The sequence below is a fragment of the Labrus mixtus genome, chromosome 16 (assembly GCF_963584025.1).
Source record: "Labrus mixtus chromosome 16, fLabMix1.1, whole genome shotgun sequence".
Lineage (NCBI taxonomy): Eukaryota > Metazoa > Chordata > Actinopteri > Labriformes > Labridae > Labrus > Labrus mixtus.
The window spans coordinates 1,890,042-1,961,699 of record NC_083627.1 but is presented as its reverse complement, the minus strand read 5'-3'; the positions used below and the strand labels follow the sequence as shown (position 1 = coordinate 1,961,699).

The 71,658-nt window shown below is 42.9% G+C and overlaps 3 protein-coding genes across 12 annotated transcripts in view; all 3 read left to right on the top strand.

Annotated features, from left to right (window-relative positions):
* Nucleotides 1-4,336, top strand: part of LOC132991099 (glyceraldehyde-3-phosphate dehydrogenase-like) — a 9,479-nt gene extending 5,143 nt beyond the window's left edge. Inside the window, exons 3-12 of the mRNA XM_061059716.1 lie at nucleotides 982-1,081; nucleotides 1,439-1,548; nucleotides 1,703-1,793; nucleotides 1,886-2,001; nucleotides 2,237-2,318; nucleotides 2,576-2,727; nucleotides 2,846-2,924; nucleotides 3,081-3,164; nucleotides 3,780-3,877; nucleotides 3,998-4,336. Of these exons, the coding sequence (XP_060915699.1) occupies nucleotides 982-1,081; nucleotides 1,439-1,548; nucleotides 1,703-1,793; nucleotides 1,886-2,001; nucleotides 2,237-2,318; nucleotides 2,576-2,727; nucleotides 2,846-2,924; nucleotides 3,081-3,164; nucleotides 3,780-3,877; nucleotides 3,998-4,067 (982 nt within the window). The 3' untranslated portion in view covers nucleotides 4,068-4,336. The remainder of the gene's footprint in view (nucleotides 1-981; nucleotides 1,082-1,438; nucleotides 1,549-1,702; nucleotides 1,794-1,885; nucleotides 2,002-2,236; nucleotides 2,319-2,575; nucleotides 2,728-2,845; nucleotides 2,925-3,080; nucleotides 3,165-3,779; nucleotides 3,878-3,997) is intronic.
* Nucleotides 4,337-24,014: 19,678 nt separating this feature from the next.
* On the top strand, nucleotides 24,015-43,045 carry rxrba (retinoid x receptor, beta a). Of its 4 annotated transcripts, XM_061059675.1 has the most exons (13): nucleotides 24,015-24,147; nucleotides 24,802-24,950; nucleotides 28,459-28,694; nucleotides 28,952-29,105; nucleotides 29,853-30,032; nucleotides 33,127-33,147; nucleotides 35,078-35,241; nucleotides 35,490-35,619; nucleotides 36,702-36,834; nucleotides 40,665-40,700; nucleotides 42,193-42,284; nucleotides 42,446-42,551; nucleotides 42,671-43,045. In XM_061059675.1, exons 2-13 carry the CDS (start codon nucleotides 24,935-24,937, stop codon nucleotides 42,816-42,818), a joined length of 1,416 nt encoding a protein of 471 aa, XP_060915658.1. In that variant the 5' UTR covers nucleotides 24,015-24,147; nucleotides 24,802-24,934; the 3' UTR covers nucleotides 42,819-43,045. The 4 variants fall into 4 exon arrangements, with proteins under 4 accessions (XP_060915658.1, XP_060915659.1, XP_060915660.1 ...); XM_061059676.1 differs by lacking the exon at nucleotides 33,127-33,147; XM_061059677.1 differs by lacking the exon at nucleotides 40,665-40,700.
* A 23,920-nt stretch (nucleotides 43,046-66,965) lies between these two features.
* Nucleotides 66,966-71,658, top strand: part of col11a2 (collagen, type XI, alpha 2) — an 82,149-nt gene continuing 77,456 nt past the window's right edge. For 2 of the 7 annotated variants that reach the window (XM_061059622.1, XM_061059620.1), the window contains exon 1: nucleotides 66,966-67,477. In XM_061059622.1, coding sequence (XP_060915605.1) covers nucleotides 67,360-67,477 — 118 coding nt within the window. In that variant the 5' untranslated portion in view covers nucleotides 66,966-67,359. The remainder of the gene's footprint in view (nucleotides 67,478-71,658) is intronic. The other 5 variants (XM_061059623.1, XM_061059621.1, XM_061059625.1 and 2 more) reach the window with 3 other exon arrangements.

Below are 71,658 nucleotides of genomic sequence, written 5' to 3'. Positions count from 1 at the left end.
TCTCCTCCCTCTCTCCTCTTCCTCTCTCCTTCCTCTCCTCTCTCTCCTTCCTCTCCTCTCTCTCTCTCTCTCCTTCCTCTCCTCTCTCTCTCCTCCCTCTCTCCTCTTCCTCTCTCTCGCTCCTTCCTCTCTCTCTCTCTCTCCTTCCTCTCTCCTTCCTCTCCTCTCTCTCTCTCCTTCCTCTCCTCTCTCTCTCCTCCCTCTCTCCTCTTCCTCTCTCTCTCTCCTCTCTCTCTCTCTCTCCTTCCTCTCTCCTTCCTCTTCTCTCTCTCTCTCTCTCTCCTTCCTCTCCTCCCTCTCTCTCCTCCCTCTCTCCTCTTCCTCTCTCTCTCTCTCTCCTCCCTCTCTCCTCTTCCTCTCTCCTTCCTCTCCTCTCTCTCTCTCCTTTCTCTCTCCTCTCCATCTCTTCTTCCTCTCTCCTCTCCATCTCTTCTTCCTCTCTCCTTCCTCTCTCTCTCCTTTCTCTCTCCTCTCTCTCTCTCCTCTCTCTTTCCTTCCTCTTCTTCCTCTCTCTCTCTCTCTCCTTCCTCTCCTCTCTCTCCTCTCTCTCTTTCCTTCCTCTATCCTTCCTCTCGTCTGTTCCTGATTGAACATCTCTGCCCTCTGTTAGTCCCCCTCTCCACTTTCTCTCCTCTTTCTCGCCCCTCTCTGTAGCAGCAGCCTTATTAGGCATCAACAGACTTTGAGCTGACGCTGCCAACTATTGTTATCTGGAGTCGAGGTAGGCAGGCCTTGTACGGCCCTGCTGTCCTCTGCTCCTCTTTTAGTTATAGTGTAGTGCCCCCTGCTGGTCAGAGACGAGGTGTGGTGTGAGCTGGATGAATGCAAGCTGATTAAAACATTTATTTTATTTTTGATTTTGATTTGACGAGTTCTAGTCCCTGAAACTCAATCTCATATTTTATTTTAGAATTTGTAATCTTGTTAAATCTGTTTTAATCTGTTGCTTCTCCGCGCTGACCTCGTGCTCCTTTGTTTCAGATTCGGACGTATCGGCCGTCTGGTGACCCGCGCCGCCGCCACAGGAGGCAAGGTGGAAGTCGTGGCCATCAACGACCCCTTCATCGATCTGGACTACATGGTGAGAGGCCTGCCTGTAGTCTGGGAGTGAAATAAACTTAAATCTGTAAAATAACGGAGAGGTTTAGTAAAATCATCTGTAAAAATCATCCTGAGGGAAAAGAACACAAATCAAGATGTAGAAGTTTTAAAGGAGGCATTCAGTTAATGTCAACTTTGTGTATACAGAGAACTTATTTAAAAAAACAAAAAGCTTTAGAAACCTGCCTGCAGAGATGTGACGCTTCCTGCTGCAGGTTTTTCAAAATAAAAGCCTCTTTCCTCCGAGTATTTCTCATGTTGTTTAAACTTATATTTTCCTCTAAGCTGCACATTTTAATTCTTGTTTTTCTAACACACCCTCACTGCTCTGCTGCAGGTCTACATGTTCAAATACGACTCCACTCACGGCGTGTTCAAGCACGGAGAGGTGAAGGCCGAGGGCGGCAAGCTGGTCATCGGAAACATGCACATCATGGTGTTCCACGAGTACGTGCTCCCTAAACTTCAAGATTTCAACCCCTTTAAAAGTGTTCATCCCTCCCTCAGGCAGCTGCTGCAGATCGTTTATTACTTAATCCTGTTTCTGTTGATGGACATGAAACCTCACATTTAAAACATTCTACTTCCTGTTTGTGTTCAGGAGAGACCCCGCCAACATCAAATGGAGCGATGCTGGCGTGGACTACGTGGTGGAGTCCACCGGTGTGTTCACCACCATCGAGAAAGCCTCGGTACGTTTCTAAACTAAATCCTGGTTTCATGAATTATTTATTTAATGAACTTTTTCAGTTCCACACGTTTGACCTCTCGTGTGTTTCCGTAGGCTCACTTGAAGGGCGGAGCCAAGAGGGTGGTGATCTCCGCTCCCAGCGCCGACGCCCCCATGTTCGTCATGGGCGTCAACCACGAGAAGTACGACAACTCCATGAAGGTTGTCAGGTGAGTCTCTGCTGGTTACAAACATCTAATTTAAACGTTGGTTTGGAAACATTGTGTGGCTTTAACCTCGGGGTTAGCTGATGGCGTTGGCGTCTCCTCCCGTTAGCGAGACACAGCATGGCGACTCTTTTCCAATCTCGACAGCAGCATGTCAACATCTGTGCCAAGAAGACGAGACGTCAAACCGACATCATCTGCCTGTCTCTAACCAGTATCTCCTGTCTCGTCTCCATAGCAACGCTTCCTGCACAACCAACTGCCTGGCCCCCATCGCCAAGGTCATCAACGATAACTTTGGAATCGTTGAGGGTCTCATGGTGAGGAAGCCAGATGTTTTTATTACACACATGAAAAACATGGCCGCTCCACATTCACACACACAAAAAAATTCTGTTTCATGAGAGATTTATTTTATTTTGTGGCTTTTTATGACTTTTTATAAAGAGGGGACGGGCGGGGCGGGGCGGGGCGGGGGGGTAGAGACTCTTCACTTCCTGATACAGCTGTCAATCAAACGTTACACTCTGATGTTAAAACATAACTCTTTGTTACATTCTGCTCCTCTCTCCTTCAGAGCACAGTCCACGCCATCACCGCCACACAGAAGACCGTTGATGGTCCTTCTGGTAAGCTGTGGAGAGACGGACGCGGCGCCTCCCAGAACATCATCCCCGCCTCCACCGGAGCCGCCAAGGCCGTGGGCAAGGTCGTCCCCGAGCTGAACGGGTACGATGAACGTTAATCTTAATTTAAAATGTGTTGAAAACAATCGAGACGTGTCTGAAAGATGATGAGGTGTAAGAAGGAGGACGCTGTTTGACTTTTTAAAACCTGGTTCTTACAGGAAAATCACCGGTATGGCTTTCCGTGTCCCCACCCCCAACGTCTCTGTGGTCGACCTGACCGTCCGTCTGGAGAAGCCTGTAAGTCTCTACGTCCTCACAGACTCCACTGTCAGTCGCAGAGTTACATCATCGACTGTTTGGTTTCACATGATGAGGAGCTCAAGTCAAAATGTTTTAAAGTTTCAACTCAGATTTTTAATCTCTAAATAATATTTAAATGTTCCTCTGCTTCAGGCCAAGTACGAAGATATCAAGAAGGTGGTCAAGGCCGCTGCTGAGGGACCAATGAAGGGAGTTCTGGCATACACAGAGGACCAGGTGAACATTAGTTCTTCTTCTTCCTACAGGACACTCGACCTCTGCAGGAAGCATGTAGTCATGACTGAGCCGTACATGAGCCACTAGGTGGCAGCAAATCTTAACAATGTGGCAGCTAAAGGTGTCACTGCATCTGGATTTGAACTCTTCAGAGTATTTTTACAGCAGTAGTAGTAATCATTTGTTTCAGTCACAAGAAAAAACAAAAACATATCAGTTCCAAGAATTTCTTTCAAAACAAAACAAATGAAACAAACAAAAAACAAAACAGAAGTAAAACTCACAAAAAATAATCAAACCGACCTTTTAGATTTGTTAAACACCTTTTTTTTAACCAAAAATGTAAATCTGGAAAGTGAACTACACATTCTTAATTCCATTAGAACAATCTTATGTTAATGTTAGAATTAAAGAGTCAGTGGAGGAAAACTTCAGACCAACAGACATCGGTGTAAATGACCCCGGTCCAGCTGAGGTCACTTCCAGCTCCTACAAATAAATGGTGACTGCTGAGATGCTGAACTCGAGGCTTCAAAGTTCACAATCCAGTTCCTCAGTGACCGTCTTTAAGTCTTTAAGGTCGTATCTTAAGTTTAATCATTTGTCTCTGCTCAGGTCGTGTCCACCGACTTCAACGGCGACCCTCACTCCTCCATCTTCGACGCCGGAGCCGGCATCGCTCTCAACGAACACTTCGTCAAGCTGGTTTCATGGTGAGGCGTTCGGCTGAAACAGCGCCCCCTGCTGTCAGCTGACTTCTTAACCATCACTTCAGACATAACAGCGTCATCACTGGATATAAAGATATAACATGATTCTGTGTTTGTCTGCAGGTATGACAACGAGTTCGGGTACAGTAACCGTGTGTGCGACCTGGTTCAGCACATGTTCACTAAGGAGTGAAGTCCTCTGACCACGCCTCCTTTCCTTCCCATGATTCCCTCCTCCTTCACCTGTGACCCCCGGGAGCAAACTCTTCTACGACAAACGCCTCGCTGATGATGAAATCTTTTTATACTCCAAAGTCTCGTCGGTGGTGTCGGGTGGCGAGGACCGCAGCGGGCGCCGTTTGTAGAGCTGATTGGTGATGTACTGAACGGTTTTGTTGCACTGAACATGCACAGTGGCTCCTTTGCACTTAACATGATAATAAAACCCTCAGTTTGTGGAAACACCCGAGACTTTGATTTTTATTTGAACACAGATCAGAGTTCACTTGTCGCTCTAAACGGTACGATGGTTTAATTTGACTTTAGTGTCGACTTTCGCTCCTGGTTTAGACCTTGACATATGAAAATGGGCATCAACTTTTTTTTATTTTGGATAATTTTTATTATAGTAACACCCAATAGACAAACAAAAACACAAGTGGTACACTTCACCTCTCCGTAAAGCCAGGACAAAACAAAACACAGTAAAACAAACAAAAAACAAACAAAAGAAACAAAAGAAACAAAAACGAACAAAAAATGTAAATAAAAAAGCAAGACCCTTCCCGCCTCCATCAACCTGCCCTCCCCTCCCCCATCCCACTCCAATCTTTATAAATAGAAGATAAAAAAGATGGTAAACAGAAGGAAGAGTCAGTTACTCAACATGTCAGAAAACATTTGTAACCACAAAAAAAAAACTGAAAGTCTTGAATTTCGTTCAAACTCAGTGAATGAAAATAACTATTTTAAAAGCATTTTTTGTTTAAGGAAGATGAAAGAGGGGGAGGAACATCTGGATGATTGCTTTTCTCAAGATTCAGATGTGAGTGTATTGGGTGACGGGTCAATGATTCACGTTTAGTCCAAGTCATGAGCAGGCTGCTCGCTCTGAGTTTTTGGCCAGACTGAAAATCTTGTAGAGAATCTGAAGGCAGAGAGAGTAAACACTGAAAACTGTAAACACTCACTGATATCACCTAATGTCAGTTAAGATCTCCTGAGGGTCAGACTGTCTTTACACTAAACCTCCTCTAGAGGGCGACATAACCTTGAGATTTCTGAGAGTCAGGGGTCACCAGACAGACACCGTCTGCTGGAACTCATATTTATTTTCTACAACAGATTATCAGATTTGTTGTTTCACCTTGATTTAACCCTCATGCATCATTATGGACATTTTTGTCCATTTGGTCAAATGTTTCCTCTTCATCTGGTCATCACTTAGTCTGTTAGTGCATATGGCACACATTTCTTTTGTAAGAAAGTCTCTTGACACATTTTGGAATGCACATTTTATTTTTTTAATAGATCAATAAAACACTGAAACATGTTTATGACCCTCTGAAGTCACTAAGGACAAAAATGTCCACTTACAAAAAACTGATATAAAAATAGAACAGATTGATATTTGTTTATTTGTTATATGTTTGTACATATAAGGGGGGGGATTTGTTAGACATCACATTTTGACCCTCTCCATCCTGATCGTCTGTGAGGTGTCCAGGTGTCACACTAAAACTCAAAAAAGGGTGCAGGTAAACAATTCATCAGAAATACTTCAAGTGCGATGAAGGTGACTTTTTTCTGAAGCTAATTTTTGGCAGAGATCTCGATCACAAATTACATCCAAGACCATCAAACACAAAGAGAACCTGAAGAGGTCTGAAACTGCTCGCAGGCCAAAAGGTCGAACCAGTTTTTTTTTAGACTGTTGATATGTAGTGTAGCTTATTTTTTCTTTGCTATCTTAAATATTTGCATTGAAGCTTCACCTGCATTTTGTAAATTGACTGTATATAAGAACTGGACGTAACCTCTGGTTTTTAAAGTGAAGCAAACACAGAAGTGGGATCAACCTGCATTTCCTTAAAGAGCCAGCAGGGGGCAACATGGAAGAGAACTTCATTTCTCAGTTAAAGGCTTTATATGTGATTTTTTTGATCCAGCAGATGTCGCCCTTGAGCACCAGCATGAAACCAAAACAACTCGCGCTGCATTGTTGTGTTAGCATGCTAATGCTAGCGATCTTTATTCTGCTCGTATCTTCACACTGCATGTAAATTTACCTGAAATGAGCGTGATCTAGAAACACAGTTAAGCAGTGAGTACAGTATGTTATTCTTCTTTTCTCTAGTCCCTCAATTAAACAACTTTTATACGTGAGGGGAGGAGTCAGCCGGCCGTCCGGGCGATGTAAACAAAGTGAAGATAGGACTCTGAAAACTCTGAAAACATCACAGACAGTGGGACTCGGGTGTTACACCCATTGTAGACAGTCATGACTCACAGAGTTATTTTCAGAGGAGATACTTGATTTCTACATTTAAGTGTGAAAAATCACAAATAAAGACTTTAAGGTTTTCCAAATACGTCTTTTAAAATACAGTCTGTAAATAAAAACTACATTTAGAGCGATGAAGTCGGTCTTACTTGAGGCCAGTTTACACTTCATATTCTGCTAAGTTTATTCCAGCATGGGCTCACAAATGAGGCGACGCCTGCGAGCTAGTTCAGGAAGACAACTCGAGCTGCACTGATCTCACACTGGACATGCCTCTTTCTGAACAAACACCTGAAGACACCTCCTGACGTTAGCAGCATATTGAAGCTGCAGGATCTCCACTCTCTCTCTCTCTCTCTGCTCCTTCATCACCAGCTCTGACCTGCAGCAGAACCCTCCCTCAGCATCCACCTGTAGGCTCACCCCATCGCTCTTCAAAGGTCTGCATGTAAATGAAAACTGTGAGGAGTGAAGAGGGCGGAGCCTAAACACTGAACACAGACTACTACATGTTCTGCTGCAGTAAATATATTTATTTTAAACGATACAAACTCGGGTTGTCTGACTGAGTTGAAGTTTGTCGTCGTGCAAACTTTCAGTTCTTCATTTCCGAAAATGAAAAGTGAAATTATAAATATGAAGTGCAGCGTCATGTGAAGTTCTTTTATTCAAGACAGACAGGAAACGTTTGGAGGAGAGAGAGAGAGAGAGGGGGATGACGTGCAGCAAAGGGCCGAGGCCGGATTCAAACACAGCCGCTGCAACATGGACCTCTGTACATGGGGTGTGCAACTTAACCGCTAGGCCATCCGTCTGTGTAAACGTTTCTTTAGATTTTATTTTATTTTTTGGGGGCATTTTGTGTATTTATTGGAGAGACAGGACAGAGGATAGAGTCGGAAATCAGGGAGAGAGAGAGAGAGAGAGAGAGAGAGAGAGAGAGGGAGAGGGAGAGAGAGAGAGAGAGAGAGAGAGGGGGGGGGGGAATAACATGCAGGAAAGGAGCCACAGATTTTATGAGTCATGAAGAGGCTTCATTTGTATTTTCAGGGTTTCTTTTTTAAGTCTTTTAAAATGAGCCGATCTTAAAAACATCCGTCTTCTTGAACGTCCTGACGCATGTGGAGACTTTCTGATCCTGAGTCGACTTTAAAGGAACTGATTCAAGTTTCACAGTGAAGGAAGGAGTTTAAAAAACATGAATATTGTAAACTCTGACGTTCTAGTCTTGACCTCGTCCTGTTTCTAAGAGTTCAACTTTAAAACCGTGTGAGAATCAAGAATCTTTTAGTGATTTTTAACCACTTTGTTTATTCAGAAGGAAAGAGAGTGCAGTTTGTTTTTACAGAATCATAAATGTTGTGTTTAATATGAACAAAAGAAACAACTAGAGCCGACAAACTATCACAACAAACGACACAGTGTGTGTTCAAGGTCAACAGGACTTCAAATGGATCACAGAGACGGAAAAAGGATCAAAATATAGAAACATTCTTTTTGAGTTTTTGAGCTTTTTCTTTGGATGTTTAAAAATGTAATTTGATGTCGTTCAGCACATTAAGGTCCTGAGGAGGTTTATTACACGCCGTCCTCTCCTCTAGAAGCTGTGAAGTGAGAAAGAGACAAAGAAACAAAAACACTAATAAATGTTTTGTTCAGTTTCATACTTCGAGGAATAACGTCTTCACTGGAATGGCAGATGTCAGATACATTTCCAGACAGACAGACAGACATTTGAATCAATCAATATCCCTGTCATTGAAGAAAGTCTACTTCAAGTTCACACGTCCTCAGGGGCGTCTGCAGCCGGCTGCTCATTTTGTCCGGGGGACTCGGCTGACCCCTGAGCCTCTGCAGGGGATTGTCCTGATGCAAATCAGGAGGGGGAACCAATTCAGCGTCGCACAATTCGATTAGACATCTGCATATTGAGCATCTGCACCCCATGAAAATCTGCCAATACTTACCCCCCTCCCCCACTTTCTCTGGCCCCCCACGGGGGTAGCGCCCCACGACCCCAGGGGCAGCCTCTGCCCCCCCCCCCCCCCCGGTCCCCTCCTGACCCTGTCAGGCCCGGCTACAATACCTGACCCCGCCCCAGAGACGGGACGAGTGGAGTTCAAGGTAAACGTCCTTTTCTCTGCGTCTGTCTGCACGCCGCCCTGTCCGGCCCCCGTCCCATAATCACATGCACCGCTCTTTTTTTAAACGTTCTCACACACACACACACACACACACACACACACACACACCCTGCACTGATTCTTCATTTCAACATGTTTTCAGAAGCTTTCTGTGAAAATGAAAACTGTCGTTCTTGGAGCTTCTCCTTTGTCATCGTACGGACAGCGGGGTGAGGGCCAATCAGAGACCTTCCCTCCTTTTTTATCCTTCTTATTGAACCATCAGGAACTCTTTCAGTCCCGACACCGAGTTCAAAACATTTCCAGCATCACACAGTTTAAATTTAAGATGTGTACCTGAACCAGCTGTTAGGACTGGAGCTGGAGGTTTACTTATTGATCAAACATCAAGAGACTTTTATTAAGAAGACAAATCTATTTTTAAAAGACCAAAAACATTTATAAAGAAAACGCTGACCATAATATCAATGATGAGTGAAGAATCAGTGTCAGTGGATACCTCAAATATTCTTCTATCTCTTATTTGTGAGTCAACAAACAAACAAACAAACAAACAAATAGAAATCAGTCTCTGTTGACACTTAAGTGAAGGTGAATACTAACAAACAGTCGAGTCTCTTTACTGATCATGTTTCATCCATTTCAAATGAAAACTGTTCAACGTCCTCCTCAAAGTTATTGGCAGTCTTTGGGTTAATAATTGATATTATTAAAAGATGAAATGATCAGAGTTATTTCAGACGCTCTTCCATCCAGTATGAAACACAAGTTTTGATGTTTTCTGACTTCAGCTGAAATCTCAAACAGCTGTGCTCGTGGCAGACGTGTGTTGGTTTTAAATTCCTCTACTTTGTAGTTTGAGTCAAACAGATTCAGATTCAGATCTCTACATGTATGTTTGAGTGTGCATGCCTAAAGAAGAGGATGTCCTACTTCATCTGGTGGCATTACGTCATCCTTCTGTCAAGCTGATTAAGAAATACTCGTCACGTCTCGTCCACAGTGCTGCAACAAGAATTTGAACTCCACATGAGCTGTTTTCTATCATGAACAGAACTCATCCTATCTTCACCTGGAATCTGTTCTGCCAGATCCTAAAGGAAAGACGGCATGAAGTCACAGGTGAGCCGATGTTTGAACACAGCAAGAAACATTCAAACATCAAAGAAATCTTATCATATTCAGCCTTGTACATATTAGTCTTTACTTATTTGTTTATTTTTGTGTTTATTGTTGATATTTAATATTATACATTTGTACAAAGAGAGCACAGTTTACCAAAGTTAAATTCATTGTGTGTTTAAACACCTGGACAATAAATCTGATTCTGATTCTGAAATATTCTGGAAAAATTCACTCAGAGCGAGCAGGCAGGTCGATCACTTTTAAATCCTGTGACTGCTGCATGACCTTTGCAGACCTGATGTATTAGTGTGTTCTCTCTCTCTCTCTCTCTCTCTCTCTCTCTCTCTCTCTCCCTCTCTCTCTCTCTCTCTCTCTCTCTCTCTCTCTCTCTCTCTCTCTCTCTCTCTCTCTCTCTCTCTCTCTCTCTCTCTCTCTCTCTCTCTCTCTCCTGTGCGCCCTCCAGGGGCTGAGGTATAAAGAGCAGGTATTTTCACTGTATTGTTGTGCTCTACTTGTTGTGGTGTACTTCCTGTCTGCCTGCCTGTAAGTAAGTAATTAACATCTTAATTGACTCATCTGTCACATAACTGCATTTTACTTCTCATGTTACTTCATCATCTTTTACACTGTTTCATGTTTATGTAAATATTAGTCTTTTCTTATTCTGTTTATTGTTGATATTTGATGTTGTACCTGTACATAAGAGAGCACAGTTCACCAAAGTTAAATTCCTTTAGTGTGTGTAAGCATACCTGGACAATAAATCTGATTCTGAGTCTGATTCTTCTGCTAATACTGTGAATATGTTGAACTACATACAGCATTAAAGTTGGGGGAGCGGCTGTGTTGGGGGTTTAATCCCCAGCTCAGAGTCCCTCTGCACCTTTAAGAAAAAGCTAAAGACCCAGCTCTTTCATGAATACCTACTAACTTAATGATGATGGTCTCCATATTATTGATGATGATGATGGTAATGACGATGGTTTTTGTTTGATAACGACGACTTATAAGATGGTTTCTATACTGATTAGAGCTCTCAAGAACTGCCCTCAATGTTGTGCTTTGCCTCTGGTCACTTCCTGTCAGCACCTGTGTGTCCAATCAGACTCAAAGCTGATCGTTTGCTCTTACTCACATTGTTCCCTTTTTTCTAGATCCTTGCTTGTGTTGTTCTTACTCTCTGATGTACGTCGCTTTGGATAAAAGAGTCTGCTAAGTGAATTGTAGAATTGTAGGTGTGACCTGCGGTGTATAAAAGATTTGAGTGGTCAGAAGAACTTTACAAGCTGAAGTCCATTTATCACTAACATACTTGGATATAAAGTCAAAGTTATCACACATCAGACTGCTTCTTCGTCCACCACTCCCCAGTTCTTCCTTTCTTCCTAGTCTTTCCTCCTGATGATCTCACAGTTTGGAGTTTTTCACTTATTGGACGCTCGTCCCTGGAGATCGATTGTCAGAAACAAACATCCGGTGTTTTCTGTCAGCAGTTCATCATGAAGGTACTGGTACACAGGGTTTGTCTGTGCTGTGCGTTCATTATTGCACGTGTGACTTTGAACCTCATCTCTCTGATTCTTGGCAGGAAGCGAGCGTCAGCGGCTCCTGGTCGTAAAAACTGCTCTTGGTCGCTTTCCCAGAATGCACTGGGCAGGGAGAGCACAGAGAATCTCTGTGTCACCTCCTCGCCATGGCACGGGATGTGAGGGGATCGCCGGGAATGTCAATAATCAGTCGGGCTGAGTCAGAGCTGCTGCTGCTCTCACTGAAACACAACCACCTGGACATCAGACATGTAGGAACGAAAATGAAACAATGCTTTTTATAAATAAAGATATTAAAGCTGCTCAAAGATTAAACACCGACCACAGAGACTCAGCTTATCATAAGAACATGTTAAAGCTGCACGCTAACAGCATCGTCTCCGACCCTGACCACGCTCTGAACTCTGAATATAAAACATTACAACGTTTGAAATGTACAACTCGAGGGCTCGGGGAGACTCCGACTAAGAGCAGCAGTAAAATAATAAACTACACACTTGAGGATTATTTGAGACAAATAATTAATAATCAGGTGGGACAAGCTGCTAAATAGGCCACGCCCTCCAGATTGTTGAGGGGTGGGGCCTAACGTCGTCTAGTCCGTAGACCTAATAGATTTTGAAACGAAGAGTCACTTTTGACCCACTCAACAGAGAAAGGTGAACTCAGGTGATGTTGGTGTGAGATCAAACTCAACAATTCTTCTTCTTTGGGTTAAAAAGTTTCATTACTGCCACCTGCTGGATTTAACTTCCCTCCACGTTTTTAAATCCTCCTCAACAGACAGAAACTTAGACTTTTTTTTTCGGCCTCTCCCTCTTTCAACATGCTCCAAAATACTTTTTAACTCTCTTCTAATCAGAATCAGAATCAGAAATACTTTATTAATCCCAGAGGGAAATTCGATCATTACAGTTTCTCCAAAATATAAAATATAGCAGTAGAAATAAAAATATTAATCAAATAGAGGAATGTAAGTAAGATATCAATAATAGGTACAAGAAATATTTCATTTGTTTCAATATTGCACTTTGTTATCATGGACACATTATTCATTATTATTATATTGCAGTTTTAATAAATAATGAGTTATGATGGAGGTTACAGTTTTTCATTTTTTAAAAAATTTTTATGAGTCTCTCTTCATTTCTGACATCATGCTAAACTGATTAATGGACTCTCATCCTCCTGAAAAGAGAGAGATGATTTACCTGCCGATCACTGCAGCATGTTGGTGTGCATGTAGCTCCTCCATGAGCTCGGGGGAATCAACATGACAGACATGAATGATTTCAACACTTTCTTTTTCTTTTGATGGAACATAACTATTTGCTCGTTGTGATTGTTCAGGTTTGTTTTTCTCCCTGCTCCTCTCCGGACATGGAGAGTGATAAACTTATGATAAATCCTTTTCTGTTCTTTGAAGAAGGACTGTGAACATTACAATGAACAGAACAGAACCCAGGCTTTTGTTCTTTAACCAACTTAAAATACTTTTTGTGTGTTTCTTTACACAAACATTGTTGATCTGCGTCTGTAACTGTTCTCTGCAGGACGCTCTTCTACATGAAGACCTCCTCCTTCAATATGGAAAAATATTCTTAACAATTCAATCTGCAGAGTCCCTCTGCACCTTTAAGAAAAAGCTAAAGACCCAGCTCTTTCATGAATACCTACTAACTTAATGATGATGGTCTCCATATTATTGATGATGATGATGGTAATGACGATGGTTTTTGTTTGATAACTACGACTTATAAGATGGTTTCTATACTGATTAGAGCTCTCAAGAACTGCCCTCAATGTTGTGCTTTGCCTCTGGTCACTTCCTGTCAGCACCTGTGTGTCCAATCAGACTCAAAGCTGATCGTTTGCTCTTACTGACATTGTTCCCTTTTTTTCTAGATCCTTGCTTGTGTTGTTCTTACTCTCTGATGTACGTCGCTTTGGATAAAAGCGTCTGCTAAGTGAATTGTAGTAATGATGAATGTTGCTTAAAGCGTGTGGTGAAACATATCACCTCTGTAGTGTCATTTTAGGTAAAGATCACTTTATTGATTTGTTTTTATTGAGCATTCTGCCTTCCAGTTTTTAAAGTCACAAGACAACTTTTCATGAATCAACCAGCAGCAGGAAAAGCAGATTCCTCTGCACCGCTCTGTGATTCACAGAAATTGATTGAGTCGTCAGAACTTCTTGAAGTTGCAGCTCAGCGTTCTCCCATCAGGGTATATTTGTAGCTACAACACAATGTTCAAAAGCTTTTGTTGCTGTGATCTGCGTCTCGGGGCTGCAGGACAAAAGGTGTCAAACGGAGCGTTGGACTTGTCCTGCCATGTTGTCCTGAGGCTTCTCCTAATCCTATTACTGAGAGCTGTGGAGGAGCACGGATCCTGCTCTGCCCTCATCAACGTGTGAGGGGGCCCTGTGTGTGTTTACTCTGCGTATGTGTGTGTGTTCGTGTGTGTGTAATTGCATTGTAAGCGACGTCTTATCCACGTTGTCATAATGTGTTATCCACTGATGCGGCTCCAGGTCGGCCGTCTTCTCCACTTTGTTACGGCGCAGGTGGACGTTTCAATCTCCGGCTTTCACCGCTGCTCAAGTTCAACACAAACTTCTCTGAGGCTGAGACCTCGTGTCAGACTTTTTAACTTAAAGAGTTTATGATGCTGTGGTCTCAGACAGGCTGTAGATAGAATATGTTCATTAAAGAAATCTTCACTTTCTGTCAGTTTAAACTCTGATGGAGGCTGAGAACTTCAGGCTGAGATTTCCTTTAGTTTCTGTGAATCTTCTTTGTACCTTTTGTAAATATCCTGTCTTTATGTTATTCTGTTATGTTTTAATTCACTGACAGATGAGTATAGCCAAGGCGTATGCTGGTGCTAATGGGGATCCTGTTTAAAAGTCTTTCACAACTTTTTTTCTGTTTTCATGTTCATTGTTTAAGTCAGATTCCTCGTAAACCTATCCGGGAATAAACTTGATTCTGAGGTTGAGCAGTACAGTTATATCTTTGTTCCCACCAAATGTTTGATAATGCTGTCTTAAACCAACATGAAGGGCTTTCACACTCACAACTCCTGAAAAACTCTTGATATCTGCCTGAGGAGCTGTATCATCATCATCATCATCATCATCATCATCATCATCATCATCATCATCATCATCAACCTTTATTTAAGTTCTCGGAGAGATGATTGAGGGCGAGCCTCATTTACAATGATGATGCTGAGAAAACATACATAAATGATAAACAAAGTGAGTTAAGACGACCACGGGAAATGAAATCAATAAAAGCAATAATAAAATATATAAACTAAAAATAATTAAAAGCCTGAATTACTACAACGATTAGTCAACAATTAAAATGAAATAAAACAGTCACAGTCAGGTATTGGGCGGTTATGAAGAATAGTCCAAAAGTGATAAAAGTGATAAAAGTGATAAAAGTGATAAAAGTGATAAAAGTGATAAAAGTGTTTAATTTCATGTTGTAAAATGTATGTGTGAACACAAACAGCCATATTTTAGACTCTGACTTCAGCCGGAGTTTCTCCTCCAGACGCAGAGTATTTATTCTGCAGCAGGTCAGAGTGAGCTGATGTGAGAACGATGCAGGATATTATCAGGAGAATTCACCTGGAGCCAATAGGAGGGGGGAGTGACGTTTATATACAGTGACTGCTGCACGGTGCAGAATGTATGAACACCACCGCTATGATCTCAGTGCTCTTCCCTTGGTCTTCAGTCTGGAGTGTGGAACCACCAGGAGACTCTGATCAGAAGACGAGATCTGCTGCGAGTGTAAGGCCGTGAAGGTTCTGGGACGTCGTCCGGTGCCTGTCCATGCAGCGCTTTAAAGTCATCACAAGAATCTTGAATTAAACTCTAAACTTGATGTGAAGCCAGAGTGAAGAGAACAGAATTGGAGTGATGAGTGACCTTTTTGGAGGACCTGGTTCATAGTCTGGCTGCAGAATATTGTACTAGTTATAAACAGTTAAGAGAGGTTTTGTTAAGAAAAGTTTAAAGTGTGGGAGTCGTCTTTTAAAATCGAGGCGGCGATCATTCACTCTTCAATCAGCCCCATTTTCACAATCTGATCAAGACAGTTTCTGTTTTTAAAGAGACATGTTCTTAAACCATGACACCAAACACAAAGATAAAACAGATTCAATAAAAGCACGATGAAATAAAGACGATGTCGATGTGGGACGATGTTTTTACACACAGCTTCACAGTTTACTGTCAAAGACAAACTTTACATGTTTTAAGATATTTGTAGAGGTTTGTTCACTCTCCACTGTTTGACCCTTAACCACAGGGACTTCCTGCTGTGTCTGTAAATGTTCATGTATCATTTTGTTCACACAGGTCGATCGTGGATTTACACTCTTCACAAAGTTTGCCTCCTCCATGTTTTCTATCTCTAAACTCTGTGGTCATTAGGAATCAGTTTGATGGAAAGAGGGACATTCATGTGAAATGTATTCACTTTGAACAGTGTGATGCTGAAAGTCTGTAATGCATTAATTTAATTGCACTTTATTGGTTTTTGAATATGAAAAGATACTGTAAAAAACAACAAGAGAAACTATTAAAAAAATGAAAGATATAAAAAGCTAGAAGACTGAAAACATTTTTATCTTTAGTGAAATATTCATTTCATTTTCCTTCATCCTCCAGTTTGTCTTTTAGTCTGTGAGCCGTTTGGAGGATTAAAAAAAAATGGAATAAAATGAAGCAGAATGGCCTTTTGTTTTCTTTGGGTATCACTTATCCGGCTCAGGCTGCAGGCTGCGGCCACACACACACACACACACACACACACACACACACACACACACACACACACACACACACACACACACACACACACACACACTCATACGCAGCCGCCCTCGTCCTCTCAATACTCACATTTACATTGAACAGAGTCAATTGGCTGTCTAATGCTGTGCACCATTAGACAGCAGTAGGTAGAAGACCTAATGCGGCCCAAGACTCCCAGAGCTTGAACCATGTGGGGCCCCCACTCTGTGAACCCCACGGCCCTTCTCAACCCCCCCCCCCCCCCCCCCCCCCCCCTCAACGTTTTCATCTCGCCGCCTCAGTTCAATGTTAACGTCCAGCTCCGTCCACTCTGCGGCCGTCTCCCCCGCCCCCCCCCCTCCAGGAGAAGAATGAGCAAAACCTTCCCTCCTTCTTTTTCTCACCCTGGCCTCCTCTTGTGTGCTGTCCAGCTGCCTGTGACCCTTTGACCCTCTGACCCTCACTCCTGACCCCTGGACCCGTTCCCACGCCACGCCTTTTTGTGTCCACCTCGCCATGGCAACACCTTGGTCACTGCTGCTGCCACGGTAACAGATGGACAGGGGCCTGGAAATAACTTCATTCAGCCCCGCCCGAGAGGGGTGAGCACACCATGGACAATCTGCCCTGAACCCCCTCGCTCCCCACCTCCTCCTCCCTGTCACACACACACACACACACACACACACACACACACACACACACACACACACAGCGCCCCCAAACCAACTTTGACACCTCCTGTGCCACATTCTTACACCCCAATCCTCTTGGATGTATTCCCTCAGCAGGAGCCTTTGGGTGTCAGGGCCCTGATAGAGTCATTACCACACAGATCACCAGATTCAGCCTGGCATGTACACGGACACACACACACACACACACGGGAATAAGAATAAGTTCCTGTTGTTGGCAGAGAGAAAAAAGACACCCAAAGTCACCCCACATATCCCGTTTCACACTGCTGGTATTTATGGTTGTCGGGCGTAGGAGCGCTGACTTCACCGCCGTGTTGTAATTACCTCTCTGCCTCTTTTATTAGCTCTTTTGTTTCCTCACATCCTCTGATGAGGGGAAGGGGGGCCGGGGTTGTAAAGACAGCGAGCTGAGCAGCGGGGGATCGGTTAGCTAACGACAAAGTGAATAGCAATCGCAGAGGAGCTCAATAAGGTGCAGCAGGAAAATGAACTGCTACAGTGTTTGGTGCTAATCAGTAACTAACCTCTAAACGAGGTGCCGTGTGTTTTGTGCTCTCGTTTTGGGGAACACCTCTCAGAATAGATTAAAGAGGGGTGTAGTGTAATTACTGGTGCTGAATGGGGTCCTCGCCGCGCAGAGGACGAGCTGTCGAAACACACTTGTCTTTGTAAAAAGGGGAGCTCCGGGTGTCATCTTGTGCTCCCCTGCAGAGAGAAAACAAACAAGTAAACAAACAAAAACAACATGAATCTCAAATCTGCAAAACAGGAACAGGGTCGTGTTCTTCCTTATGTTGGTGTGTTTTAATGAAAACTTTTACATGAACTTTCTCAGATGTGTGTGTGTGTGTGTGTGTGTGCATTCTTCAGTCTGATCTCCTGAGCCGACTGGGGAGCAGATCTGGAGGGGAGGGGGGGCTCAAACAACCGCCAAAATACTGACCATTGAGGCAAAATCACAGAAGCGAAGCCACTTATTCAATTTTTGGGTTTTGGTATCCCCCTTCCATCCCTTCATGCATCTCCCACTATCTTTCCCTCTAGTTTCAACCCCCCCCCCTCCTCATGCTACCAACACCCCCCTCGTGCTACCCCGTCCTCCCTCTTTTCTCTCCCCCCCCCTCCTCCCCTCTGCCTCTCGCCCAGTTCATTGTACCAAAGGAGATTTTCTCCATTGAGGCCCAGTCTCTTAGGTAACCCCAGCGCTGCATGAAATGAGGAGAGGAAGAGGGCGAGAGAGAGAGAGAGAGAGCGAGAGAGAGAGAGAGAGAGAGAGAGGGCGGGGATATTAAAAGAGAGAGAGAGGGCGAAGGCAATGTAAAGGACGGCGGAGGGAGGGCCGGACAGAAAGGGTTGAAGAAGGAGAGGGAGAAGGATGCAGAATCAGCGGAGGGCTGGGGCGGAGAGAGTGAAAGATGGAGAAGTAGGACAAGTGCGGTCAGAACCTCGACAGCGACGCAGCGAAAAGACTCGACCCAGAACTGAGGGAGGAAGTGTGGGAGGGCGAGGATGACTGTCGCACATGTAAGGATGAATCCTCTGAGGCTGAGAGCGACTTTATCTCACACTTTCTGCAAATGTTCTTGATCCAGATTTTAGGCCCCAAAGGGTCCAAATCCTGAGCACTGCTGTGCTTTTGTCTTCTTTTTATTTTTTATTTATTTTTTACTTTTCTAATTGATTTTAATGTCGACATTACAACTTTTTCACTTTTAAGCAGGAAGACTCTCTGCGGGGCCTCGTACACTGTAGCAGTAACAGAGAAGTGTAGACCGGATGAGTTCAGGCCTCGAGGCCTCTTTGAGACCTTCACAGAGAAGTTTTTGGATTTTTGTCAGGATCGTTTATTTCTTAGTTTTAAATAGATAATAAGGAAAATAAATGCTTTGTGTATTAAACACAGGAAGCAAAGAGTTAAATATCACTGCTTTCAACTATCATGTCTTATTGACATGTATCACTAAAAGTCCTTCTGTGTTCTTTAGAGTAAATGAAGAAAGTCTCATTTATGGTTAAATCATTAATAGAATCAAACATCTTTCAGGAAACACTTTTTCTTTTTAAACTTTGTGGTTTGTAAGTTGATTGTCTCTGTGGTGTAAACTCTGCTCTGCACAGAGACTCTCACTGTAAGGACTCTGTGAAACGCTGCCATCCTTTGTGGCCATGCTGCTCTGCACCTCAATGGTGGGCACACAGCACATGGGGTTCCCATGAATAGGCCCGGCCTCACCAAAGACCACATCATTTGGATAAAGACGGGCTCCCACAGAAAGAGAGCGAACCAGATAAAGATAAAAAAAAAAGTTGCGCACGGCAAATCAGATTAGGGCGAGTCAGAGCTTTACTTTTTTTTTTTTTTCCAGCCCCCTCCGCCCTCCTGCCTCCACCTCACTTAAATTTACTACCAGTGCTGCTGCTGCTGCTCATTGGTCTCATAATAATGCGCTCTACTGCTGCGCTGAGTTATCATCTCAGGCTTTTGTCTTCTTTGATCAGTGTGACCGTTGGGGGGGGACCCACTTCTTCTTTTGTACAGGGTCACATCGCTGGCTCCTTTTGGACGGGCCTGCCCCCGGGTGGTGACCCCTTCGTTCATCATGGTGTCACCCACACAGAGGACGAGCATGAGTTAGAGCTTTCTCCCTCTCTCTCTTTTCTCCTCGCCTTCCCGCTCAATCCTCCGCTCCGATGTGACCATCCTTTTCCTTCTCGTCATCATCCGTACGAGTTGACCCCGAGGCGAGCTGGGGGGTCAAACGCTTTTATCACACAGAGCAAAAGGAGGAAGTCCTATTTGGATGGAAACGCAGCGTTCACTCTCTGAATCGACTTCTGCAACCTGCAGTCACCAGCGAGCACACCAAGCCATCTAAACGTGTGAGTGAGTGAGTGAACATACCAAAGAGAAAGAGAACAGTGGAGGTCCGGAGCTGATTGTCCAAACGCAATTCTTGCCTCTGCCTTTGTGAAACCAGGAGTTGTGGATGGACATCACGCCCCTGACCTCTAATAATCAGCGATGGACTGACCACTCTGCACCTTGGTGCATGGAGGAGCGAGAGACCCTGAAAGACAAACATGGAGAGGGAAAGAGAGAAGGGGATATTAAAGACGGAGTGTGTGTTTATGTAAATGTAAAGCCTGCTGGAGTCTCTCTTGACTTTTTGTCGAGGTTAGCTCAACTTTTTTCCCTCAAACAAAATCAGAGACGTTTCAATCACATCAAATCACAGCAAGATGTCAAACTTCAGGTGTGCAGTGGATCAGTCGTGACATAGAAGGCCGGTACATCATAAAGAGTTTAAGTGACAGCAGCAAATAAGAAGGAGGAGGAATTCAGTTATTTAAATGGAAAATTTTAAATACAGTATTTTACAATAACATCATTTTTTCTTAACCCAAAATGTATTTTACAAAATGATACGTTAGAACTTTCAGGAAGAAAAAATATGATCATAAATGCTGATTATGTTTGACTATGTTTCTCCTGCACAGGTGCAAAGTCTCACGCTCACAGGAGACCATGCAGGCTCTGCAGATCAGGGGCGTCCCGTTGTGGAGGAGGGGGTTAGAGCCCGTCTGTGGAGCAGAAAGAGATGAATGGCTCTCACCACGTTAAGTACAGTTGAATGTGTCCGGTTCGCACTTCAGAACCAGCGTCTAGAGCGGGGTCTCAGCCTCAATCTGTGCTGGAAGGGGTGAGAGTGACAGAAAGGGAGAGTGAATGAGAGGAGGGAGGTGTGTGTGTGTGTGTGTGTGTGTGTGTGTGTGTGTGTGTGTGTGTGTGTGTGTGTTTGCTCCTCTGAATTTTTTCCCTGTGTTTGACAAAGTTCAGGGGGCCAGACTTGGAGAAAGAAAAGGGAAAATGAGAGAAAGTGAAGGATTTGAATGAGGCGCTGGGAGAGGGAGTGAGACGGAGAAGGTGAAGATCTGACAGAGGGGGGGGGGGGGGGGGGCGGGGGGGTTTGGAGGGAAAAGGATATCCAAGCACCTCGAAGTAGTCCGCTGCTTCTTCACAGCAAGAGCAGCGTAAATTGGTGATATTTATAGACGGAAGCTGCAGGAAGCAACAACGTGATCTGGGAAATACGTAAAGAGAAAGAGGGAGAGAGAGGGGGGGGGGGGGGTGGTAGGGGGTGGGAGGGAGATCAAGAGAGGGGCTGCATTAATATGCTAATGGCCTGAGTGAATGCACAACAGGCCCACTGACCAGGCTAATCACTGGTGGACACACACCGAGGCTAATCCCTCACACAGCACTCACACACACGCAGAGTCAGACACACGCAGGCACACATGCAAAGCAGGTTCAACATGTGTGGACGTTTTCATGTTCTGCATGGTTTATGTTTACCAGCACAGGAGTTAGACTGAAGAGGAGGCTGAAATGTTGACTTTGAGCTTCAGTTTTCTTTAGGTGTTCATGTTCATATTGTTTGATTTTGGTAAGTATTTTTCTTTTTTCAATATCGACCTGAACTTTTGTAAAATGCAGAAATGCAAAAACAACACGAGGTGTAATTATTGTAAATCTCTAGTTATATTACTTTACTTTCTTCTTATCATCATTATTAATATTGCCCCTGTTATCTTCTTTAAATCAGGGTTTATATTCATTTTCTATTACCGTCCATCTGTTTTTTTTTGCATGCCTTTTTGAGCTCTTATAACAGGTTAAGGTGGGCGATCAATTCAGATTATCGTATCATAATTTAACTTATAGCATCTTACCTTATCATATCGTATCCTATTATATCTTAAAATGTTGTCTGCATATCTTAAATTAATAAATAACTTAGATGATTGCCGTGGCATCACCAGAGAAGAAACAACTCCTCTCCACTTTCTTATAAAAACTGACTAAAGCTGATTTGTAACACTTTCGAAGATATTAATCTACATTCAACATTTTCAATCACTTTGGTAAAGTAAAAGGGAAAAGAGAACACACAGGTGACGTTTTATACTGATGCTTAATAGGTCATGATTTATTGACTCAAATACAGAACAACAGAGCCATATGTTTATATCCAAAACAAATGTGCCTCTATAAAAATCGACACTCTAAAGAGAAGAAATAGAGGAAATGAAAATGGAATCCTGCCATGTTTACTAAAGTGTGTGTCTCTTGTTGGTATTAATGTTTGTACTGAATGTCTTCACGTCTACATTGTTGATATTTGAACTATTAAAAAGATGAAAAAATAAACAAATAAACTTTCTAATCCACTTTTTCTGTTTCTTCCTTTGATTCTATCTTTGGCAATTGATTAGTGAAACACCTGAATCCATGCTGTGTCATAACCCTCTGTGCTTTCTGTATGGGGGGGGGGGGGGGGTGCAGGCGTTTGACACGCTGTGGGTGGAGGGGCAGTAAGTGGGTGCACTTTATATCAAGAGCAGCACTGAAGGGAGGGTTGGGTCAAATACTCAGGTCATGTGACTTCACGCCAACATTCAAATAGAAACAATGTTGAAAATAAAATCCAAAATGGCGGTGACAAAGACACTGATCATGAACTGTTATTTTTTTCACGTTTGGTTTTAGTTTGGGGGGGAGGGGGGGAGTTATGTTTTTAAAAACTATTTATAAGAAAGTTCTTGTTCCAAAATGATGAATTGTATTTTCACAACTTTAATTATCATGTGTTGAATTTGCAAAACATCATGAAAGATGCCAATAATTGTTTATAAAATGTTTTTACAGTTGGTATCTTTTAAAAGAAGGAGGGGCCAACAATTGGTCCCCAACCTGGGGTCCGGGGCGCCAAAGATTTCAGGCGGGGCACAAGGCTTTGTCTGCTCTGAAGAAGTCAAAATGAGATTTGCACTTATTAACTGAAGTCCTGATAAAACACAAACTGTAGGAGCTGGGGATCGATCCCTGACTTTCCGGTTGAGAGACGACCGACTCTACAAACTGAGCGGCTGCTGCTCAAGTGGTAGATTCGGTAGTCTTCTAACTGGAAGGTCGGGGGTTCGATCCCCAGCTCCTTCAACCACATGTCCGATGTGTCCTTTGGCAAGACACATTGCTCCTGCAGCCACACAATATTATGTGATACAATTTTGTACACATGTTGTTTTTCTGTGTCCTTTGTTCATCTTTTATGATTTGTATAGTTGTTATTACCGTTATGGTGACATCGCTCTGTGAAAGATGCGCTACCAAATAAATATATTATTAGATAAGAGATAAGATAAGATAAGATAATCCTTTATTTATCCCACAATGGGGAAATTTACATTGTTACAGCAGCAAAGAGCAAAGATTGCAAACAAAAAGTGAACACAGTACAATTTAAATATAAAAATAAAAATTAAGAATGTACAAAAAAATAGATACTAAAAAATTGATTTAAAAAAAATAAAATAAAAAATAAAATAATAATAAAAAATAAAATAAAAAATAAAAATAAAAATAAAAATAAAAATAAAATATAATGCAGCTACACATCAGTATTTTATATAATTGCACTATAGAACATCTAACCAATAAATCTAATTCTAATTCCATGTATTACTTTGTTTGGTGTCATGCCTATGACAAAAAATAATCTCCTACCTTTATATGTTCTTCTTCTAGAAATCAGAAATGTCTGCCGTTCCTTCCACCTCAGACATATCTGCATTATTGATCTGAAAGATAGATACTTTATTGATCCCGAGGGAAATTCAAAGCATCCAGTAGCAGGTTACAAAGACGTACATGACATGAAACATTTGTTAAAAATTAAATCACAAAAACGACGCCCCCCCCATACATATATATTAACCTGAAAAAAAGATTTACAGAATACCCCTAGATGAATCAAACTTAAACTGTGCAATTAAAAAAATAGACTTATACAAGAAATGTACATAACCCGTGCAGGGATAAAAATAGATGTGACATTTAAACAAGAACCTAAAAACAGTTGAGGACAAATCTGTAATTATTAGACCTGATTATAAAAATAAAAAAAGTGTTGACCTTCTGAAGTCGTGTTGTTTATATATGTACAGCAATGTTTAAAAAAGCAGAAGCTGAGGAGATCATTGTTGTGACCTCTCACTGACACACTGATCTGAACTCGTCTTGACCTCTTGACCTCCTGCACTGGTTGTGTTTGCCTCACTCACCTGAGGCTCAACCTGAACACACACACACACACACACACACACACACACACACACACACATACACACACACACACACACACACATTATGAGCCCAGTGTTCAGATGTAACAGAGTACTAAGCCAAATCCAAATCCTCCACCATCATCATGTTTTCATCCTTGCAGGGGGAGGGAGGGCTGACTACGAGGCACAGTGGGGGGAGACACACACACACACACACACACACATACACACACACACACACACACACACACACACACACACGGGGCCTAGTCGCCACATCTTTCATGTGAGGAAGCTGTGCCGCTAAACCGTCAGTAACTCTTCTTTATTTTCATCTAAATCTAAACTTAAAACAACCAGTTAGTTCATGAATACGAGAATCAGACAGATGTGGAGCCGCCTGAACGAAACAGATGTTCGACCTCTCATGCTATACGTTTAGCCTAACTAGCTCGCATGCTAGGCTAGGCTAGGTGGCTACATGTGTTTAGCTACAGCCTGTTTAAACGACCAGACTCCGATTATATCAGGATTTTAATCAAGGGGGGGTCATTCTAATTAATTTCGCTGTTTAAAACATCAATAATCTAGAAAGGAAACTTACTTAGCCACGTCTGAAAGGTTAGCTCGTTTAGAAGCTAACTGTTAGATTCTATGAACGGTGGGTTGTTGTCATCAGGCTGCATGTAAATACACTAGTGGGTCATTTTATACACTGTGTAGGACATAAAGAATATAATCAGTGTTTTGCATTAATAAACAGCTTCTTAATTGTGCAGTAAATTGTTGTTTTTAACGCGTAATGCTTTAGGACAGACAGTGAGCAGCTGATGTGTCAAATGTCAAAAATGCATCAAATACATGTAAATTAAACAGACAGCTCATGTTTTTGTTAACAGGAGGGTGTCATTTTGTTGTCGTGTCACTTTTTATCTAATGCAAAGTTCATGTGTTGGAATTTCAGACCCGTTTTTGGGCTCCCAAAACAGCTCCGGCCCGGGCCTCAGTCCGCGGTCTAGAGTTTGACAGCGGGCCGTTTGAGACTGACGCACGTCGGCTTGTAACTGCCAGCCTGCCTGCCCCCCCAAACCACCATCATGGAAGACAGCAGAGGTGAGGAGATAAGTGCTCTGATGTTGTGAACAGAAATGAAACAACATGAAGGAAATGATCCCTACATACAAGTTCACTTCATTATCCAGTCATCATTATAGTTCATAGTTTCAGCTGATGTTTACTCTCTTTAACTTTAACATGTTTATCATTGATTACACAGCTTTCTGTATCAATTCTACAATTCACTTATCAGACTCTTTTATCCAAAGCGACGTACATCAGAGAGTAAGTACAACACAAGCAAGGATCTAGAAAAAAGGGAACAATGTCAGTAAGAGCAAACGATCAGCTTTGAGTCTGATTGGACACACAGGTGCTGACAGGAAGTGACCAGAGGCAAAGCACAACATTGAGGGCAGTTCTTGAGAGCTCTAATCAGTATAGAAACCATCTTATAAGTCGTCGTTATCAAACAAAAACCATCGTCATTACCATCATCATCATCAATAATATGGAGACCATCATCATTAAGTTAGTAGGTATTCATGAAAGAGCTGGGTCTTTAGCTTTTTCTTAAAGGTGCAGAGGGACTCTGCAGATCACATGGAGTTTGGAAGTTCATTCCACCACCGGGGGGCGACAGAGGAGAAGAGTCTAGTCAGCGTCTTAGGACTCTGTTGTGAAGGTTGGATCAGATTCCTTTCATTGGCAGAGTGTAGTGGGGGGGGGGGGGGGGGGGGGGAGTGTAGACCTGGATCAGAGAGTTAAAGTAAGGAGGAGACGTTTCTGTGTCTGTTTTGTAAGCGAGCAGCAGAGTTTTAAATTTGATGTGAGCAGTAACTGGGAGCCAGTGTAAGGAGATGAACAGCGGAGTGACATGTGCTCTTTTAGGAAGGTTGAAGACCAGTCGTGCTGCTGCATTTTGTATCATTTGCACATTTACAAATCTTACCTTCAGCAGAGTATGTTTACATTCAGTCAGACATGACTGACAACATTTTGTATTTAATGTGTCATATTTTAGACAAGAAGTAATGCTAAGTTAAAGACTGGATGTATATATTTCTTCTTATTCTTATTTGTACATTTTTAGTGCTTATTTACTTTGTATTTATTAGTGTATTATTATATTGTTTTATTTGCTCTGTTAACCTGCTGCTGTAACGCCACAATTTCCCAGTTTGGGCTCAATAAAGTAAATCTATCTATCTAGGGATCCAATGTAAATAAATAAATAATGAATGAAGCTATCTATCTTTCTATTTATCTATATATCTATATCGATCAAAGGTTGCATTTGGAAACTGATGTTGATTTGAGCAACAAATACAAAAAATATCATGTTTACCTAAATCAGAATCAGCTTTCTTGGCCCTGAATGATGAAACAAAAAAATGATTTTGACTTGAATAAACTGTGCCCTCCATGTACAAAATTATAAAAATAAATATGAACATGAAGAAAGACTAATATTTACAAGCCTACATGAAACAATCGTGCAGTAGTGAGGAGTCTAAAAATGCTGAAATAAACATAATACAATATGTACCTAATTAAGTAACATATGGCTAAATTACTTAACATGTGGTAGATAGTTTTTACAGTATTTACATTAAGGCAGTATGCATGGATTGAAGTCAGAGGAAGAGGGTAACAATATTTACAAGATTAACTGGGTTGATTTTGGGCTTTTTATGTCTTTAGTGTAGAGACAGGACAGTGAATAGAGTCGGAAATCAGGTACAGAGTGAGTGGGGAATGACACGCCCCACCCTATGGGGTTAACAGCTTCCCACAACTAGACCCAATGAATCACACAAGACTCCTTAACAAAGTCCAAATGATGTGATTTTAATAAGACTCAAAGAACAACATGATTAAACAAAGACTCAAAAACAACAAACAATCCCTGACTGAGATTCATCACACAGCAGTCCCCTCTCCAGAAGCCTCTCTCCTCCTGAACTCTGGCACAGCTTTAATCACTGAGGCCAGGTGCACCATGTGGAGCCATCAGAAGCTTCACCTGGACAGAGAAGGGACAAACAGGGAAACATACAGCCGTAACAATAGTCTCTATCAGCATGTGTTCAGGTTACTTTCATCGTACTGGTTGGTAGATTTGTTTTAAAGCCAGCGAGATGAAGACATCCGTTAAGAAACACAATTACAAAAACAATGTAACATGAAATGACACATTAGAGAGAACGAGAAATAAAGAGGACTATACATGTAAAAAATCCTGAAAATGATAAAAGTGCTCAAAGTTCCTCCTCACAGGGAATATAAGAGAAATAAATCAATTGAACACTTAAATGTATTGTTAAGAAAGGGGGGGAACAAGTTTAGGACTTTAATAAACAACAACTGACACATGACACTAATTTCTTCTATATATTCACATCAGACATGTGGCTGCAGGAGCTGGGGATCGAACCCCTGACCTTCCAGCTAGGAGATGACCGACTCCACTGATCCACAGCTGCCCCTTATTATTAGTCACATTACATGTGAGAGGTGGAGTTGTGTAAGATACTGATGTCGTCTGTTGAGGAAAAAAAACACCTTAAAATAAAAGGATGTGAAAAATAAATGTCCTCGTGTTTAGAAGCAAGGTTTCCTTCATTTGATCTGATTAGTATTTAAATGTTCACATGGTCTCCGTAGGCCTCTGGAGCTGTTTTGTGTGAGTCTGTGCTCGGTTGATTTTATTTTCCAGTGAGTTGAGGCAAGAAAAAAATAGATTAGCTCGGATGACAACAAAGCACACAGCCTGAAGCAGAGAAAATGCAGCACGCAGCCGACTGCAGGCGGAAGAATAGGAAGGAAGCGGGCGTGATTCTTCCTTAAACTGAGTACTGATGGACGAGTCTATTGGCTTCACATCAGCTGTTACCTGTGATAATGACAGAGGTGATGTTCAGTGTGCAGGTTGTTGGAATCTGGACAGGAAGAGCAGGAACCTGAAGGAGTTATAACAACCCGCTCACTTTACTAATGTTGCTCATTACAAAGATACAAACTTAGAAAATCAATCGTCTGTTCACAACTGCCGCTAAAGCTGCGTCCATGGAGACGATTAACTCTGCAGCCTCTTTGAAAGGAGCTGAACTAGCTTTCATTACTCACGTTAAACTGAACATTTGCACTGATGGTGAAGTGAGACGAGGTGAACAGATCGTCATGAACCGGTCGGCACCTGATTGACTTTTTCTGCATCGTCATGTCGGAGTCTGTTGACGTTTTCTTTTCCATTCAGCAGTCTTTAAACATCTCATACCACCTTCTGTTATGTGCCATTCTCAGTTTTATAGATTTGTCTGTCAGAGCGTTCAGTTTTTGTGTCTTTAACCTCTTCCCTCTGTTGTTATTGTCTCCTTTATCTCTTTACCACAGTAAACCGATCAACAAACAAACAAATGTGATATTTTCATCCAGATTGATATGTTAACAGTCCGGCCTGCAGAGTTTGTGGTTACCGATTAGAGTCCAATCAAGTCTTTAATGCAGCAATGTAGTTACTTTTGATAATTAAATCAGGATATTTGTGTTTGCAAACTCTCAGATTCCCGCAGCCCCGACAGCTCCTCTGTGTCGTCCCCGCCGTCGGGCCAACGCTCGCCCCCCCTGGCGTCCTCAGCCGCAGCTTCCATGACCTCCCTGCCTCCCATCAGCACCTCAGGAGTCAACAGTCCCATCAGCAGCATCGGCTCCCCCTTCTCTGTCATCAGCTCCTCGCTGGGCTCGCCATGCCTACCTGGCACGCCATCGGTGGGATACGGCCCGATCAGCAGCCCGCAGGTGAGGAACGACTGTTGTGCTTTCAGGGATTTCTTCAAGGTTCCTTTTCCCATCTCTGAGGCAGCTTTGATAACTCCTTAACAACTTCTTGTGTCTGTCTTATTTGTCATCATAAATATATCAGTACACTTAATTTTAGCCAAATTTACCAGACGAGGTGTGCTTCAGCACGGTACAGGACAACTGGGCGTAGTGTGAGTGCTCCCTTAAAGAAATGTTGTCATTGTCGTTCCCTTCTCTTCTGTGCTTCTCTTCAGATCAACTCCACAGTGTCCATGTCGGGGCTCCACGCTGTGAGCAGCTCTGACGATGTGAAACCTCCGCTGGGCCTGAAGCAGCTGTCGGCCCACAGTCCAGGGCCGATGCTCTCTCAGAAACGCCTTTGTGCCATCTGTGGAGACCGATCCTCTGGTGACTACACACACCCTCAATACAATTTTATCTTCTCTTCATGTGCACTCCTGAACATCTCTAGAACATTTCAGGCAGACTCTCTTTGTATGTCAATGCTGCGTTCACAAACACATTCACAAAAACAGTGATGAAGAACGTAGTGGTGAATACTACTGCTGTCGTGCGCCGGTCACAGGATATAAACATCATCACTCCCTTCCTCTCCCCCATTGTGACTTTTCATGAACATTTCTTGCTGCGGTCTCACATCTGCTCACCCTGACTTCACGTTGAAAGTTACTTGGAAACTTTTTCTCTACTCAGAAAAAAATCAGAGTAGAGTCTGAAAATTTCAGGAAGCTTTCAGGAAGTTTTGTGAAAGTGTGACTTGCTGCTTTTGATTTTGAGAACCTCTACATTTTCAGCCTAAAACAGAATGATCTTCCTCTCTTGTCTTTTTTTCCTCCTCATAGTCCACTGCACAGCTCCTACATTTCACCTTTTGTACATTTTGTGTTTTTTTATTTTTTTTATTTTTTATATTTTACATTTTATATTTTTAAATTCTATTTTATATATTGTAATATCTTCTTATTCTGTATTATTTAAGTTGTTGCTAGTTCTGCTTTATTTCCTTGTTAATTGTTTAGCACCAATACACCAAGTCAAATTCCTTTATGTGTAAATGTACTTGATAATAAATCCTGATCCTGATTCTGATTCTGATCCTGATCTGCTCTTCCCTCTTCTTCTCACACCTTCCAGGTAAGCACTACGGCGTCTACAGCTGCGAGGGCTGCAAAGGCTTCTTCAAGCGGACAGTACGCAAAGACCTGACCTACACGTGTCGGGACAATAAAGACTGCATGGTGGATAAGAGGCAGAGGAACCGCTGTCAGTACTGCCGCTACCAGAAGTGCCTGGCCATGGGCATGAAGAGAGAAGGTGAGCAAGGAGGAGGCGCAGCTCAGCACAGCTTGTAGCCGGCTGCTCCTCAGCCCCTTCTGCACACGACCCCTAAAAGAAAATAACAGTAACAGGCAGTCTCCACAGGATCCGTGTGCGCTGAGGTCTGTCCGCGCGGCGCCCTCAGGTACTGATCACGCCCTCTGTTGTCGACGCTCGTGTTTCCACTACCAGGCTGTGGTCGGTCTCCGGCGCGTTTATGCTGCGCCAAGTCTCTCTTCGATAGAGCTGCAAGCATGCGTCTAGCTGAACAGAGCAGACCCGGACAGGAAGTCAGACAAGGGAACGCACAGAGCATCCAGTAGATTTCAAAATAAAACACAATATGCAGACTTCCTGATCGTATATTCCATCACTTAATCAACATGACGTCAAAACACATCCACAGGAAGACAAAGCAACCTGTTGTTTGCACTTTGTTCTCTTTATTCCCGAGTGATCTTGTAGTTCTCCTGTGATCATAGGGAATGTGAGAGTTTAGTTTAGTTTAATCGTGTTTTGGACAGTGTACAAAAAAAACACATTAGTCTCAGAAGAGAAGAGATGCTTTGTACCAGATTTAGCTAGCTAGCCAATTTCCATCTGTTGTCCCTGGGCAGATGATGGCAACAGCAAAATACAAATCAACCAGTCATGCACACACACACACACACACACACACACACACACACACACACACACACACACACACACACACACACACACACACACACACTTCATAAGAGTAAAGAAAGACAGAGAACAACATACAGATATTAAAACATTATGTACAAGTTTCCCTGAGATGTAAAAGGTTGTCGAGATGACACATTAATGCTGACTGGTTCCTTAAAATCCATTTGAATTTTTTTCACCATTTCCCGGGTGAACGTGCAGAAGTTTGTGCAAAGTTTAAGACTAGTTGGAAGACTATTCCATTCTTTAACGGCTTTAAAAGAAAAAAATTGTGCTAAAGCGGAGCCACGTTTAGGAATGCTGCAATCTCCGTTAGAGGCAGAGACCTTGAAGATCTGCTTATCTGCACTTCTGCTTATGGCTGCTCTCCGCTGTGCTTTCACTTCTTAAACAGACCCAGTGAGGTCGGGCGCACGCCGTGGAGACGGAATCCTGCTCACACGCATCCTGTGGAAACTGTCAGAGAAACTTTTTCACACACAATTTGAGCTTTGAATGCACAAACAAGAATGTCATTATTTTAAAGTATTTGGCGGACAGAAAGCCCTGCAGCATAAAAAAAAAGACTTTTGATTTAGACTTGAAGCAATTTAGTTTCTTCTCCCAAAGCTTTTAACATTATCACCTGAAAGTTAGGGAACAAAACAAAAAAACCCTTTAGGCTCCTTCTCTTGCTGCAGTCATCAGTGAGGATATGATTGAACTTATTACTTACTTTCTCTCACAGTGGTGTAATTGTTGTGTTTGAGCCCATTAGTCATATTAATGACCTGACCTATGACCTTTAAGCAGATGACACCTCATTAAGAGTCCTCTGAATGAAACACGCTGTACAAACATGTTGCTCACAGTGTTTTGTAGTAGATCAGACTCCAGTCACTTGTGATTCACTTAATAATGATTCCTATCACATTTAGTGATTTCACTGCTCAGTCTCAGAAATCTTCAGTATGTCACAATGATTCAGTAGAATCACAAACAGTGGGACACTCTGAGGAGCTTTAACACTATCTTCAGGCACACTTCTTGTTTACTCATAGTCAAGAGGTGTTTAGTTCTTTATGTGGTAATGAGAAACTGGTAAATAAAGCCTATGAAGCACAACTTTAAGCAGCTATTAACCAGATTTTAGATGACTACACTTGTCAAAGAATTTCCTGAGTGTACGTCTCCATAAGTTCATAATATATCATTGTTATACGATGGCAGTGGTTCCCAACCTTTTTCCTTCTTCTGACTAAAGCTGGCTACACATTAGACAATTTTCAAACCTTAACAGATTTTTTTTTTTAAATGTGGTCGACCACAGACATAGAGACAATTTTGAACATTATAATCCTCCAAACTGCAACACTAGATGATCTCAAACGTAACTCCAGAAGAAAAACAAATTCAGACAACGATGAATGTCGTCAACTGGCCGTTCTGTTGTCAGTTCTGTTGTGCAGGAAAAAACAATGTGGGTGAAATCCTGGCTGAGCAGAAAGTAAAGGTGCTACTTTATACAATCTGCAGCACGAGCTGGAGGCGAGTTATTAATGTACGCAACATCCCGTTGATCGGAGGCGGTCGATCTGGAATCATAAACACAGACATGTTTGTTATTTACAGGATTTATCTGGAGCAGTAAAATTATCATATCGACACCACACACTGAAGGATTCATTAATTAAACCAATAATCGGTTGTGACTCGCCCCCAATCATTTGTGGGGCCGGGGAATCTCGTCTAATGTGTAGCCAGCTTAAAGAAAGCGAAGCCCCACTACCCAGGACCCCCCCACACACAAAGACGGTGATACATCGCTGTCAAAAATTAGACTAAATTTCAGTTGATTTTAGTTTTATCTACAGACCTTTGAATAATTAACCGATAAGTTTGTCATCATTATTTGAGTCAATTCTGGAACAAAATAATTTCACCAACTTCTGAGCAGGCCGAGCCTCGCGCCCCCTCCCAGGGCCAGGACCCCAGGTTGGGAACCAATGCATTAATGACAGTGATTGAGTAGATAAAGTTTTATTGATGTTAAAATCCAAGTTCTTCATATTCAAGTGGAAACAGACGTATTTACCAACTTCCTCTTGATAGGATGTTTAGATGGTCACTGTTGTTACTTCACTGATCACTGCAGCGATAGATACATTCATGTTACACCGATGAAAGAGCCATCAAAGATTCTTCCAAAGCACCTCAATGAGATACAGAATCAGTCGATCCAGTAGCTGCAGCAGCGTGTTGTAGGGTCAGAGATGATAGAGGACAGAAAGAACGAGAACAGAGTGGTGGAGAGGGAGATGGGGGTGGGTTCAGCCTTGTAAACACTAACCCCCTTTCCCCTCTCTTCCTCTTTTTTGTTTCCTCTCGTTCTCTCTCTCCCCCCTCCCTCCCTCTGTAGTGGCCGAGATGAACGTCAGATGTAAGGAGAAGAGGGAGGGAGGGGTGTGTGCGTCTGTGCCTGTTTGAGTGAGCGAGCATTGCATATCTAAAGAGAAGGAGCTTGTTTAAAGCGTTTTTCCACAGCTTGTTGCCAGAGGTCGAATCAGTGCCAGACTTGAAGCAATTCCTCATTTTTTTATAGTGTTCATATATCCAGAGAAGTCTGCTGGATATGCACACTCCTCCTTAAATGATCGCAAAGTCCGTTCACAGTGAGCCACAGACCAGTTCTTCTCCTGTTCAGTCGTTTCCATGTGTGAGGAACTTTGATGTAAAGTAGTTTTTCTCACAGATTCTTAAATCTACACTTAGCCTCCTAACTGGTCACTAAGCGTGTGGCCACTGTTCAACTTCTTCATCAGACACATGCAGGTTGATGATGTCATCGATAAGATTTAAAGCCTGTTTGGTTTATAAACAAGTCGATGCTACTGTAAGATTTAAGTTTGAGGAAACCTCTAATCTTTGCTTTGACACTTAAATTAACAGTTTTCAGCTGATCATCAAATAGAAGACAACATGATTACTTTTCCTGACACAGGCTTCATTTAAACAATTGATACATGCTGTTCTAACAGCGCTTTGGCGCCCACCGAGTGTCTCCCAGCTCGGCGTCTGAGCCGGCTGTGAAGCTCTCTCCAGCGAGTAAAAGCCCGTCTTATATTCCCTCTAGTCTGGCTTCTTGCTCCGTCACTCTCGCATTTTCTCTTCTGAGTTTCGTCCGTCACCGTCCTCTTTTTTTTTTTTTTTTTTTTTACTTTTATTCACCAAATCGTGCACACACACACTCACACAATAAAAAAAAGAGATCCAAACAAGAGGGGAACTGTGGTACGATACAGAAGATTCCTCGTCCTCTTGGCCTCAGACGTTGACTCAAACAGCACAGAGACGAGTGAACTGTCTGCTTTATATCTGAAGGCTGCTGTGTGAGTTAGTGCCGTTAAGCCACACACACTGAACCGCGTCCTGCTGCCATGGTAACATGGTGCTGAAAGCAGGCGGCCGTTCTCCCTGTGGAAAGTTAAAGTGCTTTTAGATGGACTTTGAAACGATTATTTAAGATGAAAAAGAGTCTTTACAATAAAACAATAAAAGTTAAAGATCTCCTTCCTTAGTTACACGTAGGTGTGGGGATCTAATCCGGTTCCATAAGGACCCTCTTCTACTCTTCAAAACCTGAAAGTCAAAAACATTTAAGCTATCGATACAGTCATCGAGTCCTGTAGCGTAACATTTGAACTCAAACTGCTGTACAAACACATCGAAGTGTCTGATCAAGTTTTTGCCATCCATCAGTCTGGTTTGTACTTCTGTCCTGAGAGTCACTGATTCAGTTATTTATATCTTTATATCTGCTTTAGGTAGTGAGCCTGAAATGAATGAAAGACGGTATGAAAGAATTTGACTTGATCATGGATTGTACATATCTGTGCCTCTTTCCCTTCTCACTGGCCGGCCTGTGTTTCTCATATTCATTGAGTCTTACTACTTCTCCCTTTTCTTTTTTGCCTCTTTCCGTCTGTATGACAACCCGCTTGACATCCGATCCGTCTCCCCTAACTCCTCTTCATTTCCCAAATATGATCTGATAAAAACTTCTCTCATTTGATCCATTCTTTCTGCACTAACACCTCTCCTCTCATCCCTCTGTCTTTGTCTGTGCTTTACTAAATGTTTCTGTTTTCTGCCACTGCCTGCCGCTCCAAACCCTTCGATTCTCTAACCTGCTTCTTCTCCTGCTCTCACACATTTCCTCCTCCTTTGCCCTTTCACATTGTCCCTCACTCACCCATCCTCATTATCTCCTCTCCTCTCTTCCCTCTCTCCATCCCTTCCTTCCCTCTTTCTTGTCCTTCATTGTTTTCTTCTGTGCTCCCTTCTGTCCATCCCGACCCCTTGTCCTGCAGCCGTTCAAGAAGAGCGACAGAGGAACAGGGAGCGGGACGGCGAGGTGGAGTCGACTAGCAGTGTGGTGAACGAGGAGATGCCGGTGGATAAGATTTTAGAGGCGGAGGTGGCTGTGGAGCAGAAGACGGAGCTTCATGCTGACGGCAGTTCAGGCGGCAGCTCTGTGAGTAGGCCGGATGTTGATTTGTGTAATATTGTGTTATTATTGTTTTAATGATTATTACCTGAGGAGCAAATATTGAACATGTGTGATCATTTGAAGCTGATAAATGATCTGTATTCAAATGTTTAATTGAGCTTCTATTTGTTTGATGACTGCAGGGTCAGCTAGCTTTGTTCCCTGGCTGTTTGTGTGACACCTTTTAGAGTCTGAAATAATTACTAATAATCCTCTAAATCTCTTTTCTCCAGCCCAACGACCCGGTTACCAACATCTGTCAGGCAGCAGACAAGCAGCTCTTCACCCTGGTGGAGTGGGCAAAGAGGATTCCTCACTTCTCAGAGCTGCCTCTGGATGACCAGGTCATCCTGCTACGTGCAGGTAAACTCTCAGTTATGCTTTTGTTACGAGCTAGCACCACTGATTCCTAACACTTTATTCAAACACAACAAAACCTGCATGTGTCAATGCAATTTTCACCCGGTCTTACCCAAAAATGGTCATGAGCAGGTGAGGTACCAACCCATATACTCATCAGCTCTGCTGCTTATCCCACAAATGCATGTTCCTTACAAATGTTGCACCATTTAAAAGGGAAATAAAAAGGCTTTCCATCAGTATTAGATTTATTGCCAAGAAGCATTTACAGTTACAACAGAGAAATAATCTACCAAACACAAATGTCCTTACTTTTTATGCGATGTTTGTATCATGGGAACAGTGTGATCTTTGTGCACATGATGAAGCAGCTTCTACTCTTTACTACCCCCATGCATTGTTCTTTTCTACTCCTGCCTATTGTGCATTTATATAAAGGACTCTTCTTTGTCCGCCATCTTGGATTTATCTTGTTATATTACATTTTTATCCTATGCCCTGCCTCCTGAGACCCCCCCCCCTCGACAGGGAGGGACATATGAGAATAACATCTTTGGAAAATTTCAGAGAAGGCTGTACGGACATTTTCTATTAGAAATGTTCAGGAGTACATGTTTATAAACGCAGCTTTAGATATGAGAAAGTTTGATGCGTGATGATTTCCATTGTGTTCAGCAGAGTCCAGTCCTCGAGCTCTCAGCCTAGGGTCAAGTTGATAGTTGTGAAGCATCCGATCTGCAGAGTGGTTCTGCCCACCTCCCTCAAGCTTTATTTATTTAACAGTATGCCACTTCTCTCCTAAAACGCTTGGTTATGACACCAGCCTGGTCTTCGTTGCTACGTACCCCAGCACGCTTTGTGCATTGAAGCGGACACTTGCTTTACACAATGAATGGTGGCACATTTTAGGTTGTGTGCAGTATGTGATGTGGTGGCTGCACTTGCGGTCATGACGATGTTCGTTAAACAGATAGTGGTAGGTGAGGAAAAACAGTTTTTTTTAAAGGGACGTCTTAAATATTGGAACTTTAATATTTAGATATTCTGATTTACCAGAAGTAATGACACTCTGACTCTTCAAACAGGCTGGAATGAACTCCTGATTGCATCGTTCTCTCATCGCTCCATCTCGGTGAAGGACGGGATTTTACTGGCCACCGGCCTGCACGTCCACAGGAACAGCGCTCACAGTGCAGGTGTTGGAGCCATCTTTGACAGGTAATACACAGGTGCATTTAAACCACAGTATCCCCGACACACACACACACACCCCCCCCCCCCAACATTTAGAAGACAAACTGGGGATGACCCACTGTAGTAAGAAATTCTCTGATCTGTGGAGAGTTTTAGTATAAGGGGACGTTTTATCTGGCGTCCTTTCTGAGAATCCGCTTCCTCCCAGTATTAGGATAACATACTCTTAGACTAAAATATACAGACCTTAAACGCTAGCTTCAAATCCACAACCCCCTCCTAAATTCACCTGTTCAATCCACCTTAGTCCTAAAGACAATCTTAAGAAAGAAGGAATATTGTCCTCTCTTTAGCCTCGTGGATTTCTTAATCTGATGGTTTTCTAGTCACTGTTTTTATGTGAAGGGAACACATCTTGTGCAGGTTAGGTCTGATCAGTGACTTGGGTAAGAGTTTAGGATTCTGCATCTCCATCTTTAATCTGGCTACAGCTGCTGTGTTCTGTGTTGGCTGTGATTGGCTGAGAGACTTTGCTTCTGTAGCGCTGCCTGTAGGGTGACAGCGCATGCTGCGGAGGCTGGTGACTAATGCTTACCCATAGACATGCATGCTCACACCAACACACACAATCAGAAGCGTAGCACATACTGCAGCTTTGATAACAACAATGGCTGGCTAGTGAACTATACTAACTAATAAAGCAGGGCCGTCACAACACCAGAGTTTTAAACTTAAGTAAGAGTCTAGTAAAAATCATATAATATCAATACCTGTGTCCTAGGCGCCCATTTTGACTGATTTTATTTATTATTGCAACAGAAAAGCAAAATAAATTAATATATTATAAATATATCATATTGTGCGTTTTCTGATCTCCTTTTTGATTTGTGTACTCTGTTAGTTTCACGGTCATTTACATTTTATCAGAGGTGCACCGATCGTCCAGCTGGTGACCAAACTCTGCCGATCTTGAATTTAAAACACACGAGCTGAAAGTTTCACACCACACACAAAGTGACACAAACACTAACGCGACAGCCACACTCACACTCACACAAACCAACAAGTCAGAAGCGTGGACGTGAGGCTCCAATCAGCTGAAGCAAACAGACATTAACCAACAAGGCTGCACAGTGGTGGTGCACTGGTTGCCTCACAGCAAAGAAGGTAACTGGTTCCACTCCCCGTGTAGGTTCCCTCCAGGTTTTCTGGCTTCCTCCCAACAGTCCCATCACATGCTCGTTAGGTTACTTTAGTGACTCTAACTCACCATCCTTCACATTATCTCTCTCTGTTTGTCAGCCCTGTGATTGACTGGAGGTGAGTCCAGGATGTAACCCCGCCTCTCGCTTAATGACAGCTGGGATCAGCTCCAGAGATAGGATAAGATGGAGACAAAGAGCTTTTCCCATCACTCGCTCCTCTTGCCCGACGCTGCCTCCCCCCTGCTCACAAGAGCTGGGAGAGTCTGTAATCATCTATGATCAGGGTGGGAAACTCAGCGTGTGATTAAAAAGTTTGACCTTCTGTCGGGCGTGTCAGTTTGCAGGAATATAATAGATGAATGCATAATGATAAATAAGGGATATAAAACATTATTTGTGCTAATACGGATCACCCAGGCAGCGAGCGAGAGAGAGCCAGACGGGTTAAAGACTAAAGCAGTGGATCTCAACTGGTCCAGCCTCAGGACCCACCACCACCTCCTTAGAAAAGGCGACCCAAATGTCTGATTGACGGATGAAGACGGCTGTCATTTGTCCCTTTGGTGGCTCTGAAACTTCTAAAGACCTGATGTTAGCTTGTAGCTAAATGCTAAAGCCAGCTCTTCATAAAGCTAAAACTTAAAATGCTGATTTCCCTTCTATGTGTTGATGTGAATTCTGCGTGCATGTTTGTTTCCCGCCTTGCAGTCGTTTTAGAATAAGTGAGTGTTGACTTCTCAGCTTCATCTCTAATTTCTTGTAGATCATTTAAAAAACCCTATAAAGCTCAACAAAGCTGCATGAAGGCTGTGCTGCCATCTAGGGCTTGGGTGGTGTAATTGCCACATGAACACAAGCGCACAAGTAGAAATGCTCACAACACTGAAGGCCTCAGATGTTGGTTAATGCGTCGACTCCACACAAGTATGAATCCGGCTTCATGCTGTGCTGGTTTATGTCATTATGGGATGTCATGCTTATTTATAAGTGATCACTGCTTTAAGCTTTTTTAATGTAGTTTCAACTCTAAACAAAATACACATTTAAGTAAAACCCCAACAGCTTCACAACATGTCAATGCAAACTGTTAATTACACAGTAAGTACATTGTTATAAAGGGTTAATTTGCTGCTAAATCTGGTCAGGGTAACGGCACGCTAACTGGGCTCCATGATTTCTTTCTGATCCTTTTAATTGTCTCATCATGGCTCTGCTCTCCTCTAGCAGCAGGCTTTGTTTCAGCTTCGCATCAGCAACTGAATCAAATCTTTTCAAGGAGGTTGTAATAACAAAAATATCATTAATGTCACGTATCAGTTGAGGGAGACTTTTTTTTTTTTTACTTTGTACCTGAAGTGCAAAACTCTGAAACTTTAAATAAAACTATGAATCAAAGCAACAAAGAGGACAAAACACAACGACATATCAGAGGAATGAAACCTTTTACAGCATAATAAGCAAAGTAGAAAACATAAAAGTTAGTATATTACAAACTGTAAAGGATGTGTACTTAGCAGGTAGGTGTGTTTTTAAGTGTGACAACCTATAACAGGTGTTCTCTGTAAAAGCTGAGCACACCTCGTCCCTTTTTTACTTAATTATTAATGTGAGAGATAAAGAAACTATCCAGTCAGTGTTAATAATGTTAAAGAGTTTTAGTTTTGTTTTCTTAAATGTTTTATTTTGCACTTTGAGAGTTTAAAGTCCAGCTGAAATCATATGACGACTTTAATGTTCTTAATCGTGTTGTTGATAAAGAGAAAGAGAAAAAGGAAACACTGCGTCTTTGGTCAACTGAAGGGGCGTGTCTTACCGGACTGTGACAGACACTATCTGACTGCCAAAGTGTCGATGAGGGGAAAAAAAAAGGAAAAAAAAGACCGAGAGCTGTCAACAGAGCCGGACACACCACAGAAACTAGGGCGACGATCACTCACCGACGGTCCAACTAGGACGACGGCTGTTATTTCTGCTTGAAAAAGTGCAGTCAACGTTTAAAGAAGATCAAGAGCATGAGGAATATAGGAACATTTGTTTCTGTTGGTCTCATCTCAGGGCAGCCTGAACCTCGGACCAGACAGGAGAAGAACCAAATCCTCAGTCTGACCGTCTTAAAATCAAATGTTAATCTTTTTCTTTTGGTTTCTCAAAGTACATCACCTGATGAGCTGTTTACGGAGCACACACTGTCTGTATTTTCTAAGACATGAAGTACATCTTGATGTGATTTCAGTTGGACTTTAACATTACTTTCATGAACATCTTTTAAAATGAGAGAGAGAGAATAGTTTCCACGTTCTGAACAGTTCCATGTGCACTAGTTATTTTCAGCTATTTGCACTCTGCATATGCTTGATATAATTTATCACAACCTCCTTCCTACTTTCTTTAAAACATGCTGATCGCCAGAAAACGGATCAAATCTTTACCAGAGTGTTTGGATCCAGATACAAAACAAAGCAAACTTTAAACCCCGACACACAAACATTATGGATGATCCAGTACAAAATATTGAAGCAGAGTTTCACCGTGTGGAATGATTGAATGCAACCCGTGTCTGTGCAGCTGAAGGACAAACAGACACTATTCTGTAATAACAATGTGACTGTGTAATGACATTGTAATAACACGTTGTGATTGAATACACAGGGCGCACAATGCCGAGGTTGGGGCCATATTTGACAGGTAACTACTCCACTACTCAAACACCTTTCTGAAACCCCTCCTCTTCAGTCAACACTGACACCAACACAGAACCACAGCTTCAGATCACTGCTTTCAGGGTCTTTTCTCAGCTGTAGAAATTCAATTGAATAAATCTACTGAGAACCTTTTACCCAACAGTAAGGACGATGCACTGCACTGCGTTTTGACTAAGTTTCCTCGACCAATCGCCTTGCAGAACACTTTCATCACTGCCCGTTAACGATGCCTCTCAAATGCTCATTCAGCCTTTTAAAATCGAAATGTGTGGGTCGGCTTTGTGACGCCATCTTTCCCAGAGAATTAACGGTGGTGTGGTGGTATGAAGATGTTCAGGACACAGTCAGGTTACCTTTGATGTGAGATGCCGTGGTTTACCCGTCAGTCTTTTGGAGTAGTTGTTTCCTGTTTTATCTCATTTATCACAAACACTCTGGAGTCAACCCAAGATTAGCTCCTCCTCTTTCTCATCTTAATATGACCTAAACATTTATTCATTGTGCTTTACGTGTACGACTTTGATCGAGCTCTGCCCGGGGCTTGAGCAGAGTCTTTCACAATCGGTCCACATCATTAAATATTAAGTTTATTTTTATTTGATGGAGGACGGACACTTGCTCAACGTGATCACAACGTTTCCAGAGTCCTAAACTTATTCCTGGAAGTTTGAGAACCACGCGCCAATAAGTTACAGCCAGAACATAGCAGCGTTTGGTAGCAGCTGTTTGCTCCCCAGGCCAGTTTTTAACTTGTGTTTTTGTCCCCTGCAGAACCAGAAGTTCAGCCAAGCACTCACACTGAGAAGTTACCTTTATTAACAATGTGATGATGGAATCTGGTCCCTCTGTGTTGTTTCTTAATCCTTTATTCCCTCCATTTCTTCCTCTTGCTTTTATCACTTTCCTGCTCTCTTTTTTCTTTTCTCTTTGTGGTTTCCTTCCTGCAAACCTCATCCTCTCCTCTCCTCTCCTCTCCTCCTCCTCCTCTCCTCTCCTCTCCTCTCGTGTCTCCTCTCCTCTCCTCTCCTCTCCTCTCCTCTCGTGTCTCCTCTCCTCCTCTCCTCTCCTCTCCTCTCCTCCCCTCCTCTCCTCTCCTCTCCTCTCCTCTCCTCTCGTGTCTCCTCTCCTCTCCTCTCCTCTCGTGTCTCCTCTCCTCTCCTCTCCTCTCCTCTCCTCTCATCTCCTCCTCTCCTCTCCTCTCCTCTCCTCTCCTCTCCTCTCCTCTCCTCTCCTCTCCTCTCCTCTCGTGTCTCCTCTCCTCCTCTCCTCCTCTCCTCTCCTCCTCTCCTCCCCTCCTCTCCTCTCCTCTCCTCTCCTCTCCTCGTGTCTCCTCTCCTCTCCTCTCCTCTCCTCTCCTCTCCTCCTCTCCTCTCCTCTCCTCTCCTCCTCTCCTCTCCTCTCCTCTCCTCTCCTCTCCTCTCCTCCTCTCCTCCTCTCCTCTCCTCTCCTCTCCTCTCTTCCTCTCCTGTCTACAGGGTTTTGACAGAGCTCGTAAGCAAGATGAGAGACATGCAAATGGATAAGACGGAGCTGGGCTGCCTTCGAGCGATCATCCTCTTTAACCCAGGTACACAGACAGGTGGAGCGTTGACTATTGAGGGGAGAATGTCTCTAAGTGGACACATTTATGGCTGTAATATTGAAGGATTTTTAAAATTTGCATATGTATAACGTGTTATATTCCTTCTGTTTTGAGATATTTTAAATATTCTGTGTTGTCACCTTAAGATGCCAAGGGTTTGTCTAACTCCAGTGAGGTGGAGCTCCTGAGAGAGAGGGTGTACGCGTCTCTCGAGTCTTACTGCAAACAGAAATATCCAGATCAACAGGGCAGGTAGGCTGTAACACAACACACATGCTGATGTCTTAAAAATGGATTTCTCTCTCTTAGTTGATACATTTCTTGTCCTTTCTCACTCCACTGTTCCTCTCATGGTTTTCTTCGTCATCCAGGTTTGCAAAGCTCCTCCTCCGGCTGCCGGCGCTGCGCTCCATAGGTCTGAAGTGCCTGGAGCACCTGTTCTTCTTTAAACTAATCGGTGACACACCCATTGACACCTTCCTGATGGAGATGCTTGAGGCCCCTCACCAGCTCACCTAGGGGGGGGGAACCAGGGGGGAGCCAGGTCGGGTCCGATGGGGGACCCCATGCACACCAGGAAGGAACACCAACAGACCCCCTCACGTTGGCTCGTTGGCTCTTCTCATTGAGACTAACTTAACTGCAGCACCTGCTGGTTTTAAAGTACCGGCTGTCACACACACACACACACACACACGCACACGCACACGCACACACACACATTCTCCCTGTCACTGGCTATTTATCTTTACATACACACACACACACACACACACACACACACACACACACACACACACACACATGCAGATTGTAGCTTGCAAACACAACTTAAAAACAAATAATATGGCTCTGAATGAACAATATGCCAAAACACACACACACACACACACACACACACACACACACTCACGTTCATCCCCTTTTCCTGTGTTCTGTCCTACCACAGGGGTTTTGACTGATTGATACCGCCCCCCTTTTTATCCCACATATACAGTTACATGTCTTAATTTTGAGTGAGCTTTCAGTTTTCACCTCTTCATCTCACAGTGGGGGGTTTTGACATCCCTCCCCTTGTTTTCACTCTGCTAGCTGCACCTCTGGATATTATCTTCATCAGTAGTCTTCATGTAGGGTTTTAGCTTCAAATCAGGTGCGTAGCATTTCAATCAAATGTCCTCATCAAAAAAAAAGAAAGCTCACTTCTTTTAGGTGCAGGAGGTGTCCCATTACCTTCCCAGTGAGCTCATCCGGTCTCGTAAACAATGAACTATTTTATGCTTCTTTTTTTGAATATTCATGCTGAAACTTGTTTGAGTTTCTATTTTGAAGTACTGTACTCATGAAATGAGAGCTTTTTTTTTTTTTTTTTTTTTCCAAGGCATTGAAATCCAGGAAAAAGGGGGGTGGGAGGGCGGGAGGGCGGGCTGTGTAGAACAGAGGAACCTTGTCCCTCCCACCCTGATGCGCACAGTGGGCTTTGTAAGACAAGAAGAATGACTTGAATTTTTTTGTTTCCTAGTTTTTAATTGTTATCCTTTCCTCTCCTCTGGCAGTAGGTTGGCATTTGAAACAGGCTTGAAGCTCACAGAAAGTACAGCTTCAGGAGAAACACCATGGTGTTTGTTACTCTTTACCCCCCCCCCCCCCCCCCCCCCACCCCCCCTTATTCCCTTTGCTGGTGGTCATTAATGCACTTTGTGAGTTGTAAACTGTGTAAATGTTCCTGTTTTCTAGAAATGACCATCAATGCTCAGACACCTAAGATGACCTTGAGGGCACTATGTGCAGGATTTTCTCATTATAGAAGAATAATTGGCTTCTTCCTCTGCAGGTTATGACACGGTTTAGTAAGGAGCAGTGACCTTTAGGGGCGAATGATTGAAAAGGTCGCTAAGAGGTCAGCTATGTTAGCTAAACCCAGAGCAACGTGTGCTCTCTTTAACACATCTCCTCTGTGTCAGCTGACCAGGGCAGAGAGAAAAAGAATATCATATCTTTGTTTTCTGCCTCCTCTGTTGATCCGTCTGATTTAAGCGGCGTGCTGCAGCTTACTCAGATTTGAAGTCGGATCACAAACGATTTAAGGATGGTTCCGGTTGGAGCGTCTCTCTCTGTAAAACAAGGTGCAATAAGATGGATTTTTTGGCGCCACAGAAATGAAAGAATAGACTGAAATAATCTGACAGTGGCAATAATGCAAAGTGGTATTTGACTCTCTTGAAGGTCGTAATGAAAGAAGTTTTATTTTGCATTTCTCTGCAGCTCCGTCTCACTAGTAGATCATTGGCTGTTGTACAGATAGATCGCACGGTGACGAGGTGTTCAGTTACTAAGCATCTCTACGTGTCTGTTGTTGTAATGCAATAATGAAACAGTGTTATATAGTGGGAAATCCTACACCTGCTACCTGCAGCGTCGGAAACCTTGTTCAGTGTGTGTTGGCTAAACGCTCGTCACTTTTGTACAGTAGATGTAAATAATGAAAAAAAAACACAGGAGAAACATCGGCTCGTTCAGCCGGTCGTCGACGTGAAAAATGAAAAACTTAACCGATTTAAAAAGCTCTGTTTCATGCTGTCAAGTTAGCATTAGACTCCTGTGTGATGACATCAGCCCAGGGCCAAACCCCGCCTCCCTTTCTCACCGACTCCTGCCTCTGATCTTGTATTTGGTAATTGATCGGCTGGATTTCATTGACAATAGCAACTTGGCGTTCACTATGATTGAAATATATGACCGACTGAATCGGAGCATTGCAGTGAGAAGTCGAAAGCAGCTACCGCATCATCAGGTAGATAAACACAGAATACACCTGCTTGAAAGTGAGCAAAACTGGGTTAGGGTGAAAGACTTATGACTGAGGTTGTTTAAGAAAGTGGTCATCCTGAGGTCTATTTAGTGTTTTTTCTTAGTCACCACCTTCAATAGAATTAGGACCGACATTTTGAAATGTCATTCTACAGGGAAGAGGATCAGCTGTCCTCTACCAGGTGCTAAATAACTAATGAAGACGTGCACATGTTCATCAATGCACACTCAGTATGCAAGTTCACAGATAATTCAGAAAGTTCTTCTCTGCTCTCCCAACAGCTCTGCTTAGGTTTGATCCCCCCCCCCCCCTCTATGGAGATGAACACCAGCTACGTGCTTGCACATGTTGGCTGTGGCTGCTGAGTCTTTGCACTCTACCAGATGCAGCCGGTGTCTTTTATATTTGACACAGCAGTATAGCTGTTGGAAGCGATGAAAGTTTAGCTGTTGAACTTTGAGGTCCACCAGCTACCTTAACCAGAAAGAGCAACGAGCTTCCTGCCCTGCAGATAGTCCAAATGGATCCTCGGCCTCCCCCATGTGATGTGAACTTGGAGGCTGGCAGTTACACGACCTGTGAGACAGGCGGTTTGGTTTATCACGTCGACTAGTCGGTCTAACCTTTAGAGTTTGGTATGGTTTCAGTTTCTCTCCAAACATGCATTCAGCCAAATCAACAAAGAGAAGTCTTCAGGAGTCTGGCCCTGGTTCACCACTGCTTCGTCATTTTGGTGTTACTTCTCAGACAAACACCGACATCTGTGAGCTTTCCTGTACTGTAAATGCTGAGTTATGGTTTCAGTGCTTTAGCAGCTTGAGCTGCTGCAGGTGAGATACTCGTAGGAGTCTGAGCTGTGAAAACGATGTTGTGGCCGTCAGGCTTTGAGATCAGTGTTGGGCTGTTGAGTGATGTCTGTGAGTGCAACTCTAAGAAATGAGTGTTCTCCTTTGGCCCTCAGAGAGCATGCTGTCTTAAGGACTTGTGCTTATTAAGTGAAGAGTCTCATCCTTTGATGGGTCGGCATCACAGCAGCTTTCTGTTTGTGGAGCTTCCCTTTCTTTTGAATGTTTCAGCCTGCTGCTGCTGCATCACGTTTAGAGCTTGGGATGGGAATCATTACACAATCTGTCAAGTGCTGGAGGATCCACTGGGTCATTGGTTCACAACCTTGGGTTCCAGATTTTGCACTTATAACTAAAATCATGACAACACACTCAGTGGATAGTTTGTACACCGGTTGCTTGGTAAGGACAAAGTGAGTGTGGTTCTGTTCTGTCAGGATACAATTCAACTATTTAAAATGATATGGATCATTATTTTCCTTTTCCTGGGGGTCCTTAGGGGGGCCTCATCTTTTCTTAGACACAAGTAGGGGAGGGTGTCTCCATGGATAAGAGGTTGGGAACTTCTGCCCTAGTTGACATAAAAGCACTTATTAAAAGGTTTAAATATGCAACGTGTATGCGGTATTCATGTTATGATTACATTGTTAAACAATTGTCATGCAATATGTGCATCGTGTTTCTGGTATTTGTATGTTTTCTAGCCGCGTCGGGCTCCAAAGTTGGTATTAATTGGCGGTGAATTCCCATCCCTTTGTAAAACAAATGATCATTAATGTTTTGTAATGCCATTTCTGTAGGTCTTTACATTTTGCTATGAGCTTAGGTCATTTAGAGAAGACATACAGACACAGTATAAATAAAGAAAAGTACACAGTCAGTGCGGGCTCTGTATGCTAAACCACTTTGAGCGTTGCTGATCCTTTTTGGCAACAGCTGGTGGCTGCGTGTTTCTGTTTTTGAAGCATTTGTCATTGGGTATGTGTGGCACCCCATGTGCATGCTTTTTTTTGCACATGTGTGGAATCTGTCTGCAGCTTTTGACTGGCAGATGATACTATAGCTTTGCCTGTGATGTGCTGAGCCCTGTTAAATTGATTTTGTTGAGCAAAAATGATGAAAGGATGCAGAGAGAAGAAGGAGCCAGGCTGGAGGGCTGAGTCACTGGTTTGTTGACCTGTTGCTTTATGGACACAACCCCCGCCTCCTCCCCTGCGTCACTCTGCTCTGTCTCCACTGCTTTACTTTAAACCCGTGTGGGCTGAAAAGTGACCGGGCTTTGCTTTTGGAAAGGACTTGTAAAAATAAAGCTATGATTCTTTGGACTGTTTGAAAAGGATGTGAAGCTTTTCATGGGACGAGCGGTGGAGAGCTGTGAGGAGGGGATTCAGTGCTGTGTGTCCCTCTTTGCTTACTTTACTTGACGGCAGAGACAGCGACGATCCGCGGGGGATCGCATCGCACTGCCCACAAATGTTTGTCGTTGCAACCGTGTGCACTCGAGGCAGACGCATGCTGTGACCTTTTGACTGTGTGGCAGTATTGTTGTCGCCATCTCTTTGTTACATTTTGGAATTACTCGCTTTTTTTGAAGAAGGCATCGATTGAATATGCTTTCACAGGCTGTGACTGAAGAATTGATCATCCTGTAAAGATGAGATATCAGGGTGGCTTTTTTTTAAACCTTTTAACACAGCCCCGCCCCCCCGGAGCCACGGCCCATCCCGTCATGGTCGACGAGGCAGTGTGTGCTATGCAGCCTTGAAACCACCAACTTTATTTATCACTGCCAAGATGTTTGCGGATGTGACCGTTTTGAATACAGGGCCCCTTCGTATCCAGCGCTTGTTTTATTTTTTTTCATGTATGTTGTGATTATTGTGCATCGCACGAGAGAGTGTGCACTGACCTTGGCCTTTGTAGTGCATACTGAAGAGGGGCCCTGATAGAAAATGGAGTGACAGCTCGTGTAGAGAGGGGAGGACTGGTCACAGGAGAGTGAAGGAGACCGGTGTGTGTGTGTGTGTGTGTGTGGTCCCCTCTTGGTGCTCAAGCTGTGCATTGGTGCTTTTCACAGGGTGCCCCGGCCTGAAACGTCTACTTTGGGGCAAATGCATATATGATAGCAAATGAGGAATGACTTAGCAGGGTTAGCCTAGCCTAGCCTATCTTAGCCCTGCACCTGCTCTTCTTCAGTTACCTTTAATTGTTTTTTTTTTTATCTGCGACTGGGTCAACTGCAAACTGTTTTCTGTTTACTGTGGTTGAAGCCAACAACTTAAAAACAAAACTTCAGAACCTTCTGGAGGATTCTAACTGAAGAAACTCACAGTGCAGTGGTCTCTACTATCCTCAGTTACAGGTTTGCAGGAGACACCTTAAAGCAGAGAGTGGACTTGAAGGTGTGGTTTAACTTTAAAGATGACTGCCCTCTTTAAGCAGGACGTCGTTTTGAACTTAAGGTTGGAGACTTTGTGAAGTGAAAGAGAGAAGAGCAGGGACTTAGAGAACTCGCATCAGGTCCATTTTTTTCCACGAGAATAAAAAAGAAAATATCTTACAGTAGATCTAGAATCTTCCTTAATTGTTTACTCTTCACATAAAAAGACACACACTGTTTCTTTGTCTCGTTTCCTCTCTCTCTCTCTCTCTCTCTCTCTCTCTCCTTCCATTATACTCTTCATCTTTTGTTTATACAAAGTATTAAACAAATACAAGAACTGTAAAATCAGAACAGAATCTGTCACTCTTTTTTAAATTTGTCTTTCTCTTGTGTCTGTTCTGTGTCCTGTTTGTATCATATTCCATCGTACACGTGGAGCTGATTGACTATCGTGTGCTTCTGGGATTGAAAGAAGAAAAAAAAAAATATGAATAATTTTTTCAGTCATTAATTCTGAATCTTGTTTCTGTTTGTTGTATCATGTCCGAGTAAAGGTTTTAATACTGTAAGTGAAGTGTTTCTCTTTTTATTACTTAGAAAAACTCCAACAAAGTTCTAAAACTTCAGAAATCAGGTTTCAATGAACTTTTTAATTACAGTAACTCGTTCTAAATACAGACTGTGGTTTCTAAAATTACCAGAGTGGACTCGTTTCCTTTAGGCTCCTCGTAAAACGCCCGCTCGCTGCCCCTGAAGCGGAGCGTCCCAACTCTGCTCCCCACCGTGACCTGCAGAGATGATGGTCCGCTCCTCAGTCCAGCAGGACCCAAGGGCCCCAGGTGACCATCTGTGCCGCACTACCATCTCTGAACCTCTAGAGGGAGCACTGACCTCTCCTCCTCACCCCAGTTTCCTCCTCGTGGTCTGCTGTGAACTCCTCCCTCCATCGGAGCAGGTGGGGTGAAGTTGCCTTTTCTTGCCTCCTCTCCTTCTTTGTGCAACTTGGCCGAAAAGGAAGCAACAAAACTGAAATCACAACATTTTTATTGGTACATTTCACGATGCACTGCTGGCTATATTCGCTCTAGCACATATTTAAATGTTTAAGGACAGGAATGTGAATACGGGTTTGCATCTGTGTGGCCATGTAGTCTATCTTTCTATTTTTCCATCTGTTACAGTCTGTGCAGAGCAGGAGCCAGAGTTCATCTCTTCTCTCTTCACCCACAGTAGCTACGTTGAAAACGCTGCGCTCACCAAGACCAGAATGAACAAAATCAAAAAACCACAAATCAATGCTATTTCAGGTTTGTTCACTCGTGTGTACATATTTTATTTTAAGCCGTACAGACCAGTTTACTTTAGTTGCATAAAAAACATTTATGAAACTGTCGTCCACCTAGGCAACAGAACAAGTCTAAAACAGACCTTCCACTGATTCATCTGCATTAACCTATAAAGCCTTCAAACCACAGTGGGATTTCCTGCGTCAAGTGTTGGCACAAACCGGGTGGTAAGACGGTAATTCACATAGACATTGCTTTGGTTCATGTATTATTTTGTGTGCCTCTTATGGTTGATGTGGTTGTCTTATTTATAGACCCCCCAGAGTGCTTTGGTCTCCTTGATTTTGTGTTTGACTCATACTTATTTTCCACTGCTCTCGTGCAGATTGGTGTTAAACAGGTTGTAAAAACACACGTTTGCACAGCCCGACTCGATGAACTAACCTAACACTAATGAGACAGGAGGTTAAGCATCACTTTCCATGTTTCAGATATCTGAGCCAAGTGTGTCACTGCAGAAGCTGCCCCCTGTAGTACCAGGAGCTACCAGCAGAGGGAGTAAGCACAATGAGTGTTCTGTTCAGGAGCCTGAAGCGTGTTAGGGTCATGTCAGCAGCATCCCGTGTACAGAGAGGAGCCCGTGTGGAACCTCGCAGCTTCTCGAGTTGTAGAAAGTAAGTTGATCGTTTTGATTCAGGGGAAGAAGTTGGCAACATGATGAGTCAATGTGAGAAACTGTTAAATACAAATGTGATTAAATTATTCAGCTTAAAAATGGCCTTTTCTCTCTCAAGACTGTCAGCCACAAATCACAACATTCTAAGACATGGTGTGTAATCCACTCTGTTCCAATGATTGGAATAACACACAGGTAGGGGTGAAGTCTTACGCAGATGCAAACAATGATTTTCCAGTCGTTCTGACAGTTGAGTTGAAGGTTCATTGAAGTAAATTGATGCAGATATGAGAACAACAACAACGTACCGTTTCCAGTGAAAACCTGTTGTCTGAGTGCTGGTCTGAATAATGAAGGCCGGTCTGGTGAGAACTGTATGTGCTCCCCCTACCTGTGCCTTCCCCTTCCTGTCACCTATGCCACTATACACACACACACACACACCCCTGTGTATTCAGTGTCCCTAGTGTTGAAAATAATACAGCAAGATAAATCTATAATTATATGACATGCCAACTCCTACGTGGTGTTTAATGATTTTAAGTTGAACTAGAGTGTAAACCTGTTTGTAGTGAAGGGACTCGCTGCCCCCTTTAAACTTTATTCTATACTGTGCATGTCAGAGTCATCTTCCATCCTTCATATCCCACATCCCCCTCCTCTTCTCAGGCTTTGTCGTCCCGTCTTGGATCCTATTTCACTCTTCTTCTTCTGTGTTTACTACCCTCCTCTTGTCTCATCCATCCCGTCTGTCAACCTTTCCATCTCTTCCTCTGTGTCTTTCCTGCCCTCCTCTCTCCCCAGTCTCCTCCTGGCTCTAACTCCTCCTCTCTCTCTCTCCCTCCCTCCCTCCTTCCCTCTTTCTCCCCCCCCCCTCCTCCCTCCCTTTTCGAGCGCTGCAGAAAGACACCTTTGTAACTAGGGTCAAATTCCTCTTAATTTCTGCTTCACAAGTGTCAATTCTCACCACTTGAATGTTATTTCTGCAGACCGAATAAATGAGCCCTGTTTGAAGTTAGATACCCCACACACACACACACACACACACACACACACACACACACACACACACACACACCTGAGGAGCACACAGAGCTTTATTGAGTTTCTGACCTCTAGACACAGGACAAGTGACAAACAGAAGGGTGAGATGTGAGGTGTGTTTGATGCACACTATTATTTCCAGCGCTCAGGTCGACCTACACAGTCAAATAAAAACTATAATCTCCACTTCAGGATTGTGTAATCATCTGACCTCGCAAAAGAACCCTTTTGGATTCTAACATTTGAACATTTTGTCCCAGTTGTTTAGTTGTTAGTTGCATTTTTCAACCAAAGAAATCATCTCGAGGGCCTCAGTCCATTTACACTGTTGGGTTTTTTTTACATCGTCAGTGCCCATTTTCAAAACAATACCAGTTTTTCAGCGTTTGTCCTAAACCCAAAAGCATCCTGTGCATCAGTTGTTTGTTGTCACTGTGCTCACAGCTCACATTGCGGACACACTGCACAAATTATAATCGCACCAGGAAGGTGCCTCTCAGCTCTGTGGTTTACTTGTTGTCCTGTATTTGAGGACTCTTTTCAATAAAAACTGTTCTCCATAAAGTTTATTTTCTAAACGTGTTCGGGTGATTTTGACATAATGAGGGAGTAAAGCACCACCTGCCTAGTCCACGCTGCGAGGCATCCCAGCATGCTTTGTGAGCCGCTCGCAGTGCTGACCAGGCAGGCTGCAACACTTTTTTAACAGCTTTTCTCCCTCATTATGTCAAAGTTATCCATTCAGAGAAAACTGTGATTGAGTTTATTTTAAATGTGTTAAAATAAAAGTCAGACAGATATAAGTGAATAAAAATAAATCACATGTGCAGGCGAGGGAGGAAACCCACTGTGGGCTTATTTCAAAACCAGAGAAACAGATATCTTTTAAAACAACATAGACGGATTATGAGATATTGGGCCCCTGGCATGTGGACCCTTATAGTTGAGGGGCCCATGATGATGATGAACAGGCTCATGTACATATATATATATATATATATATTATATATATGTATATTATATATATATTAGTATTTCTGGAAGGACTTTTTGGACCCTGCTATTGACATGAACTACTGAGCCCGTTGACTATGCAACATTAAAAGTAAAAGGGACTTCACACAGAAGCTCTGGCTTAGGGGCCCCCTGAGCCCTCGGGCCCCTGAGCCTGGGCCCGGTAGGCCCGTTTGGTAAACTATAATATTACAAAGTAAAACATCAATTAGAGCAAAACAAAAACAAACTGGGTGTTAAAAGTGTAACAAACATGACTAAATCAGGACTGTTGATTGGTTAGTAAATAAACTCTATAGAAAGACTCAAGAGAACAGGGGGGGGGGGACTGGGCAGTGGGTTTCTAGGTGATATGAATTTGTGCACATATCCAAGACGCTTAGAGACACACCGCCCAGGAAACCATCACCTCACAAGGTTAATTTATGCAACAATAAATCACTGTTTGTATTAAAATGAAGGATTTCTAACACGTGCTGTGAGCTTTCCGCTGAGCATTCTGGGATCGCTAGCAGCGCGGACAAGGCAGGCGACGCCATTTGTCATTGTGCTTTTTTCCCCTCGTAGTGTCAAATCAGAAAACAGTTTTATTTTAATATTTAGTAAATGAACCATGTGAGGGGCTGGTTTTCTTAATGACTCCTCAGTTCATCACTACATGTTAGCAGCCATCTCAACACCTCACCGTCTCAGTTTGTTCAACTTTCTGAACACCAGGATCATCAGAGTCACCGCTCCTTAACTGACCAATCAAATTCAAGAAGGGGCACGACTTCCGTATAAACTTTAAACCGGACTCATCTTTCCAAAGGTATAATCTCCAGGTGTAGAGCTAGTGCTGATACAACGATGCACTTTCTGTTGTCTTTACGTTTTCTTTGTGACGTGTGTGTGAATATAAGCAAATATCAAGCAATCAATATCAATATCAAGAGAAGAGCAGCCTCTGCCGTCGCTTAATAAAAGCTACAAATGGACTCAGGCCGTTATGATTTAAAAGATGATGTTAAGAGTTCTGACCATTTGGAGGACATTTTTCTCTCTGGTATTTAGTCAGACACTTTAAGTGAGAGAAACATTTAGCGTGCTGATTAAAACGATCCACTGTCGGCAGCCTTATTGTTCTAGAGATTAATTAAAGGCACTGACTCTGTGTTTACGTTGACGTCGGTTTAAAGTTTCACCCCAGCTATGAGACACTGGATGAAAAAAAAACAACATTTAGTGTCAAAATCTGGAGAAACTTTTTATTGAAGTGATACACACTGATTTCTCTTTCTGTTTATTTTATGACCTAAAAGTTGAAGCTCTCTGCCTCACTGTGCAGCTTGTTGTCTCTGTAACGTCCAGACCGTTGGGACGGAAAGAAACTTTGGAATGACTAGTGACAACATTTAGAAAAGCCAAATTACTGGTCAGCCACTGTCCCCATGTTCTTTCAGCTGTAATGACATGCTAGCTTTTAGGAACACACAGACCAAATGTGAGCCAGGGTACACTTAGATGACTGAGAGCGCCTCCTGAGCAGAGCTAAATCTGTCCGCCACTGAGAATGGGTCCCGCATAAAGTATATAATCCTACACTCGAGGGCGGTTGGTTTTGCTTTCTAATCGAAAGAGCATGTCGGACAAAAAAAATGTCTGAAGACTGAAAGAAGATATTTAAGAAAGACAACATCATGGTGCCTCGTACATCTGGGGATGTCATGAGGAATGTTTTCTGAAACTTAAAAACAGCTCGTTTATATAAATGCATATTGTGGTGAAGTTTACATGACATACGGAGGCCGAGATCCTGAGCCGGATTCAAACATGGTCTCCTAGACTGTAAATAAGATAGGGCCCAGAACGGATCCTTGTGGAACACCTTTTGATAATGATAAAAACAGATTTACCAGGTATCAGATTGTATCATGTCAAACATGCAGGAAGTCCGTTAATAATATATTTTCTGTACAAGAAGTGTACATAAAGGAGGAGAAATGTGACTCTGTGTGTGTGTGTGTGTGTGTGTGTGTGTGTGTGTGTGTGTGTGTGTGTGTGTGTGTGTGTGTGTGTGTGTGTGGCAGGATTAACGAGCTCTTGTCTGTGTGCCAGGAGTGAATGTGAGAGGAGTGAAATGTGTCAGTGAAGGGAAGCCGCTGGATGGAGAGGAAGAGAGGGGCGTAAAGGAGAAGACAACAAGGAAGAGGGAGGGTAGTATTTCATTCTGCAGCATCACAGACACTTCAGCATGTGTGTGTGTGTGTGTGTGTGTGTGTGTGTGTGTGTGTGTGTGTGTGTGTGTGTGTGTGTGTGTGTGTGTGTGTGTGTGTGTGTGTGTGTGTGTTGTTGTTTCAGTAATGACCCGGATGAGTCTGATCTGAAGGCTCAGATGAAAAGCTCTTTGATGTTCGGTCAGAGGAAAGGCAGACCAGAGTGAGCTCATGGTCATAACAGCTCGGGTTGTTTTCATTGCAGGTTTTCCCTGACCTAATTAACAGGCTGCTCAGTCTGTATACAAACACTGAGCGCGTGCAAGCTCGGGCCCTTGTTTAAAAATCAATCATTTGTTTTTCTTCGTTGGGAACGTCAAACCTCGCCCATGCACAGATTTCTGTTTCCTCCTCCTCACTTTCACACCGTCCATTTAGACTTTCTTTGAAGCATCTTCTTTATTCTTAGTTTCTCGTTGTTGTTTTTTTCAGTAATCGTTTCTGCTTTTTATTTTTATCGACAAATAATGTTTGTAGTTTTCTTTTTCCCGCTTGAAATGGGAAGTACTCGACACGGTTCACACACTCACTCATGAAAGTCGTCCAGTAGGGCAGTCGTTTTTTATTGGTCACCGAGCAGCTCGATCTTACCATACGATACGATACACTCTATCGTCACCTTGTGCACTTTTTCCTTCCCTCATAATCTTTGGGGAATTAATCGGCAACCTTCCAGTTGCATACTTGGTACTTCTCTAATCTGTAGATATTAAAACATTGTTCAAAACAGAAAACAGAATGAAACACAATAAAGTTTCATTACGTGCACAGAGATCACACCTACAGTTCCCCCCCCCCCCCAAACATCAGCTCACCCCGACATCGAGCAGAAAACTCAGAAGGGGGATGGCAGGAAAAATTTTCAGATAAAGTTGGAGGGAAAATTGGTCTGTTTGCATTCACACATGCAGCTCACCCTGAAAATGTCTTCAGGAATTTTGTATGAAAGCACCATGACGGTGTATGATGAGTCTACAAGAGAGTTTGAGTCATATAGAGCAGGGGTTCCCAAAATAACGATGCGAGAGACCGGGGAACCCCTCTGTCCCTGGAAGTGGTTAAAGCATAACGTTGCACACAGCAGCACTAATGGACCTATCCAAACACTGACATAAGAACAACACAAATAAATACAGCAGCCTAAATTAACTGAACAACATTTTTGTATGTAATTTCAAAATAATGGGTAAAATATGTAATTTCAAGTCATTTCAGGTTTCTATTTGTTTTTGGAAGGCATCTCGCGACCCCCCTCCCAGTGTCTCGCGACCCGCCAGGGGGTCCCGGCCCCCACTTTGGGAACCACTGATATAGAGTACATGTTTAAGTGAATCAGTCTACTCCTCTGAGCCATAGAAAGACTTCAGTGTTGCACAATGATTGCACAGGCGGTGTGCAGGTTGATCCAGTTGATGGTTACCATCCTTGAAACCTGGTGATTGGATGATGCTTTTTGGTGCTTGTGGTTCAGATTAAGTCCAAAATTCAAAGTCATTTTGAAGTTAGCTGCTTTACGTATGATGTCTCTGAGACATTTATTGACACATACTGGTGTTGGAAAGGTTCAAAAACAAATGATCAGATAAATAAATAACATAGATTTTTGGGCACCTTCAAACTTCTCTATTCGTTCACATCCTCTGTCTTTCTTCTTGTTTCATATTCAAGCCCACTTTTTCCATTTCCTCCTCCGAGGTGTCTTCTAGCTCTTCCATCCACATGAAGCTTCATCTTCACCCCTCTCATGTCCCCATCTGCGCTCCTCTACTGTACCCAGAGAGAGAGGGCCCTGGTCTCAGCAGCTTCCTGTCTCACAAAAGACCCCTCTGTTTCCCCCCTCTGTGCTTCCTCCGCTGCCACCCCACCCCCTTCCTCAACACCCCTGTGGTACATTCCCTCCCTTTCCCCCGGTGCATTCCTTGTTGACCTCGGCCGGCTGAGGAGTCCCTCTGTCAGCGTGCTCAGTGCGAGCCGAGCTGTGGGAGTCATTTTTAAAAAGTTTCTCTTCAGGAAGAATTATTCTGAAGTGTCTCTTAATGTGACCTAATGTTAGCTCAGCACATTGTGCCACAGAACACACAGGACATCTTTCAGCATATTAATAATAAAATCATCATATACACACATTGATTCAGCACATGTTTCATTTTCATGCTTCTTTTTAATATTTCCAAACTGAATTTTGTAAAGTATTTCACAGATTTTTTTAAAGATTTATTCTGGGGCTTTTATTTTGACAGGACAGTGGATAGAGTAGGAAATCAGGGAGGGAGAGAGAGAGAGAGAGTGGGGAACACATGCAGGACAGGATCCACAGGTTCGGACCTGAACCCGGGCCTTCTGCTTGGAGGACTACAGCCTCAACACGTTAGGCCATCAGCACCCCGTATCTACAGACTTTAACTGAATAACACAGAAGAATTATGCAAAAAGAAAACCAAGAGACGAAGCATCTAAAGTTCTTAGTATCTTCATCATTTTGTAAATCAAGTTGAAAGTATTTCCTCTTGGTGTACATCTCTCTCTCTGTTCCACTGTTATATAATCTCTTCTTCTCGATGGACAGACTAACGAGGTTCTGATCCCTCAGGTCATTTAAGACTTTAGTTAAACCTCTGGTGTGAAAAGTGGCTGCTGCTCCGGCTCCACCGCACTTCTTTGTAACGGTCAGCTGGGACAGGTATAGTGAGGTGTCACTCTGACGGCAGAATGACCCACCTGACCTTCCCCTCGACCTCTCCCATGTCCAGCTGATGAGTCTGGGTTACAGCCGGGCTTCGCTGCCCTCTGTCCCTTCATCGTTCCACCAACTGAATACTTCCAATGCTTCACATAGCTGCTGCTGCTTCTCCTCTTTCATCCTTTACAAACCCACAGCACTGACTTCTTTTCTTTTTTTAAACTTCTCTTTATTGGGGTTTTTTCTTTTTTCAAATACAGATTAAAAAATAAAACCAATCTGAGACATGTTTATTCATACCTCAAACCAACACAAAAAACTAAATGATAATAAATAAATAAAAAGATAAGATATAAAAAACACAAGTAAAAACAAATAAAATACCCAAATAATAATGAGATTAAAAAAAAGAGATTTAAATAGTAATAATAATACAACTTGGATGATGTCGAGTGCTCTGGATTTGACTAAATAGTTATTTTGTCATGGGGTTGTTTTTGTTGTAATAGTCTATAAATGGCTGCTATATTGAGTAAAACATATTTATCTTTCCTCTCAGGCTTCATTCCATCATTCATTAAAGCTTGATAAACTGGAGGATTTTTTTGTTTCCAGTTCAGCAGAATTATTCTTAACAGCGTCACAAAGCACATCTCGTTCTTCTGTTCGTTCACAGACTTGTTTTCTGTCAGGATCTTCTGAAGAAGCTCTCCTGTTCTTGCAGAATCAGCGAGTAGTAGAGCTGACGTGATACCAGATTTATAAACTGTCATGTGATTCAAGTACAATTCAGACGACATGGATACCTGTTTCATTACCATGGCAACAAAAACAGAAGTCCTAATCAACCAATCAACCGGGGACTGAAGCTAACATCAGGGACAAAGTGTGTTTTTAAATTCCTGGAAAGTTCAGCGGCCTCATTAAAGGGGGGGAGGGGGGGGGGGGACACCTTGACACAGTCATTCTGAAGTCGTCTGTAGCCTACTGTGTGCCGCACTAACAGCTGTTTTAGGTGACTTCATTTGTGGAAAAAGCTGCGACTTCAAGGCCACAAACACGTTGCTGTGTCAGAGGGGGGGTGGGGGGGGGTTAACGTCCCGCCCTGTGTTTTAGTCAGTAGGTCAGTTAGCGACACTTCTGTCCATGCGTCCATCCATCTTTCCTTCCCCACCTCAGTTTTTTTTTTTAAGATTCTCCACGTGTAAATACCGTTTGATCCCTCCTCCCTCCCTTTTCCTCTCTCTCTTACTCTCTCGCCCCTCACCTCTGTCCTCTCTCTCCTTCTTCATCAATGGCCTTCATTCATTCCCTCTCACCCTCTGCATGCCTGTGTGCCCCCCACCACCAGCTCTCTGCCCTCCCTCCTCCTCTCTCTCTCTCTCTATTCATTCCTGTGATTTTTTCCTGCCTGTACCTTTCCACGGCCCTAACGTCCCCTCAGATCCAGCAGCTTCCCCCCAAAACCTTCTTCAAGCCCTCCCATCTCTCCTCCATTTTGTTGATTTGGTGTTCAGATCTAAACCTGTTTTTCTTTTCTTTTTTTTTCCAGGCATAAGATTTGTTTGTCATATATGAGAAAAGAGAAGCATCAGGGCGTTGGTTTAACTCAGGTGGTCGAGCAGTCGTCACACGTCTTCCTCGTCTTAGGGGTCTCAGGTCTGAGCTTCAGTTTGGTTCATGTCATCTCACTCTCTCTCCTCTCAACAGTTCCTGTCTCTCCTCAGCTGTCCTCTCAGGCTCATTAAGTGATGACATTAGTTTAGAAAGTTTAAAAAACCAGCATCTAAAATCTGTGTATTCTGGAGTATTTGGAGTACAGCATCATTTCTCCTCCTGCTTGTCGTTCTAACAGCCTTTTATTAGCCCTGCTATTATCAGCCATCTGTGCAAACGACCTCCTAACAGTGAGTAATTGTGCTAAATTGAGCAGATCTTGGCGTTTACCTTTTTGCTATATTTAACGTTAAAGAGGGGGGGGGGGGGGGGGGGCGCTGCATTCAAGAAGTATTGCTGAGTGTTGAAAGCCGCAAATGAAAATCACAGAAGAAAAATGTTGGGAATGAGAGGTGAAGGGAACACACACTGATGGTTTGTTAAATATCACAATGCGGGTTGAATTTCACGAGATAAACTAAAAAACTCGCTCTCACACAATCACATGCTGTTTTACATCAGTTGGCACGCAATCTGCAGAGCTTATGAACGCTCAACCCACACAGAGAAAAAAACTTCCACTTAGGTGTACCCTACCTCTCCCCCTCCCTCCTCCCTCCTCCCTCCTCTCCTCCTCCCTCCTCCTCCCTCCTCCCTCCTCCCCCCTCCCCCCTCCTCCCTCCTCCCTCCTCCCTCCTCCCTCCTCCCTCCTCCTCCCTCCTCCCTCCTCCCTCCTCCCTCCTCCTCCCTCCTCCCTCCTCCCTCCTCCCTCCTCCCTCCTCCCTCCTCCCTCCTCTCCTGCCTATTTCGAGCCGTGTGGTTAGCAGGGTGTGTTTCAGTGGCCAGATTCAAAATCACTGACCCGTTCTCTGTCTAAATTCTAAAATTCTTTTTTCCACCTGGCTCAGCACACCTTGTGCAGCTCCACCAACCCCAAGCAGAGTGTGTGTTCATCACACACAGATACACACACACACTCTTTGACCCCACAGTATCAGTCCGCTCCCTTTTCTCTCCGCTTCCTCCCCGGCGAGCTCCGGCTCTGATCTATTTCGGTACGCTGTGGCCAGCAGGGTGTGTGTGTGAGTTTGCGGCCCTGCCCAGTAAAATACAGACTTTTCAAGGAAGTCAGCGATATAATATGGCCGCTTTATTGTAATTACAAGGTTCTCCTTTTGGAAATAGCGCACATAGAGAGCGCTTCCCACAGCCACTGGCTGAGTCTGTCTCCAGGGAGCCGATGCCATCTTCCTCTTCTCCCTCTCCCTCGTCTCCGCTCCATCCATCCTTGAGGTCTCCTTCGCTTGCGTTGACCCAGATGTGGCCGCAGCAGGCTGCTTGATCAGCTGGATACCAGTCACCCGTTGACTTAACAGCCAGCTAAAGATTCCAGTGCCGTCTGACTGGATTGGTTGTGTGAAATCAGTTCAGTGGGTGGCCACGTCTGATGGAGCTTCTCTTTAGGGAATCCCTGTGGTTCTTACACCCCTTAAATTACTGCCCAGAAAATCACAAGGTGTTATTAATTCAAATACGGCCGGCATTGAGAGCTTGATTGTGTAATTGAAGGGTGTGCATAAATCTGTTAGACAGATTTGTCTGCTGCACCTGTCTTTGAAGTCAGGACATGTCACCCCTGGGTGATGTTTAGACGACCTCACCTCTCAGTGGAGCGGTCACTGGGATGTGTCTTCAGACTGTTCTGGAGGATGAAGTCACGCCGCTGCTGGCGGAGGGCATACATGCACTTCTTGTCAGTGGAATTTGTGGTAGCTGGATAATGTGGATACTCAGCAGATTGTGTGGATAAAAAAAACGTTGCTAAGGGTGTAGTCACCTCGTGATGAAAAAATAAACTGCACTAAATTTAAAATGACAAATTCTTCCACTGTACATGCTGCTGAGAGCAAATTATCTTTAGTGCTGATTCAATGTCTCTCTGTGTTGAACTTTCCTGCAAAACCTTTTTGCATCTTTTTACATAAACTAGTGTTCACTCTCAGGCGACACAGAAACACACTGGATACAGGTCGCTCCATCTCCATGGGGTTGACTCGACTCAACTTTAATCTGTTTGAATATCTGCAGCATGTCATGAACCTGCTTTAAGAAAGACACACAGTTTAGATTGAGTGTCAGAGGTAAGGGGTTAGAGCACAGGAGACACTGAGCTTATTTCAAAGCAGACATACCCTCTGGCCGTTGAAGTCGGTCGATTCAAAAACATTCCAGTAGAAAACAGACTTTGTGAGATGTGTGAGTTGAAAACGAAGTTGAAACGGAGTCCCATTTTCTTTTTGCATCGTACAAAATCTGATGATTTAAGAGAATTATTGTTTCATGAAGTAAAATCTGAAATATTGGGGCGTAAAGATGTGCAGAAACTGGAACGGCTGTTTAAGTTTGATGAGTTTAAACTTTGCTCATTTTGTTTCAAAAGTTTGGAAAAGAAGACAGGATATTCTGTTTGATTAGTTTGACTTCTTGCTTTTTTCTTTTTGTTTCTTGAGGATGAATATAGTTTACCTAGAGCACTCTGAGCCGGGAACGTTTTTCATTTATGGTGTCATGTGGATGTATGTATGACACAATAATAAAATAAAAAACTAAACTAATTTAAACTAAACTACCATAACTGTTCTTATCTTCTTCTTTTAACAAACCCGACCCATCCGACCGTATGTGACGTTTCTGTAGCTTTCAGGTATTTCAAAGTCAACGAGTCTTTAAAGGTAGACACACACTCTGACACTTCTGAGGTTTGAACTCTTTACACGTCAACGACTCTTTGAAGCAGAAAAGATTTACCACGCTTACCCTCTCTGCTCTCACTTTATCGATTACACTTTTATCTACCGCTCAAATTGTCTCAAATAAAGGCGACATGATTAGCTTTAATGATAAAACACGTTTTGATAGGAAAAGGAAAACCTGAGAAAAAGTCCAAAACACTGAAATGTGAAATGTGAAAGAAATCTCATGGGAGGGAGATAAAAATCCAATAAGCCTTTACACTGATACATCAAGCAAAGCACTGAAACGTACTTTAAGCACAGTTTAAAACTGAATATTGACTCTTCAGTTTCCTGTAACAACTCTTCTGGGAGGTCACAGATTAAATCATTGATGGAACAGAAGTAGTGAGAACAACATAATGGATCCTGGAGTTTAAGTGGAGACACATTGTCCTCCACTTGGCGCATGTGTAAAATGTACAAACACATACCACACGTGTCCCTCGGGGTGTCTCTTTTTACAACTTGTGGCATCTACTTTCAGCTCGGGGAGGCCACATCCAAACCATCTGCTCCACTGTGTCAAGAAAGCCAAAATAAAAAGCCAGAGCTGCCGCAGTGAGCGAGCATTTCCTGGACTTTTATAACTTAGTACTGAAAACATTGCAGTGTAAAAATAAAGGTCAAGAGACGCTACTGTACAAAAAGAAGTCAGGTAAAGTATTCAGTTTGTTCATCTCTGACTGATCTTTTCATCTCTCCTGACGTTTTACCATCAAAGAAATGTTTACTTTCTTCTTCATCTGGGAACATGAACTTCTATACGCTCTTTTTGTTTTTATATACTAACACACAGGTATAAAACTGTCCCCGCGCTGCACTCTGTATGATGGCCTGATGGCCTGATGGGTAATTGTGGCCGGTGGTTTCAGGAAAATGATCACACGGCGGCCGCTCCTTCTCATTCAGCCTCCATCAAAGCTCTCCCCTGTAGTTCCTCATGAGAGGGCAGTGGACTCTCGATGCAAACTCTGAGACATCATGGTCCTGCTTGACTGACGCTGAAACATCATCGTTTAAGCATTTAGGCATACTGTACTGTGCAGAGGAGTTTATTCTGGAGAGAGTAATGAGGGCGTTCGGCATCTTATGAAGCCTCGGGTCGTTGTAAATGCAGTTGCAGAAATAGCACACTAAGGCTTAACAGGACAGGTTTTAGTTTAATCTCTACATGTGCAAAATAATAAGACGAAATCCTGAAATAGAAACGTCGTCAAGTTATCAAACAAGACCCTGAAAGTAGTCCCTCAAAGTCCAACAAACGAGGCTCTTCTATGGTCTGCTTTGGGGAAACCTGAGGATGGATTTGTCTCCATGATGACATCATCAAAAAAAATGATCAAACAATTTAATTATTTTGATTTAAAACCAAAAGTCTAGATTTGATTTGACTGATGAAACTTAAACAACATGTGTCCACAGGTCTGACTCTGTAAATCTGAACATTTATGTTATTCATATTTCATCAATCATGGCTTCACTCCTCAGATTCAAAATGAGATGACACTCTGTTTAAAAAGCTCATGGGGGGCGTAAAGGTTCCCGCGCCCCATGTGTATGTAGGCTCAAGTCCTCCAAGCGGGCTGCCGGGGCTCGAATCCGACCTGTGGCTCTTTTCCCGCATATCATTCCCCTCTCTCTCTCTCTCTCTCTCTCGCCCAGATTCCTGACTCCATCCACTGTCCTGTCTCTAAAAAAAAGTCTTAAACAAAATCCCCAAAAATAAACCTTAAACATTTTTCTATATCAGCACAAAGACAGTTTATATTTAATATTCAAGCTCACAAACGTTTCTTCTCTTTTTGAATTTGACGCCTGCAGATTCTTACAGTCGAGTTTTAAAGAGTGTCACTGCGACTGATCGTTCTCTTGTTTTAACTTACTGGAGTTAACATTCATGAGCTGTAGATCTGATTAACTCCCAGACGTAAACCGTCTTACTTCCTGCCTCCCTGACACTCATGTTTAGATTTCAGTGTGTACTTGTATCATGTTAATGTTTAGTCTGCTGTCGTAGTTTACCTTGTCTCCACGCTGTAAGTGAGGTCCTGCTTCAGTGTGTTCAACATGCAGTGTATATCCAAAAACAGATTTTTACATTTATTGAAACTGAAAACGTTTTAAATTATTTTTGGAATATTCAAGATTTGTATTTGTCACATGCTCATACAGATGTGCAGTGAAATGTAAAGACTGTTCCACAAGGCCATGCAATAAACACTCAAATCACTAATACACATAAATACAGTAAAATAGAATATAATGTAAAATAAAATAAAAAAGAAATATTTGAATATACAAAATATAGAATAATGTATATAATAATCTTTCTGTTCAGACACAGACTCTGATCTATTTTTACTTTTTTTAAAATGTTTTAATGCTGTTTAATGATTAAAGTAGCTCCCTTTGTGTTTGGAAACCTCAACACATCATATAAATGTAAAGCCAGCATCACTGCTCTGTGCACTGTTTGAATACTTTGAGCTGTAATACATTTCTCCCTGCAGGTCTATCTTAGTCAGATCTCTGAATCATAACTCTAAAGCAAACTTGAACAATCATCTAACTCACCTGAGAGACGTGCACGGCTGAATATTCCCCTGATCATGTTTGTTTGCTTTGTTTAAATCTCAGTCAGGTCTCTGCACTCAGCTGTACTCCAGTTATCTCATTAAAACAGAGAAAACCTGAACTAGATGATACATCTGTGTTACGTCTAATTATACAGACTCGTGTCTCCTGTTTAAAGTCAAAAGTTGGCAGCAGAGAAAGTCAGAAATGATCATCAGAAGTAAACATGTGTTGTATAATTGATGCGTAAAAGAATATCTCTGAGGGTTACAGTCCTTTGCTCTTTCAGTGTTTTCTTCTGAGTAAGCCCCTCGAGAGAAAGGTAAAATAAGTTTATCATGGAAGTACCACAGAATGCAGACCCCCCCCCCCCTCAGAAACTTAGACAGACTTCAGTGGGAGGAAACGAGCGGTATAGTGAGTGAGTGATATAAAGCATGAAGGGATAATTAAGTGTAATTATTGCTCTGTGGAGTCTGCTGCACTCAAAGAAAGTGACTAACTACGGGCTGTGTGACTGTACAATCTTTTACGAGGCAGACGAGGGAGAGCGCTTTGAAAACAAGAAGATGCTATTAAGTGTTTATGACAGGTAGAGATCTGAAAGTTAAAATTATGAAAAGGAATGTCTCTTTGAGATCACGACTGAAGAAGGTTTCACGTTTATGTTGAAGTAATTTGATATTCTTCCAGGGACAGGAACATCAGCTTGTCTTGGAATAAATAGAAGTAAGCACTAATATATAAATATATATATATATATATATATACATATATATATATATATATATATATATAGTGTAAATAAAGATGATAGAATCAGTGAAATGACAGATTATCTCAGTACTGGATTAGACTTTTTGTTAATCTGTCTTTTCTTTTTTGGTGTTGAAATGATGTTAATGTCCTATGAAGAAGCTTCTTTAAGATATTCAGGACATCTGTTGAGTTTCTCCATTTTACTTCATTATAAAAAACATGGCCTCTGTTACGGTGTCCCACAAGGGGAACCGACCTGAGCTCTATGCTCGCCGCAGGCATGGGACTTCTGACCAGCAGGAGATTTAAGATGTAAAGCCCGGGGCCTGACATCTGGGACCAGTGGTGGCCCTTTAACTCAACCCTCCTGACATGAGAGCAAAGAGCTTACAGGACCTTAGGACCTCGTTAGCAAAAGCTATCGGCCCAACAGAAGCCGGTTTACAAAGCTGTGTGTGCACACCAATAATTGTTATGTGATCTGTTAATAAATCAAAATAAAATGATGGAATAGGAATTAAACATATTACATTTTCATCACCTGGACCTGGACCAGGAGGAGCAGGTCCCTCTGTTGGAGTCAGACCTGGAAGAGAAGCTCACAGGACAGTGCATCATGACAGGGTTCTGTTTCCTGGTTGGTTGATCTCCTACCAAAGAGGATCCATCACCTGAGAGGTGTGAGGTTTAGACCTTTAAACACCGGGCAGATTAGGAGAAACTAACACCACGGATTAATATGAGTGCTACTTAATTCTTGGATTTTGATGGAGTAGAAAAAATAATGTTATCTGTCCTGGTGCAACCAAGAGCCACCATCAGTAATCCTCTGCATGAACTCTTCAGTTTCTTCGTCTCTCTTAAATGTAGGAAACACAAATCTTCATGTATAAGTTCTTTTATATTGTCTCTAAATGTAGAGATAACATCCTTTTTTTTCTCCAAATATCGACTTGTGCCCGCTTATTGTTCAAGCTTGCTGTAATCCTTGAACTGTTTGACGTCACAGAAGTAATAATAATAATAATGATAAAGTTTATTTATAAAGCACAATAAAACAACAGTGCAGCAATCATCCAATGAACAGAGAGAAGAGAAACAACCGAGACAAAGATCGGCTAAAGTTAACAATAAAACAAATAAAACATCCTGGATGAAACGAGGATCATAAGAAGGCCTTATGATGAAAATGTGTTTTTAAAAGAAGATAGTGATGTAGCTCGTCACAGAAGTGTCAGAGTGTCATGTCACGTGTCCATCTGTGTTAAAGAATCAGACTCTTTAAAATGTATCCTGATAAAAACTGTGAGTCTTAAAAAGTTCTGAAAATGAAGTTGACTCTACAGATTTATCATAAATGACCCTCTGGTAATGAAATGATGTCTGTTCTCTCTCTGATGCTGCAAAACAAGACCACGTGGAACCAACCAATCAGAGCGTGAGGAGAGCGCTGAGACAGGCTGACGGGGGCGTGGTTACATGCGCGGACAGAAGTCTGATTGGCTGGCTGAACGCTCACTCTTCCACTACACCTGAAGTGTTCATCTTTGGTTTATAAAACCAGCCGTTTGAATTCAGCAGATTAAAGACGAGACAGCGCGGAGAATAAAAGGTAAAGAGAAAAACTCTAAACACCGAATTAGGATTGTTTTTTTTACTGATTCCGAGACCAGTTGTTCACTGAAATGATCAGTGTCAGTTTGCAACATAAAAGCAGAAAGACGCCATTGTTGTGTGTGTGGAGTGAAATAGTTATTAAAAACGTTCAGTCACTCACAGACTCTCCTCCGTACACGTAGAGGGCATAATTACGCACGCCCTCTCACTCCCTCTCCCTCTTCTCTTAGTTTCTCTCTCTCTTTCTCTCTTCACACACACACACACTCTTCGTGGGAGTAAGTGTGTAAGTAAAGAAGGAAAGAGGGGAAGAGAGAGAAGGGAGAGAGAGCGTGGTTCCAGGTCTCTCTCTGCTGCTCTCTCCACTTTGGGTTCTCGTACCCAGTCTGACTCAATGGGGCTCCAGCACTAAGGGGTTAAACGTTAAAATAAAAGATATCTATTCACCCCAAAGCCCTTCAGTGTTAAGGTTTTGTGCGTGAACAGTGACAGACATAGGTAACTCATTAGGGAGAGAGGTAGTCTCCAGAGGCGTGCCTTTTTGTCTGTCGCCTCGCAGAAGGTTCAGTCGGATCTCTCTCGTCGGCTGGCTTTCTGTGAGAGGATAACTTCCACCATATCCTACACTTACAGCTCAACCAGGCGGGCAAACTACCGCAACACTATGGATACTGGAGATTCTCCCTTCCGGAAGAAACGGAGACCATGGCGCATGGACTTCTCATCCTTTGCCTTGGTGATCGTGGCGCTCGCTGTGTGCCAAACAACCGTGGTTCGTGCAGGTAAGATAGTTCCCCTCAATACCTGAGTTACTTCATGTGCGCGTTAACGCCAGATATTGTGATTTTCTTCCCCCACTTTTGCGTTTTTGAAAGTCTCCATCTTCCGCAAACCTAAAATTCAGCGTGCGTAATGATTGACAGCTTCTCCATGATCGGACACTAACGCACCTGACTCTCTGCAGTTTTACAGAGAAATGTTTTCACAATGCCTGGAGAATAATCAGCCAAACCAAACCAATCAAATGTAGAATCTGGTTTTTATTTTGATGCATGCCTTCATTATCTTGTGTCCTGGTGTACTGTGTGCTGTTTCTCTACAGAGCAGATTTCAAAAAAAAATATCTTGTGCTGGCTTTACTCCCTGGTTCCCAAAAGCCTTGAAATTGATTGTGGATCACGAATTACTAAGGCAAGAGAAATCTGAGTGTACGATAATGGACTTGGAAATGAAGGAGATCTGCAGTAGCTCCCTCCTTTAAGAAAATGTAGAAAATAGTGACTCGAGTGCCGTTTTTCTGTTATTTGTGACAGTATTAAAAGCTGACATTTCGCCAGCTTTTTACCCCTTCAGAGAATTGATGAAGCATAAAGTGCTTTACAGTGAAAGTCACAGACACGGGAGATTAAAAATGCCTTTTTCAGTAAAAACAGGTTTTTTTCTATCTTCGCCTCTCTCTCCCTCTCGATGTGCTGACAGGTGTCTTCTCAACAAGTGTTGGGTTGAGCCACTAACGTCATATTTCAGTCATGCAGGTGATTTTTGATCATTTTAATAATGTTTATTTTTCTTTCTTTTTTATATTTTGTACATCTTTAATCTCTATTTTACTGTCGAGAATCCAGATCCAGACGGTGCTCATTTTACGCACCTCTGTGTCTGCGCAGCTGGGGGGCTTAGGGTAGGACGGTGCAAAAAAAAAAATCTGCACAGGTCACCTTTTAGGAGGTTTTTTCTGCCTAACATAAAGATTTAGGAGATATTGTTTGTAAGATTGTTTTTCTGTATTTCAGCTAAACTTTGTTTGAAATTAAAGTGGGCTGTGGATCCAGACTGTGAAGGTGGGCTGAAGGTTTACCAGCTCAGCCTGTGCACCAGTCCACCCCTCACTGTCCGGGGAGGAGGGGTCTCTGCATCCACTTTGTAGGATGTGACTTTAAGCTGAGTTGATTTGATTGTTTTCCAAACAGATTAATAGTCTGTCTTGGTTTTTATTGTATTAGTGATCAGAAAGGCTCATACATTGATATGGAGATTTCTTCATATCCTTTCTGTGTGTTGTGTTCTTTAAGGTTTGGCCATCCTCCCCCTCACTCTCAGGTTATAGATAAAGTCGACCAAAGGAATGATCTGTATGCGCTGCAGTTCCCGGATGAACCACTAGTGGTGTGGAGTTATTTTTAACACAGAGGCTGCATTGATTCACCTGAGTCCAGATCAGTCCAGGTAGCCTATCACTGAGGACTTTGATGACACGGGACACTCACTTATAAGATAAAAGAAACATTTCAAAGTGTAGCACGACTTCAAATCTCCATGTCCTACCACCATGTGACGTTTAGATTCATCTTTAATAACCAATAACCAAAATAAATAAATATTTTGACGCCACTGTTTCATGTTTTTGTTTGTCAGAAGAGACACTTCCTGCCCATTTTGAACAGAAACCCCTCAGAAGTCGTTTTTGAGAATAAACTTACCTTTAGACATTTCAGTATTGATCAATGGCTCTTTCTTCTTCTTCTTCTTCTTCTTCTTCTTCTTCTTCTTCTTCTTCTTTTTCTGGATAACTTGTGAAGACAGCTTGCGGGCCAATGGGGCTTTTGTAACATAAATTGCCCCCCTTCAGTGTATTCTTTGGCCCCGTTTCCAATTTCAGATTGCGAGAGGTGATTGCACCTTCCCGTCGTCTCCTGTGTGTGTTTTGGAGACATTTCTGCCTGTTATGAATGGGTTATTATGCGGCGCAGCAGCCCAGGCGCAGAGGTTTGGGAGTGAAAGCGTTCAGTGTCTCCGTGTCTGTGTGCGCTTTGTACAGTTCTGTGTGTGTGTGTGTGTGTGTGTGTGTGTAAGCTATGGATGTTTTCTCCCAGGTCAGGGTGTGGAAATGTATGCCACATCTGTGTGAATGTACCTCTGTGTGCGACACCTCGACCAGGCTCTATGTCTTAGCCTAAATATGCCAATACGCGCGGAAGTGTCCGTTTGCGCGCAGGAAATGTTTTTTTTTTCATCATAATACCCTGCGTTAATGTCAGGGTGAGGCACATTAACAGTCCATTTACCTGCTTGTGCACGTGCATAAAGGACTTGCGCACAGTTTGCCAGAAGGACCCGGATCTGTGCCTGTGTGTGCGCAGTGTGTGTGCGCAGTGTGGTGCAGCAGCAGATGTTGGTGTAAACTGTAACGGCGCCCCACCCAAGCAGTGAAAGACCGATTTAGAGAAGAAAGTGGTCAGAATCTTTCATGTTTATTCTCTCTTCGTTGGGAGAATGAGAGGAGAGAAGGAGAAGGCGGGATGGATGAGGCTCAGCCAACCAGAGAGCAGCAGGCCCGGAGAGCCATGAAAGCACAGTTTGTTCAAAGGAGGAGAAATCAGAGGGCAATATTTTCTTGACATGGATGTTCCTCAACCTCATTTCAAAGCAGAGCCTCCTCAAAGGGCAGTCTGTCATACCCCCCCCCCCCCCCCCCCCCTGCCTCTCTCTCTCCCTCTCTCTGCTGGTGAATAGAGCTCCTGTGTGGTGGCATGAGCAGGCCTTTGACAGTTCATTCCTGTGACTGTCTAGGAGTGTGTGGTATTTCAGGCTTCTGCTGATCCTATGTGGCTGAGTCTGACAGCTTAAACCTGTAAATGATCCCCTGCTTTGTTAGATTTTTCCTACAGCGACTCACATCCATATTCTCCCTTTTTTCTTTTCTTTTTTTACCAGTGCTGTGTTTCCCAGGATGATGTTGTTTAGTCAGGTGTCTTATCTCCAGGAGATGTCACTGCTTGTATTTCTCATCAGCCATTATTACTCCACCATGCAATTACTAATACTTCTTATTCCTGTAGTTACCTAATAGATTGGTTGGCAAGATTTGGCAAATGATTTTTTAACCCACCAGTCAACAGCTTCTCTGTAAATCTATAAATGTAGACTAAGTTGATGCAGGAGGTTGAACATCACCAAACTGTCACACAAACCCAGTGGCCAAAGTAAAATGTTGACATTGTACGTTTCTGCCAATAGAAGACACATTGAACATGTATATTTGGGAAACAAATACTTTCTAGGAAAGTGCATTTAATCGTATAGATTTAGCGTGTCACTTCTTCTTCTTATTATTATTATTATTATTATTATTATTAATAAAACAGAAAGCTATACACTGGAGCAGCAAACACAATCAGCTTTAGGCTCAGTTTACTGACAGTAGATCAGTTTTACTAAAAAGCGTTATCCTGTGGGCTTTCCCTTTGTATGTGTAACCACAGAGAAGCTGTTCAGCCCTCCAACATGAAGTCTACATTCTCAAAGCCCTAGTCTGGACTGTGAAGAGGTTATGATATCTGTTTGGACAGGAAACTGACAGTGTATGTTAGATACACTGAACCTCAGTCACTCACTGGATGCTGAACAGCTCCATGTTAAGTGAACAGATAAAGCCCAGCAGACGGTAGCTGTAAAATAAAATCATGCAGAAGCTAAAAGTGAGATGCACAAAAAACGCTTCCTCGACATCCCCTCACACTTTGAACCTGCAGAAGTCTTTCTCAGATTAAACCACACTGTCCCTGCAGACTTCAGGGAACAAAGTGGGCAGAAGACAGAAACTTTCTTCCTTCTGGTTTCATAGGTGATGATTTGGAGGTTTGTGTGGATAGTTCTGCGCTGTTCCTCCGAGGCTTTCTGTTTTAGCTGCAGATGAACAAGGACGACAGGAGAGTGTGCCAAGATCATAATGACAGACTGTCTGTGTAGGACGCTATTCCTAGTCACTGTTATTTTCTGCTTCTAGGAAGTCAGTGCAGGAGGGTGCAGGCACCAGCTGTGTGCTCCTACATGCCACTGTAATGTACAGTACATCTCTTTTCCAGACATAGTGTGGTCAACGGACGTGAAAATAAAACGCAGATTTAAACCTGTTGTTTGCTCAGACTGCCCGACTTCAGTCTACTACATATAAGAAGAACAG

Coding starts and splice junctions, on each gene's coding strand:
- rxrba (XM_061059675.1), top strand. Junction 29,106..29,852: donor CTGTGGAGACCGATCCTCTG/GTGACTACACAC, acceptor CACACCTTCCAG/GTAAGCACTACGGCGTCTAC. Junction 30,033..33,126: donor CATGGGCATGAAGAGAGAAG/GTGAGCAAGGAG, acceptor CTCCCTCTGTAG/TGGCCGAGATGAACGTCAGA.